General features: G+C 42.2%; 1 protein-coding gene across 1 annotated transcript; it reads left to right on the top strand.

The window, feature by feature from the left end:
- Positions 1-42809: 42809 nt before the first annotated feature.
- LOC147442833 (uncharacterized) lies at positions 42810-47843 on the top strand. Its single transcript, XM_086528851.1, has 8 exons — positions 42810-43011; positions 43118-43194; positions 43388-43426; positions 43570-43694; positions 43833-43924; positions 44098-46164; positions 46316-46478; positions 46571-47843. The coding sequence occupies exons 1-8, from the start codon at positions 42832-42834 to the stop codon at positions 47347-47349; spliced, it is 3522 nt and encodes a 1173-aa protein (XP_086384977.1). The 5' UTR covers positions 42810-42831; the 3' UTR covers positions 47350-47843.
- The last annotated feature ends 24246 nt before the right edge of the window (positions 47844-72089 follow it).

Genomic DNA, 72089 nt, shown 5'->3' with positions numbered 1-72089 from the left:
AGTTATACTTGCTACTCTAAAATGTATCGTATTCTTCTGCAATCAAAAAACTCAACCATCATCATATACTATGCTATATAGCATATTAGGTCCCCCAAAACTCAAGGAAGATTAGTTCTATGTTATATATTACACTTACACAATCAAAATTGAATTTGGATATCAAGAAAGCCCCCAAAAAAATAATAAAAGTGCTAATTTTGGCCAAAAAACAGGATTCTGCAATTCTTGTAAATTGGTCATAACTTTCAATTTTAACACTTAACTCTCCCTACAAGCATCAAAACATGTTGAGAACTATGAAGGCCTAACCTCTAGCCATCTAAACCTCACAAACATGAAGTTTAGAGTGGTATAGTTGCCAAAAATTGAAAAAAAGCCAAAAACAGGACCCGTTTTTTCACACAGTTTAGGTTCAAAAATGTTGTGCAAGAGTAAGGTTAATGGTGAGATCGATACTCCAAAAAAAAGAGCTAAGTTTTTTTCAGCTCATAAGGCAACTTTGTGGATATATAGCACCTAGAAATCCATTCTCGTACTCTTCAAATAATTCAAGAAAAATGGTTACTTAATAGGACACAAAAGTGTCTAAGGACATAAAAGTGGCCTGTTACCATTCTAGTGCTAAGCATTATACCAAGTTCAAGGTGCTTATGAGTAACAAGAATTTCCAGAATCCAAAGAGTCATGCTAGGATTAAGAAGGGTTTATCACAAAATTTTGAGTCTTTATGGAAGATGTTTGAGGATTTGGATGCAAAGAATACCCAATTTTTTTATGACACTCCATATAGGGTGATGTGGAACATGCTGGGGACATATCTTATATTTCCAAATATGTGGAGGCAAACATCTAGGCAACTTCAAAGCTTCTTGCAAGAAATAGTGATGTCATGGCTGGTAGGATGGATGTTTGCAAGAGACAAGAGAGAATATATGTACAACACAATTGTAAATCAATACTATGATCCTGAGACAAATTATGTCCTTGGTGTGTACTTGTTGATGTAAAAGCATTGATTAACAATGATCTATTGGGTGTCCACAACATGTCTCCTTTATTTTTGTAATGGGTATCTTTCAATATTTGTATAATTATATGATATAAATTTTATCTTAGAGAAAAGATGTGTCAATTTGATGAATACTTTAATAAAGTTCACCTTGCTCTAAGGGGACTTTAATGTATTACTAGAGTGCATCCTCTTGTAAGGAGACTCCAATGTATTCTTAGAGTGCACCCTATTTTTTGGGACTTCTTTTTTTATTCATCCTTGTTGGTCTTTGATACTCATTACTTGTTTTATGTTTTGCAGCTCAACATTCTTCCATGGGCCTACTTTCTACAATGTCTCCGTGTTCTGCTTCAGTGGCACACGTCAGCAGGGGGGAATGCTAGCAGCGGCTCACACATGTGACACCGATTATGCACCAAGCGATGGATGTGCATAATATTTCCTATCCACATTATAAGGTCTTGGGCTCATTTGGAGTTCCAAATTGTATATGCTAGAGGGCTTAACTTAATCCTATAGTAGAAGAAAGCCTTTATGCAAGGAGGCTTCATTATTGAGTATCCACTCTTGAGTGTTCAATTTATGGATGGCCTAACCTTGAGATTAATGCCCATGCTTAGAAGGCAAGTACTAATCCTTTGTAGTTTGAGAAGCATTTCTTAATCTAATCTCTACTTTCTTCATTAGTTTTAATTCTTCTATATTCCATTATGTCATGAAGTAGAACTTTCACCTTCTCATTATTCTAAATTTGAGTGTGTGATGACTTCCTGCTTATTGACCACTCCTATCCTTCTATGAGCACTCGATTTGTGATATTTAACATCTCTAATTAGGTTGATTAAGTTGGTTCTTATTCTTATGATTAGTATATGTGCTCTATTGTTTGCTCGTGTGTGGATGGGTTTAATGAATCTCAAGCACCATTCACCTTGTGTGTGTAGCTCTTGATGAAGTATCTTGATTGGCATGTGGTGATTGGAGGGGCCAACACCAATGCAATTAGTGTGTGCTTGTCAAGAGTGTGCTTTGAGATTCTAGTCTATGGCAAGTCGGACTTTAGTGGGCTTAATGTGTGTAGGTGATGCTTGATTGATGATTATGGTGTGATTAGCGTTAGTGATTCATGGCTAATATCTATTGCATTGGAAGAGAATTCTCTTGAATCCTCTCATTCAATACATCCAATGATGCTCATGCTTCCATGCCCTAGCCAGGTTGCTGATCCTAGGATTGATAATTTTGTTGGTCTTGGGTTGTGATTAGGTGATGCTACGATTGTCCCCAACCTTTGGCGCCATTTCCGGGGATCGATAACCTCAGCTAGGAATAGAGGATGTTTAGAATAGTGTAATTTCACTGCTAATTTCATTGGTTTTGAGTGTGTGTAACTAGTTATGAATACTTAGTGTAATTTCACTGCTAATTTCATTGGTTTTGAGTGTGTGTAACTAGTTATGAATACCCAAAACCCCCAATTTCATTACCTTCTCACTGACCATTACTAAATTTGCTTCATTTCCATGCTAATTGCATTGATTTCGTGCTAATTTTTACTAATTTTTGACTAACTTTGCTAACTTAATCGCTAACATTTGAAGTGTAATGTATGTTTAATCCCCTTACACGAGGTGGAATCAACACTTTTATCAACTTTCTTTGTGCTAATCCATGCCTAATCTATTGATTTGAGTGTTTGATTTTGGCGTACAATGGTCAATTTTCATGCCAAAATTGGAAGAGCCACACATGTGTGTGCAAGGTGAAATCATCGTGTGGAGCAAGGATTAGATTGGATGCAATTGATTGTAAGTGCATTGGCCTACTCCACTCAATTTTTGGGTGATTAATTTGATTCCAATATGTTGCTAATTTATTGCTAAAATTAGGTGTGTAAATCAATTGACATACTTTGAGAGCCTAATTTGATTGTTTTGGAATGAAATTGATGATCAATTTTGACTAATAAATGATGTGGGTGTTAAGATTAAGCTTGATTTGCAACAAGAATTCATGTGTGTGCATAAAAATCCTTGTGTGTGTAATGCACCAAAGAGGAAAAAATCTGCCATAAAATTCAAGTGTGTGTGCATGCATAGAAATTCATGGAATTGATGATATATGAGTATGCAATCATGTAAGTGGTGTATGTTAGGCTAATTCAATCATTGGATAAGCCTAAATGCCAAAAAAATGGACAAATGACTTTTTATTGTAAAATGTGCTTGAAAAGTCTGTGCAATCATTAGGTATAAGCTTAAATTCATTGCCAATTGAGCTAGAATTTCAACTTTTGTGCTTAATTTTTGAGTGTGTGCATTGCTTGATTAGGTCAAAATAGTGTTAATTTTTGAGAAATTGAGCATGCATACCTTCGTTTATGGTGGATCGGGTATGCGTGCAATGTGAGCAATGCAATGAGAAATCAATGTAATTATTGCAAAGAAATTTGGTCTAAATTTGGGAGTGTGTTCCTACTCAATGGCATTTGATATCCAAATTAGGGATGAATGATTGGTCTCGGTCACCAATTGTGATGATTAGTAGACCAACAAAAGATTGGTGTGTGAATCGTTGATGATTCAAGTGATATGAAATTGGGGATGATTTTGTGTAATACCATTGTCGTGTATGTCTATTTGATTGAAAATGGTAAAAAAATTGCTAATTTGTGCATTCGCAAATGCCATAATCAAGTAGCCTCACAAACCAAATGACAAATCTGACAGGGTTTGGATGATTAGAGAAATGGGATATGAGCAATTTATTTTGCAATGATTAAAAATTGGGTTTGAATTGGCCAAGGAAAATCAGGTGACTTGTTTGTGCCAATTGGATTTAAGTTTACCGAGGATAGTGGAAATGAGCAATTCATATTGCAATGATTACGATCAGTTTTAGAATGGTCAATGAGAGAACATATGTGATGGTATTGCTTAAGTTTGTGCTCAAATGACTAGCATTTTGCATTGATTTGAACTTGAAACTTGATTATTTGTGCGTACATGAATCCGAACTAGAAGTATGTGTCCAAGCAAGCAGGTGATTGAAGCAAACCAAATGAGAGCTTGATTTATCATGTGCATGTTGTCAAGTTTTAGAAAAGTGTGAGATGTGATCGGAGGAATTAAAACCAACATGACCATAAGCGCTAATTGCCGATATACATTTGAGTGGCTTTACATGTTTATCATCAACAATGAAAAATTTGTGAAAGTCGAAAATGATGTTTGGTCCTTCAATTTAGATGATTATGTATCGTGGTCATGGATGAACTGGTCCAAGCTCTCTCTCTCTCTCTCTCTCTCTCTCTCTCTCTCTCTCTCTCTCTCTCTCTCTCTCTCTCTCTCTCTCTCTCTCTCTTCCCCCACTAAAAGTCCATGGCATATCACCATCGCTCATTTTCTCCGTGGGAAACCCCCTCTAAGGGACATTAAAGTCAAAATGTTTTTTTTGAAAAAAACATATCGGCCAAGCTGGTGCGCCCCACACACACACACCACTTTAGTGCTGACAGCTTTTGGCATTCTCACACCCACCACTCACACCCACGATGCCCACTTGCTTGGCTCTCAACACACACACACACACACACACACACACACACACACACACACACACACACACACACACACACACACAAACACACACACACACACACACACACACACACACACACACACACACACACACACACACACACACACACACACACACACACACACACACACACACACGTTTGCACCCTGGAGCCTCAAAATTTTCTCCACTGTTCGACTGCAGATTCTCGCCACACAACCCACCAAGCTCACATGATACCTCACACGCACACACTTGCCAAAATTTTCCATAATCAGTACCCCACCCTCCTGTGCTTGCCTTGAATACTCTTGAAGAGGCCACCCCGTTGATTGCTCAGAGCGCGATAGACCGGCTGGCCCCATTCCCCGCCCCAAATCTTGCCCTTACTAATTCCCCTCGCCTGGGATGAATTACCTGCAGTGTGCGTAGTGCAATGCAGAGTCTCCGAGATCAACTATCCATGCCTCACCACCCACGTCAACGCTCCCCTCAGCCCATCAGACTCCAACAAACCCACACACCCATCAAAACACACACACACACACACACACACACATGCTCCCTTAATCCTTTCTTTCTCTCTCTCTCTCTCTCTCTCTCTCTCTCTCTCTCTCTCTCTCTCTCTCTCTCTCTCTCTCTCTCTCTCTCTCTCTCTCTCTCTCTCTATGTCGTATCCCTAGACCGCAACCTGCCAGAAATGGAGTCTACACTTTTTAAAAAAGGAAGAAAACCATTTTTTTATTATAAGAGGAGGCTCCCACCCTCGAATGAAAATGGAACTCTTTTGAAGATCTCATGAGAGAGAGAGAGTCTGGTCAAGCAAGAAATATAACCTTGAGCTTAATAAATTTTTGGGGATGCTCATTGTTTATGAGGAAGAGTGAAAATGAAAAAAATGTTGCATTTTGGTTCAAAGATGATTGTTTTTAATGAGTGACCGTCATGAGAGAACATCACACATACTACGATCCAATTTGCATTGGCATCATCTGGCATAAACCCTCTAAATTTAGGCTTATCATATGCTTTATCAACCACAACTTTATTGAGCATGTTCCAAATCTCTATTTGAGCGTGTTTGTTCTCTACAGTGAACTCACAAATTTCCGTTCTCTAACGTATGGGTCATAAACATGTGCTGGCATTGTAGGCCAACCTTCCACACAATGCACATGATTGAAGTGCACCCATATGTCTTGTAAGTTTCCTTCTGGGTGCACGCGGTTCACAAGGTCAACATCACTTCCTGGCCCCATAGTAGACATCTTAAATACATGTGGCAATTTCCCTAGTCCTGGAAAGAGAACACCATGAATAAAAGGATACCTTGACTTTGCTTTTAGACTCAAGATGGACTCAAGGCCAACCGATGTAATGCCCTTTGCTCTTTTAGCAGACTCCAAGATCCTTTTACTTGACAATCATCTAACAAAGGTGTGATATCATTGAGAAAGCTAGAGAACTCTTGATCACCCATCGGAGTATCAACCCCCGCCATTGAGACTCATTGTATGTCTTTCTATGCCAAAAATAAGGACAATCCACATTTGGGCATCTCAAATGGCCACTACAACAACTAAAGCGAACCTTCCCCTTGAAAAAATCACTACCACATGTTACATATTTTTCCCAAGCATGCCCATCATATCTCTGCTCCATTCCATACATGGCTGAAAATTGTTTTTGTGAGGGAGTTCAAAAGCAATGTAGCCATCATATAATGTTGGCATTTCCAAAACACTCTCAACCTTTTGTACAGATGACAATGCAACATTTAGATTTTTCTGCAATGGAAGTGCCCGAATGACAGCAAGCACACTTTTAATACTTAAATGGATTTCATGTATATCTCCGTCATCAACAATGATTGGTGACAACTTTGAACCTGCGGAAGGAGAATCTTGATAACTATCGACTTGAATCTTGTAGAACTGTGACAGCTCGTGGTCTAGCATGTAGATGAACTCGTTTGCTTCATTGCAATCACGTTCAAGCTTAATCTATTCACCATGCAATGTCAATGGCCATAGAGATAAATCAGAATCTCCCATTTCAAAATGATCTTTCAAGGCTTGTACTGTGATGGTTTGATATCAACTATCGAAGACAAGAACTAACTTCTGTCCCCGGGAAGGGCCGAAGATGGCGATATGATGACTCATTTCCTAAGACCTGTTTCTTGCAGATAAAGCTACGACACAAAAAGCGAGAGAAAATATTTTTAATAAATAAGGACTATTCTTGAAAAGGGCAACCTAACAGCATGATGAAAAAAGCCTCCATCAAGGCCGGACAAACTTTTTTAAGAGTTCAAAGAGTTAAACTCGGAAAGTTTGAAACAAGGTAAAGCCTAAGCACGTCCTCTGTCATTTTTCATAAGCATATATACATATACATACGTTTGAATATTAAAATATATGTGTATTGTGTTCATACATTTTTGCACACAATCTTGACCCTTGGTTTGAATTAAGGCCTCTTCAAAATTTCATCTAAAAGTTGGTTTATGCACGCGTGCACGAGAGAGAGAGAGAGAGAGAGAGAGAGAGAGAGAGAGAGAGAGAGAGAGAGAGAGAGAGAGAGAGAGAGAGAGAGAGAGAGAGAGAGAGAGAGAGAGAGAGAGAGAGAGAGAGAGAGAGAGAGAGAGAGAGAGAGAGAGAGAGAGAGATGCCCGGATCTTGCTCTACTCGCTCAATGTGAGCCACACCTGTCCCGGCTCAGCATCGACCCTACACGCTGCCCGAAATACCTCCCAAATTATTAGTAGCATTGCCCAAAATGCCTCCCTGTGATACTGCTTGAACGTATGCCGCTTTGACGTGGGATGATTTTGAGCAAAGTCTCAAGGTGTTTGATACGCCCTGCTACCCCTTTCCACTATTTGAGTTTTGGTACAGAGATGGATATTGCATGTGATGAGTGGTCTGGTCTGCACGGTATTTTTTCCAGTTTTTATTATAATCTGGAGTTTACATTGGTAAGCAACACTACTGTACAATGCCCAAGCCACAAATCTTGGTAGTGCTATGCCAAGGTTTGATTGTTGCTAGGACGACACAAGAGCTCTTTGTGTGTGCTAGTGCAGGGTGCTATCAGCATAATGCAAATCAAAGATGTTCAGTATCTGGGTAGATGTTGTGATGCAGCACATTTTGAAACCACCCTATTCAAAGTGCTTGTTTGATTTACTTGCCCATATTTGGGCCTAGGAAATCTGGGGTTATAAGATCAGCTTGATAGCTGTGTAATTGATGGCTATTCTATCAATCCACTAGTGGATTTGAGAGGGTCGGGCAATGCGTTAATGCGCACAAATCAGGGCAATGATCATTATGTTCAAACACCTCCATTTCACCTTTTTATAACAGGGGATACATGTGGAAAAACATTCTTTGCCTGCACATTTTTTGGCCTAAACATATCAGACAATGAAAATAGTGAGATCATTTTGAGTGGGCATTGCTTGTGTTGAGTGTGGAGTCGTCACAAAGCAAATTCAGATGCACTTGTCATTGCACTGATGTTCCTTCTCCTTAGTATGGCTTGGATGTCTCCTAGACCTTTTCTCTGCTCAACAATCTAAATACTAATAGTACATTCTTTCAAGTGAAGGTTTGAGAGTTAATTGAACCTTGTTGTATTATTTTTGTACAAGATTAGTGTTAAGAGGCTCCGTTTTGTGTTTTGGTTATAATCTGGAGTTCACATTGGTAAGCAATGCTATTGTACAATGTGGAGGTTTGATCGTTGCTGATGCACGAGATTATAGCAAAAATTTTGCCCTTGAAAAGCCTTTTGTTTTGCAAAGACAGGCCTTTTTCATTCTAAATGCTAAGTATTGTTAAAGTATTTTTCTTTGAATTTATGAGGACAATGGGGAAGAGCTTGGTCTTTTGTATCTAAGAGCACTTGTTCTCTTTCCGATTGTATGAGTCTGTGCCCAATTTTTCTATCCAAAACTATACCATGTCAATGCGGTATAGTTTTGGGTAGAAAATCCGCATTCTTCCCCCGGATGTTGTCAAGGTGGCAGCATAAGAGGACTTCACAAATTGCACCAAGATGATCAGTTGTTTCCTCCTTTTACATGTTAATGGGAGTATTCAAGACAGTAATTAGGTGTCTCACATTGGCTTATTATGTGCAAGTGTTGTGTGCTGATTATAATTGCCCGAAACTAGCGGAGGCTCCTTTTTGAATGATAAACTAGTCATGACAACTGATTATTAGCAGCTTTATTGCCCCAAACCATACCGCGTTCATGTGGTATGGTTTTGAGCAGAAAACCATTGAAGGTGGGTTTTCTACCCCAAACCATGCCGCAAAGACGCGTATAGTTTGGAGCAAAAAACTATTGACTGTATGACTTGCCAATTGTTAAATTAGTAGAATAATTGGTCAAAAATGTTTACAAAATGAAAGTTTTTTGTTTATGCATTACTTCTTCCTCTAGAGTCGGTTCTAAAAGACGTGGTCGAGGTGCATCTACACCATTACCAATGTGCAGTGACCAGGTTAATTCGATTGTAGAGACATAGCTTCATGATGACAGTGATAGCCAGGATCTAGGTCTAGGATGTTTGCATGAGATAGATCGAGAGGAAGCAACAGTTGAAGCCTCACTACAGATAGTACCTTTTGAAATAAGACCAGAGATCCAACCAGGTGTTATTGATGATGATGACAGCTCACTGCATTTAGATAGAGGGGAGGATATCATTTCAAAACCCAAAATGTTCAGCTGCTTTGAGTGTCCTCCTGTGCCATTATGTTGTCTCATTCCGCATGCCAAAGTTCGAGGCTTGAGATTAGATGTCAGTGGCTTAAAGTCAACATTTGCTAGTGACCACATGCCAAAAAGAGGAAGCTTATGTGACAGGTACTTTTTGTTGGCTACCCTTGCTTTTTGCTTCAAAGAACATTTTGCACCAATTTTTGTTCTAATTATGCTAGTTTTTTTTCTACTTAAGATGCTATTATAAAAGAGTGGGATCCTATATGGAGACAAATTAATTTGGAGCATGAAGAAGAGCTTGCTGCTCAACCAGAATTTGAATCTCTTTGTCAAAAGATGTTTTTTGTGTGGAAAGGAAATCACATGACTGTGGCATGGTAGGCTGCCATCAAAGAAATGTACTCCACCAACAAAGATAAGCATTGCCGTGTTTTGTGCACTATTATTGATGCTACAAGGGTGTTGGAGATAGATTTATTGACGAGTTTGCAAAGAACGAATTTGAGTGTATAGCTTAATTTTGAAAAATTTTATTTGCTTATAATTCTATTGTACACAAACTCAAATTTTGTGTGGATTTCTCTAGTATGAACACATATGATTTGGTGTCCTCTCACTTGAGAGATGAGCTTGTGAACTGCAGCAACATATGTGCAGTCGATTATGAGGGTTATCTTCATGCATTACCCAAAGCAAATCAAAAACTCATTGAGAAAATTCATAGAAGAGGCACGAAAGGAGAAAAACCATGGTTCCATTGACCAAGAGATATCTAGCACGGCTAATGTTTGATGTAAGTACTTTTTGATATTTAAAATTTCATTTTCATAAATTATTTTATTTTTGGTTTTTTTAAGTATAGATAGATGTCATTTTATGGTCTTTTTAACTATATATATAAAGGTTCAAATGTCCAAAGAGCTTCATAGTAGATTGGATAGCAAGAAGGATATCCTCTCTCCGGATGATCTTAAGAAGGAAGAGAAACTCATAATTGGTGAGTTGTACGGCAAATATGGAGATCTTGTTGGAAAGGTATGCTTCTTGTTTGTTTCATGCATTAATAATAGTCTCTATGTTTTATAAGTTTTCGCATAATTTTTAACTCTATGTTTCAGATTCTAAATATAGTAGACCCTCTCCTTGGAAAAGAGTGGTATACTAAAGTGCTTAGTCTAAAATGGGATAATGACTGTTGGGCTATGTTGGAATTAGGGTTGCAGAGAAACGCACACAGCTTGGAGAAGACGAAGGAAGATCAAGGCACACAACTGAGAGTGTATAACTTAGTTTGCAATGGAAAGATGGATAGCCCTAGAGTGATGGGCATATATATAATGCATGGGGGAAAAATCCTCCTAAAGAGGGGAAAAATGCCTCGCGGTCCTAGTGTGTTCATAAACATCACTACCACTTGTATATGGTAACAAATCCCCCTTGGAGTGATGTGGTGAACGAGATCTGGCACATGAGTAAAGGGAAGAGCCATTCCCTGAGGACATGATCAGTCCACAAAGGGGAGTAAGCCCAAAGCTTTGCGAAAAGCTTTGAGCTTCTCACAGACAATGCCTTTCTGAAAAGATCTACAAGGTTGTCCTGTGCTGGCACATAAGCCAAGCTAATCTCTCCTACTGACAGCCTCTCACTGACATAGTGGTAATGCACCTCAATGTGCTTTGTGCGAGCATGAAAAACTAGGTTCCTCGCAACTACCAATGCGCTCTAACTGTCAGTGTAGATAGTGTTGGCAGTCTCCTATCCAACACCCAAATCAACGTGTGTAAGGCATCTGAGCCATACACACTCAACCATCGCTGTGAAGAGTACCCCGTACTCAGCCTCACAACTAGAAGTGGCCACAATAGGTTGCTTCTTGCTCAACCATGATATACATGAACTGCCAAGCATGAAACAAAAACCACTTGTGGACACTCTCGTGAGTCTTGTGTCAAAACAACCAGCCCCATCTGAGTTCAAAAAAGCATGTAAGTCTGGCGGCAATGATCCCCCCTTGGAATAAAACAAGCCAAGATGTAAAGTGCCACCAAGGTAGCGGAAAATCCTCTTGACAGCCTGGCAATGCTTAGACCCTGGGCTATGCATAAATCTGGTGACCTATGAGACTGCAAACTGAATATCTGGCCTTGTGTTGCATACATAAATGAGGTAGCCAATGTCAGTTTGATAAAGAGTGACATCAACAGGATCGCCAGCATCATGAAGACTCAATTTCAAACTTGCTTCCATGGGAATGGCAATATGTTTGCAATCCTCAAGTCCAAACTTACATAGGAATGTCTCTATGTAACCTTTCTGACATAAGGCAATACCACCATCACACTGCTTAAACTGTATACCCAAGTAATGATGCAACAACCCCAAATCTTTCATCTTGAAAGTAGCATTCAAACCAGCCTTGAAGTCAGCAATATGTCTCTCATTTGGTGCAGTGATCAGCAAATCGTCTACATACAGAACCACAATGAGAATTACATCACCCTCACGCTTTACATACAATGTGCTTTCTGTTGGACTGCTACAAAAGCCTCGTTTAACCAAATGAGTGTCAGCTTTCTCATACCAAGCATGAGGATATTGCTTCAACCCATACAAAGCCTTCTTACATCTGCACACTTTGTCCTCTTGTCCTTTCTTGACAAAACCAGGAGGCTGCGTTACATAAACTTCCTCAAATATTTCACCATTCAAGAAAGAAGTAGCAATGTCTAATTGATGTACATCCCAACCAAAATGATCTGCCAATGCACATAGAAAATGCACAGTAGTCATACGACAAGTGGGAGCAAAAGTCTCTTTATAATCTATGCCTTTTTGCTGTGCATAACCCTTTGCAACAAGTCGAGTCTTATGGCAATCGATCTCACCATCCGGCTTGCATTTGAACTTGTAAACCCACTTTGTACCAATGGCCTTCTTGCTAGGAGGCAAATCACATAAAGTCCATGTGTCATTTTCTATAAGTGCATCATATTCTGATTGCATCGCATCCATCCAATTTTTTGAAATATGTGCTTCATCAAAAGACAGAGGTTCCTCAACATCATGTAAGATAGACACAGCCAAAGCATAACAATCTAATGCATACAATGCATGGCAAGAGCCTGAACAAGTACGACTAGACAAAGGTGCATCAAATTTACTATCATGCAATGTATGCACTGGCCATTTTGGCATACCTCTAGCTTTCTTATTTTTCAGCCCTTTCCTCATCAAGTACATCATGTACATCTGCATCAGTAATAGGCTGATCTATAACATTTTTTGAAACCCCCTAGGCTGTCCATTTGCCTCATTGGAATTTACATTCGTATTTCCACCACTAAAAAGAGGCAACAAAGTGTCATAAATGTCCTGTGAGCTTACATTACTCTCTAGTACATGATAGCAAAGGCTGAACAGAATCTCCACAAACACTACATCCCGTGAAACCAGAATACGCTTTGTTTGTGGATGATACAACCTGTAACCTTTGCTTTCAGCACTATAACCAACAAAAATGCGTTTGACAACCTTATATCCAATTTTCTGCGCTGTGTTTGTGGCACCAAAGCATATGGCAAACAACCAAAAAAATGCATATGCTCAATAGAAGGCTTTCTATCATGCCATACTTCATATGGAGTAATAGACTGCAAAGATTTCGTAGGACACCTCTGAAGTACATTAGTTGCACACATGATGGCCTCAAGCCGAAAAGAATGCGGAAAAGCTTGACTTTTGACCATACATCGTGCCATTTCCGTAAGTGACCTGTTTTTCCTCTCAGCAACACCATTTTGCTGAGGTGTATAAGGTATTGTACATTGGTGTTTTATCCCATAACTAGCCAGAAAGGCATTAAACCATGAGACATATACTCCCCCCCTTGATCAGAACGGAGGGTGTCCATAGTACATTTCAATACATTTTTAGCCATAGCCAGAAATTTTTTGAAGCACATAAAAACTTCGGACTTTTCTTTAAGCGGAAATACCTATGCATGCCTGGAGTAATCATCAATGAAAGTCACGAAGTAAAGGTGATTGCCCAAGGATGGAGTTTGCATGGGCCCACAAACATCAATATGCACAAGCTGCAATCTGCATGTGGCCCTAACTGAACCATCCTTTGGAAACTTAGAACGTTGCATTTTACCCAAAATACAGCCTTCACAAACTTGTTTGACAAGTTCTTCAAGAGGCGGCAAAGAAGCAACCATATCAGATTTTTGCAAACGCAACAGACTGGCAAAATCCAGATGACCAAAACGTGCGTGCCAAAGTTTTGCATCTGAAATGGCCCTTGAATCTGCAACTGCAGTTGCAAAATTTTGTCCACACTTGTCATACAAAGTGAGCTTATACAGCCCACGGCACAAAAGCCTAGATGCAACAATTTCATCACCAAAACTGAGATAATGAATTGTACATCTGTCATTGATAAATTTGACTACAAGTCCAAGTCTAGCAAGTGTAGCTACAGACAATAGATTCTTCTTGATCCCAGGTACATAAAGTGTATCAACAAGTGTGAAAGAACTGCCATTTGCAGCAGTAAGCAGAATCGTTCCAACTCCCTAAACCGGATAAGAGGCGTTGTTGGCACAAGTGACTGGACTCCCATGAGGGACAGACTCGAGAGAGGTGAACAATTCACGATGTGAGGTAATGTGCTTTGTAGCACCACTATCAAAATACCACACATGTGAATCTGTAGCAAATTGACATGCATGCATCATGGACAAAAGGATTGTAAGTGCACTCTGCACTAAAAGCCCATTCTACATCAACATTAGCAACACAGTCTCCTTTCACAAAAGACTCAACATTGGCTGCATTTGTAGTGGAACCAACATTTGCATTGGAACCACCCTCTTTCTTCTTAGCCTCTTTGTCCTTGGACTTAAGACACTGCTTGATCAATTGATCATTAGCTTTACAGTAATGGAAATACATCTTCTTTTTTACCTTATCACCAAAATCTCTAGACGAATTGCTGTCAGTAGAAGCATTAGGGACATAAGTTTTGCCACTCGCAGCAGAACCATAAGAAGTGGCTGCATTGCTATTACCACCCTTTCTTTGAGAAGCAATAAAAGCCTGTTCAACTGCACGCTGCCTAGTCCTGTTTTTTCTAGAGAGTGACTCTTGCAACAGCAATGTGCATAATGCAACAAACTTGACAACTTCAAGATTTCCTTGGGTCATAAGTCTCCAAGTACTAGAAAACATATGGTAAGAATTTGGTAAGGCATCAAGAACAGTCTGCACAAGGGAACTATTTGAAATGACTTCACCAACAAAAACAAGTTGCTCATTGATATCCTTGACACCAGCAAGGAAAGTGTCCATATCATCTTCCTCATGCATAATCTTTGATTCCAGCTCTTTACGCAGAAAAGCAATTTTAGCCTCATTGCGACTTGCATAAAGACCAGCCAAAATATCCCAAGCCTGTAGCGCAGATTTTGCTGAACGAATGTGAGAAACAATGATGCGCTTCACAGACAATGCAATCAATGCATGAGCATGCGCATCCTTTACATCCCAACGAGATTGTTCGGATGTAGGCAAAACAACTCTAATAGCAGCAATTCTTGCAGCAAGACCTACAACATCCTCAACATCGCATGCATCCTCAGAACCAGGACGTACATCAATGCCCTACACAATATTCCACACGCCCTTTGACACAAGAACATGCTGCATCATGTAAGCCCACATAAGATAATTGTCCCCATCCAACCTGCCCTCAACAAAAAACATCTTGAGCACATCTGTATTATTGTCAGCCATGGTAAATGTTGCACCTGATGTGAAAACTTCCCGTAAAGAGGAGAAACGAAGCGGGAACAACACGTGCTATATAGAAAAAACCATAGAAAACTGTAAGGTGCCTGTTATGCAGAGAACGGCACTGACAAAAATTTTGCATAAAATGACAAAATAGCCTGTGCAATACTGCCTCTAGTGGAAACGGAGGCCGAAATGAGCCCGAATCAAAAATCTACGAACGCTCGTTAAAGCTCACTGAAATCAGAGAAAGTGAGCAGGTGTGTACTGGAGGTGCTGGTGACTAAGCCCAGGAGGACGCCACCTGCTCTGATACCAATTGTTGGAATCAGGGTTGCAGAGAAACGCACACAGCTTGGAGAAGACGAAGGAAGCTCAAGGCACACAAGTGAGAGTATATAACTTAGTGTGCAATGGAAAGATGGATAGCCCTAGAGTGATGGGTGCATATATAATGCACGGGGAAAAAAACCTCCTAAAGTGGGAAAAAATGCCTTGGCGGTCCTAGTGTGTTCACACACATCACTACCACATGTATAGTGTAGCTGGCTACACTAGATAAACTAAACCTCATAGCATTACATGGTACAAAGATATAGAATAAACTTCTTAGGCTATCTTTGTTGGAGGCTAGCACGATTACTTGAGGAGCCTCATGTGGTTTGTGCAAAGGTGACTACAAATTTCATAGGTGAGTCCAAAGAGTTAATATTATTTCCTCTTGTGCTTTTTTAGTGATCATTTGCATTAAAATCTGTGTCAAACATGTGTGTGTATAGTTGGCTCAAGAGAGAGGGATCCATTCAAAGAGTCCTCGATGGTGCTACTGCGCTCTTGATAGACTATGTTGATGTGCGGGGAGGAATCATTATCCCACCAGACTCCACGCTAGATCTTTACTACAGAGAGATTGTTGTGGAGGCAAGGAAATTTCTATTTCCTATTGAGGTGTCCCTAGAGAGCAAAAATAGTGAGGTGGAGTTGCAAACACTAAAGAAAACTGACTATTATTGTATGGCATCTGAGAGGCTTCTCTACAGGTGGAGTTCATCATCACTATTAAACTTCTTTGACATTATTAGCAAGCATTTGGTTCTTTTCTTACTTTTTCTTGTTAAACGTTCTATAGATATTCCTATCATTTACTTGGGATGCAACATATTGTGGCCATTCCTCTGCTAGCAGGATCATGGTCTCAACTTGATAGCAGAGAGGGATGCATGTATCCTTCAGCTATGCATAGTCGTCCACAATGGAAACTAGATCATTGTCCATGGTGGATAGACATGGAGCAGGGATATGTTATAGAGAGAGAGAGAGAGAGAGAGAGAGAGAGAGAGAGAGAGAGAGAGAGAGAGAGAGAGAGAGAGAGAGAGAGAGAGAGAGAGAGAGAGAGAGAGAGAGAGAGAGCTACACTCTACACAGATGAGAGCAAATTGCATGAGAAACGATGACATAGCACCTGACACACATGGAGTAGATCCTCAAGAGACTCAACAAAATGTTAGATCCAACCATACTAGTGAGTATTTTATAAAAGATTTTAATGAATTTGGATGACTAATGGTGTGTTTTGTGCTTAATAAATATCTCTGAGACTGGGGTTGTGTATATGAAATAGTATTGCTTCCCAAGGATAAGGGAAAGCAGCATGACATGGCAGGTGCTGGCCTAAAATATCTCTCTTGTATGTTTATATTGTATAACAAACAATATTAAAATTGTCCTTGCTTGATAGCTATTGGTGCCACACGAACCTTGCAACGTTCATTGCGATTTGTTTCTCTCAGTGGAGGAGACTATTCTACATTCATCTGCCGGTCATAGATGCTTAGCTCTAGCCAGAGATTACATTTCTATTGCTGGCGAGTTTCATTCGGGTGTGCAGTCATTGACAGTGATGCTGCTTCATGGGCATATGGCGAGAGTACGATCTACAGATTTTATTTACAGGAGGGGTGGTGGACTCGTTCCTTGGGAAACAAACTTTATTTTTCTAGATTTGCCTTTTGGATGAGTTTTGTACTCTTCTCCATCGCAGCCACCATGGGATGCATTCACTGAGGAGCATGTGAGAGATGCTATCCATTTGACATATAGTACATTTGGCATGGCTGGTTGTCTTGGGTTCTATTGCAGGTGACAAAAAACATTGCTTGTAGTTTGTGTATTGATTTTTGTGTTTTTGGTCTTTGTCTAACACATTGTGTTTTTTGTTAAAGGTGACAACCTATTTTGGATAGAGAAGGTGTGTAGAGCATCTGAATTACTTATTCATTGACGTGTGGTAGTTATGCATCACTCTCCTTAAGGATATGTTGAGGTTGGTGGAGATCGTCATGAGGTTGTGGCTCTAGTATATGATTTATGTATACATTTAAGGTTAAATAATACTATTCTTGGTATTTTACGCTTTTTGTTTTTGCAATGTGACAGTTCGATGTTGTTCTTTGTTCATAGGTGCGGAGTTCTGCCTTCTGTTTACATTGCTAAGAGATTTTTCATGCTGTAGTTATGACTCCTACAGATACCATCATGCGGCACTACATGCAAGAGACATCATATGTGATGATGGATTTCAATCTACCTTGGAGTGGGTCTATACAGCATTGTTCTTCATTTATTTCTTCCTTGGTGGAGCTCCTTTGTCGGCCTAAGGGCATATGCTTAGAGTTTGGTTGTGGGAGTGCTCCAGTTCTTTGGGCATGTTTATGCTCTAGTCATGCATGTGCATCCTTGGATAGTGATGCAACTTTGATTTTGACCTACGTGCTGCCAATACTTCAGTCTCAGTCTAGTGGGCAAGAGAGACGAGAGGCACGGACATCTTCAGATGTGGTGGATGAGGGAGACATATCATTGAGTGGTGATGACTTGTGAGCATGTTATCTTGTCATGGATTCTTATGCACATGGACATACTTCATACTACATACATGTGTTTTCCTAATTTTTATCTCTTGACATACATTTGGGTTTTAGGAGACTAGTATATTTACCTACCATGGTATGACATCATAGTAGGTTGTTGATGTAGTTATGTGTATTTTTGTGCTCATTTTCTATTTAGTTGATCTATGATGAATTAATTTTTGATTCATTGAAGTGCCTTGCCGGTATACATTGAGGTACAAGCAAGAAGGATGGTGCGAGATCCAAGATACAATATGCGTCTAGACAAGCCACATAAAAGACATGTCTTAGTTGATGATGAGTGTGATTTGTCATCATAAAAATTTGATGAAATGAAGAGACAATGTTTTTGTTGAAATGATGTTTTTTTATGTTCGTTGTAGAATTCTTGTATTGTCCTTATTTTTGCAAATTTCATGCGTGCATAAATTGTTTACAACTTTCTCACTCTTTCTCTTGTATGCCATTTTGTATGCGATGCAGTCCAATGTTGCAATACAATAGTGTTTTTAAGAAATGATGTTACTTTTTGTTCATTGTAGCTATCTTGTAGGTTCCTTATTTTTTCCTTATCTTGTACAGAAATTGTTAAGAACTCTCTCTCTCTCTCTCTCTCTCTCTCTCTCTCTCTCTCTCTCATTATTTGTAAGTAGGTCTCACTCGGTTTTGTAGTTTTCTTGATAAATTTCTCTTGGTGTATGGTAAGACTCGCTATGATGTGCACAATATTTCCTATCCACATTGTATAAGGTCTTGGGCTCATTTGGAGTTCCGCATTATATATGCTAGAGGGCTCAACTTAATCCCATAGTAGAAAGGATTGTGGTGCAAGCCTTTATAAGAAAGCCTTTATGCAAGGAGGCTTCATTCTCGAGTAGCCATGCTTGAGTATCCACTCTTGAGAGCTCACTTTTGAGTGTTCACTTTATGGATGGCCTAGCTTTGAGCTTAATGCCCATGCTTAGAAGTCTAGTGCTAATCCATTGTAATTAGAGAAGCATTTCTTAATCTTATCTCTACTTTCTTCATTAATATTAATTCTTCTATATTCCATTATGTCATGAAGTAGTTTCACCTTCTCATTATTCTAGATTTGAGTATGTGTGATGAATTCTTGCTTATTGACCACTCCTATCCTTCTATGAGCACTCGTTTTGTTGATATTTAACATCTCTAATTAGGTTGATTAAGTTGGTTCTTAATCTTGTGATTAGTGTATGTACCATATTGCTTGCTCGTGTGTGGATGGGTTTAATGAAACTCGAGCATCATTCTCCTTGTGTGTGTAGATATTGATGAAGTACCTTGATTGGCATTTGGTGATTGAAGAGGCCAGTACCAATGCAATTAGTTTGTGCTTGTCAAGAGTGTGATTCGAGATTCTAGTCTATGGCAAGCCGGACTTTGGTGGGCTTAATGTGTGTAGGTGATGCTTGATTGATGATTCTAGTGTGATTAGAGTTAGTGATTCATGGTTAATCTTTATTGCATTGGAAGAGCATTCTCTTGAATCCTCTCAGTTCGATACATCCAATGATGCTCATGCTTCCATGCCCTAGCCGGGTTGCCGATCCTAGGATTGATAATTTTTTTGGTCTTGGGTTGTGAATAGTTCATGGTACAATTGCCCCCAACAAAAATATTCCTTATGTGTATTTTGAACCTAAATGCTTGACCTTCAAACCAAATCTCATTTGTTGCAATAGAGAACCTGCCATAAAGTGTAATATCTAATCAACCCAAATGATTTTTTTATATTAAACTGATCATTTAATGTAGGAGAATAAATGGGAACAAGGGCTAGAATATAGACTTGTGCTTATGGACCTGTCTCAACACGGGGTCAATGTTAAAGGGGTCCAAATGAGAGATGGTCTGTCAAACAACAATGCTACCTAATGAAGCTTAAAGACCTTAGGGTTATCTTCATTAAAGACCTCCAAATATTAGTGTTAAGAAGTCCTTTGACCTTGGGAAAGCTAGGGTTGTGCTTGAGGTGGGAACCCATCCCAAGATTGAGGTGCTTGTCGTGCTTGTTGACTAAGGTGCTTGTTGTGCTTGCTGACTAAGGTGCTTGACGTGTGTAATGACTAAGTGCTAAGGTGCTCCATGACTAAGGTGCTTGAGGGGTTGAGGTGTTTCAAAAAGTCAAAGCACATCCCTACACAAGGGGGGGAGGTGAGTCCTCATTGTAGGAGCTAGAGAGAGAACACACACACCCTCACACAAGTCAAGCCTTGCCTAATGAAGCAACAGGTACACATGTCAAGTTCCTCTCCATGTTGCCCTCATAAGGTACCTAAAGCCTATTGGTTGGCCTCTCAAGGTGTCCAATGATAAATTAGTTAATTAGATTAGTTGTGTATGTATTTATCAAGTCCTCTCTCTCAAAGGGGAAAGGGAGACACTTGTTCCAAGGCTAACATGCTTGCTTGATATGCACTATCCATGTGATTGGCTAGTCTTGAAGGGATCCAATGAGCTTCCACCAAGAGCTAGAAGGGGGGGTCGACCAAAGCAAGGAGGGGGCTAGCTTGGGGGGTATACTCTCCCACTCTCTCTCTCTCTCTCTCTCTCTCTTTCATGGTGTGTGGTGCAAAGTGCAAGAGCTCCATCTCCTTCTCCAAGCGTGTTGAGAAGTTGAGAGCCTACACCAACACGCTTTGCTATGGATTGCAAATCTAACCAAGAGCCATGCTTCAATGTTTAATCTTTCCATCTTCTCCATCTTCATTACTATGCTAAGCAAGAAGAGTGATGATAAGTGAAGAACTATTTCTTTATCCTATGAATGCTTCTTCTTCCTCTTCCCTACCCTCATTCCCTACTAGCTCTCTCCACATTTGAAGATGTTTAAGGCCTTGGGACTGTGGCCGAGGATGTTTAATGCTTTTACAAAGGATTATGTTATGCTTGTGATACATGAAGTTTTCCATCTTCATTGCATCACCTAGCTCACAAGGAACACAAAGGTTGTATTGTACCAATTCTCTCTTTATGGGAGAATCTATAATACAAAAGCCTATTGGAGGGGGGACCGGATCCACATAAATTCAGTCTCAACTGTTGTTATTATCTCTAATTATCTCTCTTGCAAAAGTATTGTTCATGCCAAGTTGATTAAGTCTAATGGTTATGTTGCTACCGCTAATTAAATTCACCCTCTATGTTCTCAAAGTAGTCTCATGAAAATGCTCACTCTAAATTTTTCAATTCCGATATTCTCAAAGTTCTTTGGCCATTTCCATTACATTGGTATCTTAGCTATTGGTTTCTATTTTCTTGCTTAAGAAGAGAGGTCCTTAGGTTGTCCATGAAAGGTTGGACCTGTTCATTGCAATAGGGTAAGTGGGACAGGGATCTATTATCTTGGTGACTAAGTTCAAGGTGCACCGTTTGGAACTATAGTTTTAATAATGGAGTCTCTCGGGGCTTGCCTTTGGCTTGCATTTGGCTTAACCATTATTGAGCTACATGCAATGTTAGACCCTCTCCACTAGTCTTTTCAATCAGCAGTGTCTAAACCACAGGTGTGGATTCTTGAGGACTAATTTTCAAAGGTAGAGAAGAGTAGAGACTAAGGCTCTTGAGGGTACCAAAGCACAAAGTAATTCTATACATAAGTTTAATTAGCATGGTTGACAATAACCAAGAGAGTATAATGAACATTGAGAGCTTTGATTTTGCACATAAAGGTGCTAATGAAGATCCCCCCATGTTTGTTAATTATCTTGTTACTAAGTGGAAGCAAGCTAGGGGTAACCCTACTTTGTAAGCCGAAGTTACTCAAAAACTTCGTGCTTATGGGATTTCCCTTCCTCTCCAAGAGGAGAGAGAGCTTAGGAGGCCTCTTGATGAGACTCCAAGAGGAGAGAGAACTTAGGAGGCCTCTTGATGAGACTCCCAAAAGAAGACTCTCTCCCATAAGAGAGGAGGAATCCAAAGAACAAGAAATAATTGAATCCCTAAGATCCTCTAAAGATGTGGCTCCATGAAGACGACAGTCTAGACGGTCGCCAACTCCTCCCAAGAGGAAACGGTCAACCCATAGTCCTTCTCCTCGTCACTCCAAAAGGGAAGAGAGGAAACAAAGGAAGACAATGGCAAGAAAGTGGCCACCCTCTTCTCCTTCTTCTTCACCTTCCTCCTCTTCCGACGAAAGCAATAGATATTCTCCTAGAGAATACAAGAGGAGAGTACATTGCAAATCTCACCCTGCATGGCGAAGGTCCCAAAATATCAAGAAGTTCAAATAGGGAGGAAAGAGTATCTCCTTTCTCACCTACGATTGCACCTTTGTGCTATCGACAAAGTATTAGCCTTCATCCATCATTTTGATGCAGCCTTTGGAGACGAGGGCTTCATGGAGTCCTCCAAGCTACACCATGTAGCTATGCACTTCCAAAAATCTGCTCGTCAATGGTGGGCTAGCCTTTGTGGCAATGGCAAAGCCCCAAAGACATGGAAAACTCTACAAGTTCCCGTCATGAAGCAATTTCTTGCAAGCAATGAAAAGGACAAAGTGCTTATCAAATGGTGGAGTTTGTAGCTGCTCTCCAAAGAGCCTATCCACAAATATGTTGACAAGTTTTGTGATCTACATCTCAAGGCTATCATTTTTCAAAAGATATACTTTGTTGAGCAAAAGAAACAATTCTGTGCGGGATTACCTGAAAAAATGACCCAGTATGTTAACTCTCAACAGCCTGGTTCTATCACCAAAATAATCCACCACACTATGGTTGCTTCGTGCATCAATTTCCAACAAGGGTCCAGAAGGAATGCCAAGCCCATGAAAATCAAAGACAAAAGTGATGCAAAGGGGAAAAACAAAGTCCAAAATTCTTCTGAAGGCAATTCCAAAAACAACAACGACGACAACAACAATCGGTCCAAGGAGAAGGGAGTTTACAAAGGTAAAGAGCCATGAAGGCGAGGATGTCAAGGCCAAGAGAAAAAGGAGAGCTCGTCGAAAGTTTCATGTTTCAGATTTTCCACTAGGGGATGGGCAATTAAGCTATGACTTGAAGGAGGATCTGACGAGCAGGAAGGCAGATGTTACTTTTGGGCAGCTTATAGAGATGGTGCCTAAGCTAAAGCGACAGTGGAAGAGGATGGTTAACCCAATGGAGAAAGAGCCAGAGAGAGGTTCAGTAAAGGTGTTGGCAATGGATGAGCTACCAGACATTTGTCCAATAGTAGATGTGTGGCATAAAAGGAAAAATTTGGGACAAGGTTATGTGGATGGCGGAGCCCAAATATGCGTCATAACATACTCATGCATTGAGAAGATGTGTCTCACAGTGGATGGGGTATCAGGTTTTCGGATCAGATTGGCAAACCATCAAAAAGTAAAATGCTTGGGTGTTGTAAAGAGCTTAGAAGTGAAGGCATATGATGCAAAGGCAGTGGTTGATTTTCATGTGATGCCAGCAGGTTTGGGAGCATATCCTATTATACTGGGCAGACCATGGTGACGTGCAGTGGGAGCTGTTCAAGATTGGCGACATGGTACGATTAGCCTCTATGGAAAGACAGGTACCAAGAAGCTTTATAATATGGACACAAGGAAACGATTAGAGGAGCTTTATGAAGATGAGGATGAGTCTAGTGATGAAGACTCTTCCACGGTGACGGATGAGGACAGTGATATCACTACCAGCAGTGATGAGGATGCTGATGTTGCATTTCTTTTGATGGACAAAGAAATCCAGGAGTTTGGTTTAGTTGCATTTGCGAATGAGGTTGAAGATGAAAGTGAACGGCCTTATGAAGTGATTGAAGGGCTGATGCAAACCAAGGTTGAGTTGTCAAAGAAGCAGGAATTGATGACAAAAATGATCAGTGGAGACCTCTCAACTATGGAGAAGGATATATATTTGCACATGCTGGCTAGTTTTCCTGATTTGTTCATTACTTCATATGAAGAGATCAGAGGGTTCAAGGGCGAAGAGATGCATATAGAGCTGAAAGAAGGTGCTAAGCCAGTGCGGCAAAGGCTAAGAAGGATGGGTCAAGAGAAAATGGAAGCCTTGCGAGAAGAGGTGGACAAGTTATTGAAGGCAGGGTTCATAGTCCCTGTGGAGACCACAGAATGGGTGAGTCCAGTTGTAGTCAGTCCAAAGAAGGATGGGAAGTGGAGAATTTGTGTAGATTTTAAACCCTTAAACGCAGCCACTAAGAAGAACCCATATCCTCTTCCATTCATTGATCAGATCTTGGATTCAGTGGCAGGTTATGAGAGGTATAGTGTGTGTGATGGTTTTTCAGGCTATTTTCAATTGAAGATTTCTCTTAAAGACCGCACAAAGACAACTTTTATTACGCCATGGGGCTGCTATTGCTACACAATATTACCATTTGGGTTGTCAAATGGACCTTCCTTCTATCAAGAGAGAGCAAATTGGGTGTTGGAACCATTCATTGGTAGTTGTGTTAAAGCTTTTATGGATGACTTCTGTGTTTATAGCAGTAGGGTTGAACACCATGAGAAGCTGCAGATGGTATTGGCTCGATATGATGAATGTGGAGGACAACTAAATCCAAAGAAATGTCATCTAGCACAGCCAAGGGTGAAGTTATTGGTCCACATGGTGTTAGAAAATGGCATTGAGGCTAATCCAGACAAGGTTAAGTCTATTATTCTTCTTCCATCACCTACGAGTACGAAGCAATTGGCAACCTTTATACACAAAGTGAAGTACATGGCAAGGTTTATTCCATTGTCTTCTCAGATTCTTTATCGATTACAACAAGTGGCAAAGCATGATCCATTGCAATGGGATGACAAGTGTGAAGAAGTGTTTCAAGAGGTGAAAGAGGTGTTAGGGGGTTTGTCAGCCATGCAGTCTCCTGATTGGGAGAAAGTTTTTTATGTAAATCCCTCAGTAGGGGATGATGCCATTGGAGCCATGCTATTGCAAAAGGGGAAGGGCAGCCATTATATGAGGCCAGTGTATTGTGCAAGCCGAGTGAAGTTGGTAGCGGAGAGAAAGTTCTCGGAAGTAGAGCTAGTGATGGCCATTGTAATATTTGCTTGTCGACGATTTCGTCATTACTTGCTACCACGGCCTTTTGTTTTCTTGACGAGTTATGCTTTTTTGCCACAGTTAATTAATGGTACTAACATGTCAAATGTGGTGAAGAAATGGGTAATTGAGCTATATTTTGGGGCCACTTCACGTCATGGCGGGATGCATTATTGAAAAAGGCTGAGTGCTAGGTGTGCCGATGGATGCAGCAGTGTGACAACTATGCATTGCGAGGTCAGTTTTTGGCATGTTCGGGGTCCGTTTGAGGTCATCTAAAAGGCCAAGGGTAACCAACTAATAAAGCTAAGTGTGGGAACTGAAAAAATAGAGAGAAGACTAGGAAAAACGTGGAGAGAAGACGAGGAACAGCCGCAGGCGTGTTTTTGGGGTTTTTGGAGCCTGTTTTGGCCGTAAACTGCTCATCCGAGGTCGAATTTGAGCACTTTGACATTGTAGACTGGGGTTTTGGGCCGTTCCGGACGCGATGGCGCTGTCCATTTTTCCAAATTCCTCACTCTTTTTCTGCTGTTTTTTTTGTGTAAGTTGCTCCTATGAGCGAAGCTTCTGCTCCAATTTGTGATTGTATCTAGTATCTTTTACCCATATTGTGTGAGTTGTTTGCCCCATTGGTGTTGGCCCAAGATCATTTGTATCTAAACATCAGAAGTTCTCCTCTTTTGAGATGAGTTTTTTGGGTGTGTGTGTGTGTGTGTGTGTGTGTGTGTGTGTGTGTGAGTGTCTCTGTGTGGAGTAGACAAGTGGATAGTCTCTCTCCTCGCACTCCATCGGTGTGTTCCCTGTCTCGGCCAGGTGGGTTGTATAAGCCGAGTGGTGCCCCATAGCGTGTGTGTGTGTGTGTGTGTATCATCCCAAGAGTGTGTGTCGGGTCATTATAGAGGATTTCGGTGTGTTTCCATCCCGCTCACAACGTCCAGGTAATATTTCAAGTTCGAGAATAAACTTTATATAAATCAAAAGAAAAGTGAATTTTTCTTACAAGAGATTCAGTATTTAGGTCATATTATCTCTCAAGATGGCATCCAAAGGGATCCATCAAAGTTAGAGGTAATAAAAGGATGGCCTAATCCAAGGAATCTACATGAACTAAGAAGATATATAGGTATGTGTGCATACTATAGACGGTTCATAGAAAAATTCTCACACACAAAGAATATGGTCCACCAAGGAGAACAATGCTTTCGAAAAGCTTAAAGAGAAGCTTATCTCTCAACCTGTGCTGCTTACACTACCGAATCTCTCAAAGCCATTTGAGGTCCAATGTGATGCTTGTGGTGATTGCCTTGGAGCTGTTTTGCTCCAAGAAGGGCACGCCATAGCCTATGAATATCGAAGGCTCGACCCTGTTGAGCAAGCTCTAGGTATATATGAGAAGGAACTCTTAGCAGTTCTACATGCTCTTGGGGACACCTTTCATTCTCCGCACGGATCACCAAAGCCTTAAGTACTTCATGATGCAGACAAGCTCTTTGCCAAACAAATGAGGTGGGAAAATTTCCTTTCGCAATTCCATTTTCATATTGCTCACATTTCTTGCAAGCATAATCAAGTAGCCGATGCACTCTCAAGACAACCGAGAGTGAATGCGGTATCCATAGCAACTCACAATGATCTATCTTCTATGATAGATGAGTACGCTATCGATCCCGATTTTAAAGATGTGATTTCAGCCCTTGCACTAGGGAAGAAGGAAGAACCATTTACTTTACAAGATGGTTATCTTCTCTATGGCAACAGGCTATGTGTTACTAACTCACTACATGAGAAAGTAATGTATGAATATCATGCTCCTCCTTATGCGGGGCATAGAGGGATTTGGTCTACCCTAAAAGGGATAGAAACATACTTCTATTGGCCTCCCATGAAAACAAACATACAAGAGTATGTTTCAAAATGTGTGGTATTCCAAAAGACAAAGTTTGATAGAGGGAAGCAACCTGGATTGCTTCAACCTTTGTCAATCCCTAATTCACCATGGGAGAGCGTATCCATGGATTTTATCTTTGTATTGCCCAAGTCTATCCATGGGAATACAGGAATATGGACGATAGTGGACAGGTTTAGCAAAAAAGCACATTTCATACCTATCAAAAAGACTATCAAGGCCCATCAAATGGCAACCCTCTTTATATCACAAATCTTCAAGTACCACAGCTTGTAAATGTCCATAGTATTGGATAGAGATCCTAGAATGCCAGTAATTTCTAGAAGGGTCTCTTTGAGAATTTAGGTACAAGGCTAAACTTCTCTTCGGCCTATCACCCACAAACAGATGGCGAAAGTGAAATAGCTAGCCTAACAATTCTTGATCTACTAAAAGCTTATGTCACAGAAGTAGATCAAAAGTCCCAATGGGAGAAGTACTTACCTTTAGTGGAGTATGCTTACAATAACATTGTACATGCTTCCATAGGAAAAGCACCTTTTGAGATGATAGAGGGAAGATCAAAAAGTCCCCTGTACTCAAGGTACATGGGAAGATCTTCACTGCAGATGAATATAGCGAAGACCTGCAAGAATCTTTCCAAAAGATTAAGGATTCTATATCCACCTCTTAGCAAAGGAAAAAGGCTGTTGCTAACAAGCACAAAGAAGAGCTCTAGCCTTTTAAAAAATGGCTTAAGTTTCCCAAGGTTCGATTAAGACACATGAAGGGCAAGAATCCTATGGGACACCAAAAGTACTATGATAAATTAGCAAAAAGGTACTATGGTCCCTTTCAAATTCTTAGGCCGATCAATGAGATGGCCTATCAACTCAAGTTGCCCAACCATTCGCTCATACACAATGCTTTCCACGTGACCCTAATAAAGCCTTACAAAGGAGAGCCACCTCAAGAAAGCACCATTGAAGACCCACCGGAGATTGAGGACCAAGAAGAGGTGTTGCAGTCCAAGTCCATTCTCCAACACGAAGACAAGGTATTGAGAGGCGGTAAGACTATCCGACGATATCTTATCAAATTTAAAAATTATCCTTTTGAAGATGCTAGATGGATGCAATAGCATACAGTTAATGGATAACCTAAACCTTGTCAATGCTCACAATGATTCCCTAGAGTAAGCAAATGTAATTATGTATAAATGAACAAAGTTTGTCTTATAAGACTCTCTTTTTCTTTATTGTGCACAAATGTTAATAAGTATGCATGCTTAGGATTATGTTTGTGGAGACGACGTCTCCCAAACACTAAGTAGAGTTTGTCACTCTATTATGGAATATTGATACGGACTAATGTGCAGACATGCTACGGCAACTAAGACTCTCAAGCACCAACTGGACTAGTCATCCATTCTGGAACGGTGTCGTAGGGTAAAATAGGGATCCTCTACCCGCTAGCAATGGACTAATGACTTGGCTTTATCTTCTCTATCTCATAGTCAAGGAAGACTATGATTTAAAGAGAGAGGTAATGTCATAAAAACTAATATCTAATTCTCCCAAATAATTTTCTCATGTTAAAATGATCAAGCTAGAATATCTATAAGGCTACCAGACCGGTCTTAGCAGGGATCCAAAGGAGGGAAAATAGGGATCCAAAGGGGGAGAGTTTGCAAAAGAGCAATGTGCATCAATGGATCTTAAAAGACCTAAGGTTAAGCTCCATAGGCTAAGGTTCTAAAATATAAATTAATAAGTCCAATGGCCAAAAGAGGAAAAATTGGATGGTTATGGGAAGACTAAAAAGTCTTCCCATATCCCTAGGAAGGAGGGGGCGAGTCCTAAAGGTAGGGTAAGAGAGAGAAACACACACACACACACACACACACACACACACACACACACACACACACACACACACACACACACACTCACAAGCTCTCCATTTACACAAAGGGAATAATGAACACATGGTAGGCTCCTAGCCTAGATGCCCCCAATCTCCCCTCAAATCCTATTGGATGGCCATAGAGGTGGACCAATGAGAATTAAGATAGAGTAAAATTAGTCTACTCAATTTAAAAATGCTTGATAAAAGAAAGAATAGAAATTAAGCTCCCAAGAAGGCTATTGGACAGTCTACCAAGGGGACCAATGAGCATCTAGCAGCCGAATGGCTTGCTTGATTACTATTGGCCAGAAGACTAAAAGGTCCAATGAGAGTTTGAATAAATTATTTTAATAACCTAAAGCTCTCACAAAAGGGTAAAGGCACTACAAGAGGTTGTGTGCTCTTGTGACGCTTTTAGCGACGGAAATACACTCGGTTTTTATAACCCCCGGCGTCGATACAGGGACATCGCTATGACAGTCGCTATATGTGTCGCTATAGACGTCTCTATATCGCGACGCCTATAGCGATGATTATAGCGACGCTGTAGAGCCATCTATAGCGACGCTTATAGCGACGCTGCAGAGCCTTATATAGCGACGTTCATGAAGGAGTACGAGCGGAAGTGTGACGCGAGAGAGAGTGCCAGAAGAAGAGCAGGACAATATGGTGAACTTGCTCTACTATAATGTGTAGAGCATAGTGAGTTCTTATTAGGTTTTTACAAAAGAATATGTGTACATACCTGGCGGCCCGCCCACTTACCTGGGCAACCACATTGGGCTTTATACCCCAACAACCTCCCACTTAAAGTCCAATGTGGTACTTTAAGTGTGAGAGAAGCTACTATACAAGCTAATATACAAGAGATGTAGAGAAGTGATGTACTACCCTACACCTAACTGCTTGCGAAAATGCGCAAAGCTCTCTGAGGGAAGTCCTTTTGTAAGTAGATCAGCAGGATTTTCTGTGGTGTGAACTTTGACAAGTTGATGTTGCTTATCCTCGAGCATTTCCCTGATGAAATGATCCTTCACATCCACATGCTTTGTCTTTGAGTGATAAACTGGATTGCGAGCCAATTGTATAGCACTTTGACTATCACAATATAACACAGGCATCTCTTCTTTGATTCCCAAATCTGTTACTAGTCGATTAGGCCAAATTGATTCTTTGCATGCCTCTGATGCTGCAACATATTCAGCCTCTGTAGTAGACTGAGTAACACAATCTTGTAATCTAGAATGCCATGATACTGCTCCACCAGCCAATGTAAAGACATACCCTGACGTAGACCTTCGGTTGTCTAAGTCACCTGCATAATCTGAGTCTGTAAAACCCTTTACACTTAGCTCTTGACTCCCATAGCATATACGCATACTCTTTGTAGCTTTCAGGTATCTCAATATTCCTTTCACTGCCTCCCAATGTTTCTTGCCTGGGTTTGACATGTATCGACTTACTACTCCCACTGCAAATGCAATGTCTGGGCGAGTAGCAATCATTGCATACATCAAACTACCCACTGCAGAAGCATATGGAATCCTATCCATTTCAGCCTGTTCTTCCTCAGACACAGGACAATCTTGTTTTCTAACTTTCACATATGGTGGCAATGGAACACTCAATGCCTTTCCCTTCTCCATATTGAAACGTTGCAAAACCTTGTCAATATACTCTGTTTGAGATAACCAAATCAAATTTTTGATCTGTCTCTCTCAATGCGCATACCAAGTATATGACTTGCCTCACCCATGTCAAACGATTTTGCCATCTTTGACTTCAAAGCTGAAATTTCTTCCAAGTGCTTGCCAGCAATCAACATGTCATCCACATACAAAATAAGGATCATCCAACTTCCATCCTTAGCCTTCTTTGTATATAGACAATCATCGAACTCACTATGTTTGTAGCCTTGAGAAAGCATAAACTTGTGGAACTTATGGTACCATGCCCTTGGTGATTGTTTTAAGCCATAAAGACTCTTTAACAACTGGCATACCAAATCTTCCTTGCCTTTCTCAACAAACCCTTCTGGCTGCTGCATGTAAGTTTCCACATCTAAATTACCATGCAAGAACGTTGTCTTGACATCCATTTGGTGCAACACCAAATCTAATATGGCAACCAGCAAGAAAGCATCTCAATGTAGTCATCTTGACCACCGGAGAGAAGACTTCATCAAAGTCAATGCCTTGTTCTTACTTAAAGCCCTTGGCAACAAGCCTTGCTTTGTACTTTGGCTGACTATCATGAGTAGTGATCTTATACCTGTAAACCCATTTACAAGGTAGAGCCTTTTTGCCCTATGGTAATTTAACTAGCTTCCATGTCTGGTTTTTATGCAGAGCTGTCATCTCTGATTGCATGGCCAATTTCCAATTCCCGAAGTCCTTCATTTGCACTGCTTCCTTGTAACATGAAGGCTCATTGCAATCAGTCAACATGACATAGTTCATAGATGGAACAAACCTATCAGGAGGTCGCGTGATACGTCCAGATCTACGCACAATAGGTGGCTCAAGCTCAGCCCTCTTCTAATCTCCTCAACCCTCTCTGGTTTAGAATGATATTTGGATTCATTAAAGTGAACATCATTGCTGCGGATAACCTTTTTGGATTCGGGATCCCAAATTCTGTACCCCATCTCACCAAAATTACCATAGCCTAGAAAGATTCACTTTCTACTCTTTGGCTCAAGTTTGTTCCTAAATTCCTTTGGAACGTGAGTATATGCCTCACAGCCAAAGACTCTGAGATGCTTGTATGAGGGCATTTTGCCTGACCATACCCTCTCTGGCACTGACTCATTCTGCAAAACCTTGCTAGGAGATCTATTTACAAGATGAACAACTATTGATACAGCTTCAGCCCAAAACCCATTTGGCAGCTGTGCATTAGACAACATACTTCTGACCTTCTCTTGTATGGTCCTATTCATCCTCTCAGTAACACCATTTTGGGGAGGATTGTAAGGAGCAGTAAGTTCTTGTTTTATACCTTTTGACTCACAAAAGTCGTGAAAGGCCTTTGAAACATACTCTCCACCATTGTCAGTGCGTAAGCATTTAAGCTTCTTGCCACTCTGATTCTCCACAAGTGTCACAAATGTTTTGAAAACACTAAACGCTTCATCCTTGTGCTTGAGAAAGTAAACCCATACTTTCCTCGAGTAATCTTCTATAAATGTCATAAAGTAAGAAGCTCCCCCTAGAGATAGGTTAGGCATAGGTCCACACAAATCACTATGAACAAGTGCCAACTGTGTATCTCTTCTACTGCTTCTATGCTTATGTGGCTGCTGTGTTTTCTTACCATACAGACAATGTTCACAGAATTCAAAATCATTAAATGAAAAGCCAGGCAAATAACCAGAACGAGACAAGATTTCCATTCCCTTCTTGGACATATGTCCTAATCGGCTATGCCATAAAGAAACGTTCGGCTGCTCGGTTACATTGATTACATTTTTAGAGACATTTGATACATAAATCATGTAAAGTCCTCCAGACTTTACTCCATGTGCTACTGTCATAGAACCCTTGGATATCTTCCACATGTTCTGTCCAAAAGTGGTGACGTAGCCAGCATCATCAAGTAAGCCTGTGCTGATCAAGCTCTTTGTAATTGCGGGAACATGTCTCACATTCTTCAGCGTGAAAGAAGAGCCATTCTGAAACTTCAATTGAACATCTCCAACACCTAAGATCTCACATGTCTACCCATTGCCTAGCCGAACATGATCTTTATGGTCACATAAGAGGTAAACCACTCCTTGTTTGGAGACACATGAAGTGATGCCCCTGAGTCTATAATCCAGTCAGTCAATGCATTTCCATCAGATGCTGTAAGAAGAGCTGAGTCCATTGTATTCTTCAAGAAGTAGATGTCTCCTGACACTAGACTGTCATCCTCTGCAACAGTGTTTGTCACATTTATTTCTTGAATCTTCACTGAGGACTTGTTCTTCTCACCATGGTCTTCAGATTTCTCTTTTCCTTTTTCTGCTTTCCATTCTCTGCAATCTCTTTTCATGTGACCCTTCTTGCCACAATGGTAGCATTCTATGTCACTCTTGCCTTTAGCACTGCGGGACTTGCTACGAGACTGATTCCTCTTTCCACCTTTGTACTTTTCTTTGGTCCTTCCCCTGACAACTAAGGCTGTTCCTTTGCCTTTGTCCATTGTCTTTCTATTGGTTTCTTCAGTAAGCAGACTTCCTTCTACACCTGCTATGTTCAAACTATCTAGAGGTGCAGAATTACTCAAAGTTGTGCGAAAAGTGTCCCAACTTTCCGGCAATGTGATCAACAGGAACATAGCTCTAACAGGTTCATCAAACTTGACACCTTGAGCTGACAACTGACTGTAGATGGTGTTGAATTCATTCAGATGATTGGACATAGGGGTCCCTGCTTTCATCTTCAAGTCAACAAGCTTCTTAAGCCAGTATACCTGTGAAGCTGCACTCTGCTTCTCATAAATATCACTCAGATTTATCCATGCTTGATAAGCCGACATCTCGTCTGCTACATTGAAGTAAACGCTTTCTGCCAAAGTTAGCATAATGGTAGAAAATGCCAATTCATCCATTTCGCTCCATTCATCTTCGTCTATATCTTCTGGTTTTATCCCCTTGAGCTTTTTAGGTTTTATCTGCTTCTTTTGTACCAACACGTGCCAAATCTGCTTCTTCCACAATGGGAAATTGGTTCCATCCAGCTTCTTGATATTGTAAAGAGCAGTGTCCTGTGATCCAGCCATAGCTACACTTCACAGTAGTTTGCTTCCCTGGGAAAAATTCGGCAGAGTTTCCCCTGTAAACTGACCTCTAAACCAATATCAACCTGTCAAATGAACCAAGGAAGCTTCAGATTCTGCATAAATTTCGGCAGAGTCTCCTTTGTAAAATGGCTCTGGTGTACTCAAAAAACAGACCAAAAAACAGCTCAAAAAAACATTGTCTCTCTGACACTGTAAGCTGTGGGTAAACCTGTCCTGCACCTGTACTGTCTCTCACTGTCCTGTCATTGTCCTGTAAGCATAGACTGCGACAATGCCTCAACGGTAGTAAAGAAAAGATGCAATCCCAACTGTCTAACTCACAGTCAATACATCCTAGCTTCCTATCTAAGGGTGCTCGAGGGATCGCTCCAAGACCTGTATCACCGAAAGGATCTCAACATTCGAGAATCCCCCAGCTCAATAAAACCTCACTCGACCCTCAACAAAGGCTGCAGTGAATCTGACAATACATAGACTTCCCACAAAATCATACATCCACAAATTTCCCACTATATGTTGTAACCGCTGCGGCAGTTGTTTGCTACGTGACTCACAGCCAGCAAACCCTCAACAAACATACATCATCTCTGACAATACATCCCATGTGGAAGTACCTGCAATGTCAGGATGAAATCTGGAATATCAAGCAGCAAACACAAGCTACCTGATGAACTAGTGGATGTCGCATACAATCTATGTGTAGATGCGCCCGTGTCGTATGTGACACGTCTCCAAGAACTGTGAGCCGTCCTTCGATGTGTAGACAGCCACAAATCAACACTCTGGGAGTACCGATATCCTCAGCACCTGCAGTCGTAGGCCGAAACCCCAAATTTGCAGAGTTGGATCTGCACCCGCCGAGGCCACGTAGTCGAAAATGGCCTGCGTAGAACTTTGTCGAAGCCGAACGGTGGCCGAGATGACCTCAGAATGAAATTCTGAGAACACCAAGTCCTTCGGGCTTGCCCACAAGATTTGGGGCCGTGTCTTCGCGTGTCGAATCTCACTCCAATCTGAGCAGGTGACTCTAGCTTCCTGCAATGCTGCCCCGAGCCTCAATCTGAGCTCTGATACCAGTTAAAGGAGTATGAGCGGAAGTGTGACGCGAGAGAGAGTGCGAGAAGAGAGCACGACGATATGGTGAACTCGCTCTACTATAATGTGTAGAGAGCATAGTGAGTTCTTATTAGGTTTTTACAAAAGAATATGTGTACATACCTGGCGGCCCGCCCACTTACCTGGGCGACCACATTGGGCTTTATACCCCAAAAGTTCATAGCAACGCCCGAGAGGAAAAACTTTTGGTGGCAGGGCCACCCATCAACCATATTGAATGTTTCATTAATTGATTGACCTTTGAAAAAAAGTGCAAAGGTAGATATAGACCCAAAATAGTCACCCACAAGACAATATAACCATTAACTCCATCATCCATAATACGTATTGTTTGCAAAATAAAGATACAAAACTGACAAGCGTGAATTGATGAAAGTAAATCAATGACAGTTGTACACATAGGCAAAATAACTTGATTGTTAAACTTTGCAAATGTAATAGTTACAAACCATTGTCATTATTTAAAAAATATACATGGTTTTCAAAAAGACGTATAAAATTCGTCTCATGATACATAAGCTATGACAAAAAGAAACTAATGCTATCTAGCTATGGCTAAACTGACGTCTCATTGCGTCCAAGCGACATATCTGTCGGATTCTGCAAAAAAAAAAAAAAAAGATAGCTTTTTGGAAGTATAAACATATAGCGACGTTTATAAAACAATCCAACAAATAGAAAAGAATAAACCCTAATACTAACCATGCCATCGCAAGAACTCAGAATGTCCATAAGGGCGTTTAAGCCCTTCCTGCCTGCGACTCACGCTCGTACGGTGTGGGATCACGTCCTGTCAACGACCACTGTCAAAACATACAAAGAATCCATTATGTTAGAATTTAAAAACCCCTAAACCCTAAAATATCAAACATAGAGAGCAATACGAAAACACTTACAAAATCCGCCTCAAATGATGCCCACCAGCCGCTCCCCAAGTGGTGGGAGCTCCCTGCCTCTACTCGCGCTCTGGCTGCCTCCTTTTGTTGCTTCCACTTGTCGGGATTCTCGTGTGCTTCTTTCTTCGCATTCTTCCAATATTCTTTGGCCAGCCAATCTAGTCTGTTCCACCCATGCTTGATTGCTTTTTGCACTTCGGAACGCTTGTGCTTGTAGTATTCGCGCATTCGAACCTTCATCACGTCTTCATTGAAGCGGTCATCCTGTGTTGGAACGGGAAACACGTCATGAAGCATGCTGATGACTCTGTCTTTTAAATCATTCGATACTTCACTCCAGGTGTTTAGTATTTAGTGTCTAACTGAGAGCAAAGACCACGCATGCACGAAATCACCTTCTTGCCTTCATCATCAAAGATGATGCCGCCGCTGAAGTCGACGGAGTAAGGCAATCCCTCTCGCCGCTGACGCGTGAACCTGGGTGTCCCGACAAGGGTCTCTAGCGGCATGTCAACGGGGGTACGGACATCAGGTGTCTCCACTGGAGTCTGAGCCCCGAAGCGACGAGTGTCCACTGGAGTGACTCCTGGAGGAGTAGCTAGTGGTGTGTAGCTGCGGCGAACGATAGTCAATCGCGCAAAACCTGGTGTCGATGGCGATGCCGTGGCTGGTGTTGGGACGGGCAAAGAAGGGGAGGGTAAAGAGCCTCGTTGAGCATGAGGTGGTGTCGAAGCATTGGCGGCGGCATCCCCACAACAACCGCCACTGCCACCACTAGAGTGCCGGCGCCTAAACGAGTGTGAAGATCGTCTCGTCGACATCGAAGCTTCGAGCGCGCTGAATGCTCCAAAACAGAGGGAGATGCGGATGGAGTAGGAATGCGCGATGGTGCGCCAAAGTGATGACGCTCCACGTACCACTGTCTCTGCTGGGGTAACAAAGAAGAAAGAAACTCCTCATCATCCATACCTGCATTAAACACACAAACATTTAAACTTAATATTGAATGAATGGAGTAGAAAACATGGACAAGTAGATAGAGAGAGAGAGAGAGAGAGAGAGAGAGAGAGAGAGGAGGAGGAGGTGCTCGTCCTCCTTGCTTGTGAGAACATACCTAGAGCATGCGTACCTGGAGTGGACGCAAAGACCATTAAATACAATGACGCAATGACGCGTTCTTCTTCTATTCAACTTGAGTGATGGAAGAGGCAAGTCGATAACTCAGAATTTTCAATCGAAAGAGAGAGAGAGAGAGAGAGAGAGAGAGAGAGAGAGAGAGAGAGAGAGAGAGAGAGAGAGAGAGAGAGAGAGAGAGAGAGAGAGAGAGAGAGCACAATCAAATCTTGCAGTCGAAAAACCAGGTGGTGGCGCTACATGTGGCCATGGATTGCCCAGGATGTGAGCGCAAAATCAAAAGAGCATTATACAACATGGAAGGTACTTAGAGAGCCAGAGTTTTTACAAAACATAGCAAAGTTGTTCAAATACAATATTTATGGCTTTAAGAGATCTCTCTCTCATCCTCGCACAGCTCAGCATAACTTCCTATATCTATATAGAGCTCTCCGTTTAAACAGATGTCCTCCGTTTCATTTTGTAGATCCTTTGCATGCATCCCATAGAGAGTAGCAGCTTGATGTTCGTCTGGCACCACCTCAACGGCTTCTGACTGAGCATCTTCTCCGATCTCCTCCATTGATGCTACTGTGATTAGCACATGGTAGCCTTCATACGTCCGTGCACTACGAGGGGCTACCTCTATGACGTACCACCAGTTTGATGCAAAATTTGTAGGATGAAATATCATCTGCCAGAGCCACATAACTTACATGAGAGCTTCCAAGCACATAAATTCTAAAATGGGATGTTAACTATTTACATACTTAATTGTTCACAATGCTCGGGTAGTACGAAAGTTTCTCTTAGGTCAATCCATTTCTTAGTTGAATCCACCTCAAGAAAACCAGACTCTCCTCTACGCACAGTAGCGTTGCAACCCTCTATGATTATCTTGAACCATTGCACGTCGAACAAGTCGACAAAAAATCCTCTATAATCAATCCTCAAAATCTCTTGTAGCGTGTCGAAGTAAGTGAGTTCCGCCACCATAGGATCTGCATCAGAGGACCGTCGTCAACTAGACTATTCAAATTTTGCCACGATTCCACAATCTTGAGTAAAACGCTTTTTGTCGATCTGTTCCACCCTAAAATGTCGACCTTTACACCATGCTGCTGTGTATGACTTATACTACAACCAACAAAGATTATGAGTGGCCGTTCAAACATCTAGAAAGTCACTAGTCGTACATTCCAAACTTACCTTGGTCGCACAACCCCGAGAGTACTTCCACTCTTCCTCAGTCACTTCTTCACCGCACTGTTGTGCGCTTTTCAATTGGTTGTGCAACCATCTTAAGCTCATGAATGTTGGTAGGCTCTCCATACCCGTCGGATAGTGCATCGGTTGTCGTCTTCCCCGTCTCCACTCGATTCGTGCCCTTTGTCGCTCTTGCTTTGCATCCTCATATTGTGAAATCCACTTTTGCATCACTGGATTGTGAAGCATGCAAAACCGGTTGATTTTAGCGCAATGGAACCACAACGAAACATGATTTTTATCCTAGGAATAATAGGGAAATGCCGCAACACTTTAGCTGGCACTGTCTCGCCAACTGCATCTTGTTTGTAGCGCATTGCTCTGCACTTAGGACACGACAGACAATCTGCGAATTCATTGCAAAAAAGAATGCAATCATTTGGACATGCATGAATCTTGTTGTAGTCCAAGCCAACTGAGGTCAGAAGTTGCTTTGCGTCTGGCCTGGAGGGAGGCATTTCATTGCCAGCCGGGAGAAGTTGCTCCCGCAATAACCTGTTTAAGCCACATTAAATTAAAATTAAAGCTCTCCGAGCACATCACCGTTGCAATCAGAAAATCTCTTTTGTAAATTACGTACCTAAACAAAGCAGTGACGCTTGCATCTGACCACCCGTACACTAACTGAAGATTCAAAAACGCCAGACAAGTACAAAGCACAGATATTTTGGCGCCTTCATAGATTGGTTGACGTGCCAACTTTCTCAACATGTCTTCAGGAGATAGGCACACGACTTCTGGTGCTACTTCATTCGCGTTCTCCTCGCTTGTCTGGAATAAGGCATCCAGCATCTCCTCCATGCCGTCGTCTTCTGTCTGTAAGCCCTTTTCTGCATCCATCCGTGGCTCTATATTGGTCGGACCTTCACGCATAATCTTTTTTCTCTCTCTCTCAGATGTAGGTGTTATGTCGCAAAAATCAATGCCGGTTCCGTAGGAGTCGTATCGCAGATTCTATACTGTTTCTCTAGCAAACTCTCCGTACTTGTGCACATGCTCATTACATATCCTACGCTTGTGCAGGATTTGATACTTGCAGAGCGTGCACGAGCATGCAATCTTTTCCTCCATGTTAGTTGATGACGTTGCTATCTACAATGATTATGAATGTTGTTTTAATGTATATATATATATATATATATATATATATATATATATATATACTCCTCACAATGTAAACTACCTCGCATTCTCTAGTCTTGCCCAATCTCCGTACACCTCGGTCCAGAGGTGACCACTGGGTCAAAATCTCGTCTTTATTGGTCAAATTCTATATGGGTAGACACATACGTGCACTCCCAGGTGTACATGGCAATGCATGTAGCAGGCAAAACCCCTTTGTCTCTTTTAGTTCCATAGTTTCTTCTCTGTCTACGTACCCTATCTCTCGTTCTTTCTCTCTCGATCTCGCTCTCACTATCTCTCTTTCTCTCTCGATCTCGCTCTCGCTATCTCTCTTTCTCTCTCTCTCTCTCTCGATCTCGATCTCGCTATCTCTCTTTCTCTATTTTCCTATCTCTCTCTATTTCTCTATTTTCCTATTTCTCTGCCATAACTCCTGGACCTCCACTTCTCTCTCTCTCTCTCTCTCTCTCTCTCTCTCTCTCTCTCTCTCTCTCTCTATATATATATATATATATATATATATATAACTCTCTTTCTCTATCTCTCTATTTCCTATCTCTCTCTCTCTCTCTACTTACCTCTCTCTCTCTCTCTCTCTCGCTCTCTACTTCCCTATCTCTCTAATGATCGAACGAGCGACTGATCTAGGGAGATCTAGACGCCCACGACTGCGGAGGACTACACAACATCAACAGAGGCTGCATCAGAGGATCTAGCTAGGTCACTTTGGCTCGACATGCACAACGTCCGGTCAGAGTACTGACCATGGACGAGATCTACCTATCCTAACTAGCTCGTTTAGCCGTTTAGTCCACACCCAGCAGTTTAGGATTCCATAATATTTTATTTTGTCATCTTCTTACTCTGACTTTGTATCAGATCCATCACATTGTAACTTTCTTGTCTCATGTCTCATAGGTTACTTTGTCCTTTCGAAGACGTTAATATAACATTTCATTTCATTTCTCTCTTTAATTTTTTTTTCTTTAGTTTTAATTTCCTAAGCATACATTAATTCTCTCTCTCTCTCTCTCTCTCTCTCTCTCTCTCTCTCTCTCTTTGATTACCTACACACACACACACATTTCTCTCTCTCTCTCTCTCTCTCTCTCTCTCTCTCTCTCTCTCTCTCTCTCTCTCTCTCCTACACACACACACACACACATTTCTCTCTCTCTCTCTCTCTCTCTCTCTCTCTCTCTCTCTCTCTCTCTCTTTCCTACACACACACACACACACGATGTAGAGGTAGAGAGAGAGAGAGAGAGAGAGAGAGAGAGCAAGAGAGAGGGGTTGGGGAGGGTGGAGATGGACATAATACCTGCGCAGCAGGTTTCGGCCAAGACCCGAGCATGCGAAAATGGCCCCTGCGCACGGGTTTCGCTTTTTTCCCCCAATTTTTTTGGCGTCGATATACGCGTCGCTATACGCGTGGCAAATAAAGCTTTTCCACGCGTATATCGACGCTCATTGAGACGCGTATAGCGACGCCCGCTAATGTCGTCGATATACGCGTGGAAAGGCATGGCCGTCGATATAGACGCGTCGATATCTTCGTTTAGTGTTGTAGTGCAACTTAATAGCCTGGAGGTTTTGCTACTCAACAAAGTGATCAAAGAGCTTGACAATGGAGCGATGCCAATCTGTGATTCAGAGTTTGACTGGAATGCCTGGAAATGGCCCGGAAGCAGTCTCTTATGGAAACCCTATTCTAAAGGCATTTACCATACAATGATGCTAAAGAAGAATCGGTCTAGCCCCCTTAACAAGATATGGAAAAAACAATGGTCGGAGGAAATGTGGGAGCAAGTAATGGAGAACATCTGGGAGCCAAAGGTTCCGCAGCACATGAAGGTATTTCTATGGAAAGTAATTAGGGGTGCTCTATCGACGGGGGTGAACATTTAGGAGAGAGGGAATGGGACAGATTGATGCTTGGGTGCAGATTGGCTAGTGAAGATCTGGCCCACCTATTTATGGAATGCCTAGCTATCAGAGGTCTCACAGGAAAATATGCAAGTGGGTCCAAAGAACATGAAAAATTGGTTTTTTAAAGACTGATTTATTCCTTGGAGGTAAGAATTGGGGTAGTCATTCCCTCCTCTCATCAGCACTCAAATTGTCAGGTACTTCTTCTTACATAATGTATGGCAGACAAAGAACCGCCGTGTGTTTGAAGGAGTTCTTGAGGTGGCAAGCTTCACAGAAATTATACAAGAAAGCAAAGTGCGAATATGGACGTTCGGGCACAAGAAAAACTCGAGTGATTGGTCTAGGATTACCTGTCAGCAGATGGAATGCTTAGGAAAGGGGAAAATCTTGGCCATTGGAAAACAGAAGATCTGTGAAGAACATGATAATTGACCTTGTGTATCAAAGACAAGGGGGCAGGTCGTTAGGGGTGGCTCCCCAAATAATCAATGTAATTATGGTCTCTTGATGATGTCATAGCTCGGCATGAGCATGACAAGATCTTGTAATTTTTTGGGATGATCAATATAATTCACTCACAATTGTGAGTTTTGCAAAAAACATAAAGACTCTTTAGGTTATAAAGATAGTTTTTTTTACTTTGTATCTAATCCCATACATGAAACTTGTGTATTGGACCCATATAAATTAACACGTTTTATATAACAATAAAATAATTTTTTATTGAGTAAAACATAAACAAACATGTGGGACTAGTATAGATAAGTTGCCTAATTGTTTTTCGCGGGCCTTGCCTAAGCTTATTGTACCCACCTTTTATATTCATTACATGCAAATTTGCACTGGCACTCTTTATGGCCCAATTATCTATCATGATAAACTCAAAAGTATAATCACAACTCTACAGAAAATGCCCTAAAAAGGAATTCTACAGAATCTCTTTTATATTGACATGGCATTTTATTTAAAACTTTGAGAAAAAAACACTGAAGTGTCCTGTTTTGATACCAAACTAGTTTTCTTTTAAAATTTGGATCACAATGTGTTTACATGGAGTCCATGCCACCCTCATCACTATACCACACGGGCATGGTCAAATGGGATCAATGGTGGAGGAGGAAAAGGTGACGCGCGTCAATTATGGACCGTCAGATTTAAGGTTGCCTCGAATTTACCAATTTGCCCCGAATTTACTAATTGGACCACATTTACAATATGACATACTCGAATCGCTTATATTTTAACGTACGCATGAGGGTGTAGTGGTTAGTGCACATGGTTCGTGGTGGGGAGGTCGGGGGTTCGAGACATGGAGTGTGGATCGACCCGAATTTACAAGTTTGCCCGAATTTACTTTTCTTCCCGAATTTACCAAATGCCCCGAATTTACCAAATGTGCATCCGACGACCCAGATCACCTTAACCGTTGATCCTATTTGATCATGCCCATGTGAGATAGTGTGGAGGCCACTCCACCCCATCAGACACATTTGGTGCGCCCATTTTTGTGACTGAGCTCCCCTTGGTCACTTGGTGTAGAATCCACCGCTTGGGCTTCATTAATTGTTCTTTGCCCTTAAGACTTGAGGCATCCCCACCATTCATAAGAAGTACTATCATGCATACATATTACACACAAGGAGGCACAAGCTCTCTTTCAAGTTTCAAGTCTCAAGCAATGAGTGCTAAATTCCAATCACTACTCTCTCTCTCTCTCTCTCTCTCTCTTTTTCATCAGAATATGGTCTCGTGGGAAGAGTATCTTGAGTGCTTTTCGCCTTTACTTTTATCCAGCTTTGCAGCGCCCTTTCCCCCCTCTTGCACTTGCTTGCTTTTCTGGCATTTCACATGCAACTCTTCAAGCACCCTCACATCATCACAAGGACTCAAGGAGGCTTATGATACAAAAGGGTCGTTTCTTGTTAGCACATAGCATGATGGGAAGTGCAGAACGTGTCAAGGGGAAGAAGCAAAAAGGAGCGTCAAGGGGAATCTCTCTGAAAAGACCACCATCTTTCCCTCCATAGCTTCTCTGCATTGAGCCCACAAGGTCACCATTTCACTCCCTCCATATTCTCTGCAAGAAGCTCATCATCACATTGAGGTGAGTTACAGATGCATTCTCACCATAGCTTGCATGGCATCGCAATGACGTCGCAAATTCATCAATGCTGAAGTTCAATGCTAGCTGATTGCTCATGAGGACCACCATTCATATCACCTTGCCATTGATATCTGCGTTGCAAATGCTACTCTGATAGCTTGCTTATTATACTCTCCACATTGGGCGTTTTCAGCTGGTTTGTACGCCCTACTCCGACGCTACTCCGACGAAAGTATTATAGAATCTTCCTCTTCCATTGATGCTACATCCAACAATGCTGTCATGGCAGTGACCCAAGTGTACTAGTCCATGTGAAATGACAGAGAAATTTTCCCTGCTTTATTCCTCTAACATGGGTAAGGAGTCGCTGCACAGGCGTTCCTTCCATAGTGATCGTGATTTGAAGAGTATGGAGAAGATGCTTGAAGTTGAGAAAGCATTGCTAGGGAAGAAGAAGGCCGATGTGGACAAATCACGGGTGCGAGCTTATAGCAACGGTGGTATGAACTCTTTGCTCATAGGAAAACAAGCAATTCATGCAGCTTAATTTGTGTGGGGAAGGAAGGCTCTGTGCAAATAGATTTAAAGGTTTTCAAGCTAAATTTGCTAATAACTTGTAGCTTTAATGGGTTTTACAGGATTTGAAGCACCCAGAAACAGCTTGGATGTGCCTGCCGCTGGGATTATTGAATTGAGACGACATAGTGAAGTGCAATGCGACGACATACCGGTATAAATTGTGTTAATGGCTTTCTATATGTGCACTCTCCATATCATGTGCATTCAAGACTTATTGACAAATCCATGATCAGATTCTTACTGCTCCCTTTTCCTATTGCTAATGCTATTTTGCATATTCAACTTTTCCAAGGTACTGATTTGGATTGCTATTATGTTTTGCAGATAGGCTATGAATTATCTAGGAGTCTGACAGCACGAAGTCTTAGAAGGAATGATGAGTTTCTGGCCAGAAAATCCATGTCTTCTGTTGAAGCAATCCTTTCAAAGCCCAAGCTGGTTGAAACGGAAAATGCGCACACAGATCGGATGTCTCGTCCACCTAGTGTCGTGGCACGGTTGATGGGCTTGGACCCATTGCCACAACATCCAAGGGACAGCTTGCAATGCTCAAATGATCAGCTCTTGGCAAAGAAAGTGCAACCTCATGAATTGGTCATGTCTGAGAGTGATCCTTCCATCACCAAACAACGCAGTATGTCGCATCTCTTGACACAAAGGAGCTCCGCCTCAATTGAAAAAAACCTAATTGCTAACACAAAGCCAGCTTTGAGAAGCTCAAAGGCTCTCCCCTTTCGAGACCATCCTCAAGAAAAGCAGTTGCAAGAGTTCAAGAAAGAGCTTGAAGGCAAACTACCCATGTCTTCGACACATATGGAGAAAGAGCTACAAGGAGAGAAGCAGGGCTTTGAACGTCATGAAAGCTTGCAGGAGTCTCAAGAGTTTTTGGATGCTTTGAATTTCCTTCACAGCAACAAGGAGTTCTTCTTCAAGGTTCTTAAAGACCCAAGCTCTTTGTTTGCAAAGCATCTCCAGGAAAGAGGATCAGCAGGTGCAAGCAAGCAGGGGTTGGGACACGTCAAGGGAAGCAAACTGAATCGGAGCTTGTCGGAGTCGAAGACTCGAGTCTCTTCCAGCCCTATGAGGGAACCTCACATGTCTCTGCCTCTTACCCATAAAGCAACCCAGTCTGACAAGACACGATCGACAAACCAGCTTGAATCACTTGTTACAGACCCGTTGATTTTCTGTTCATCTCATTTTGGGCAGGATGAGCATATGCCACAGCGCCGTTCCCTACCATCTTCTCCCCGTAAACCAGAGAATGATAAAGGAATGCCTACAAAGATAGTGGTTCTTAGACCGAAATTGGGGAGAGTGCATGGAAAAACTATGTCTTCTGTCCCTTTTAGCCCACCATCGGACATGTCTGATGCTCGCAATATGTTTGTAGAAGGTAAAGAAGCAACAGCCAAAGCCGATGTGAAGGAGAGACTCAGGTCTGAGTCAATGGCAGCTACAAGGAACCATCCAAAGGATCATCTGAAGGATGTTGAAGTCATTGCTAGACATGCCGTTCAACAGGTAAAAGTGGACACGAGCAAAAGGCTTGTAAGCGAAAAAGAGCTAGCTTCATTAGCCAAAAGTAGTAGCAGAGGATATCACATACCAGCTCAAGGAGGTGATGCTTATGGGAATACTTATTGTACGAGTGATGGTGAAGGGTATTGTTTATCATCCAGAAGTATGACAAGGGACAGTGTGAGAGCAAATGTAAGTTTGCCAAGCTCTCCGCGTCATTCTCGTAGCAGCCAAGAGGTACATTCCAAACATTTTAGTGACAAGGGTACAAGAGATGTTTGTAAGGAGAAGAAGTTGGGCAGGGTACCCTCCTCTTCCAGTACATGTAGGAATGCCAGAAGAGATAATGTAGGTGTAGGACGCATACAGGCCGTCCTCAATACAAAGCAAGGTAGTCATGTGAGGGACCCCAGTCCTCAATCTAGTACAAGGAGAGGGAGGAACAAGGGGTCTTTGAATGATGCAAGGGAGCTTCCCAAGGTCTTGCAAAGGTCTCTCTCAGCCACATCAGTTGAGATCAGAAACCCAAAACCGGAGCATATTGGTTCAAGGGATGTAAATAGGCTCCCCATGGCTTGCTCAAACACTTCCAAGTTAGCTGAAAGTTCTGTTTTCAAAGAAAGACTTTTGAGCTTGAAGGATAGTCTCTCTTTGAGCAAGACGAAGAGCAAGAAGAAGTCAACGAGCACACTACATGGCGAGCTTGCGAGTCCTAATCGATTAGCCAATCTCTCTGATTTCAGACAATCGAACTCTACCACGTCAACGTCCGTCTACGCATGGCGAGCTCCGACTTCATCTCGAGCTCAGAAGGATAGGCCAGCTACAGAGGGATGCCAACTTGATGATGGTGGCTCTGTAAACCGCAAGGTAATACAACCTGAGACTATGTTGCATGATGGTCCCACCATGTCTCATGCATGGGCACATGCATATACTAGGTGATATCACCTACTTTCATATTCACAGAGCCTTTGTCATTGAAGCTAGTTATGCTATAATGTTGTGCATTTAAACGCAGGCATTTGATGTGGTGGATCAGTGGCCATTAGCGGGCGATCTTTTGGAGAGTGCCTCGGACGCAAGCTTGGAGAAGTGTGAGCAGCCTAGCCCTGTTTCCGTGCTAGTAACACCCTTTGATGAAGAGAGTCTGAGTCCGGAGCAATCCGCTTCGGTGTGCCATGGTAGGCAAGGCAATATAACATAATACTTGATCGTGCATCTTGTTTTTGTTTTCCTCTCATGGGTTTCCACCTTACATGAATACATGATGCAGAGGCAAGCTTAATGAGATTCTCTCCTCTTGAACTGGACTACAAAAAGCGACTTCTCGACTTGCAAGGCGCTCTGTTCTCCTCTTCGATGACTTTACCACAAAGCTCGTTCAAGGACACATTGTGTGATGATAAGGGTTTAGAAAATCCTCTGGAAACCTTAAGTATGCAGGGAATTGCGTGCGCATGTGGAACAGAGGATGAGCTGGTTTATATCAGAGATCTTCTTGCGTTTGCTGGGTTCACCAGCAATGAGTGTGCGAAAGCTCATGCTTTCTCTAGAGAACATGCCTTCAACCCCTCCTTATTTCAAAAGATGGAGAGCTACTATGCATCAATCAAGGGCATGACCAGCCATGAGCCGCAAAATTTATTGAGTAGAAGGATGCTCTTTGATGTAGCTGATGAAATTCTTTTACGGAAGCTCGGAGAGCCTACATGGCAGTTGGGACCTATCAAGCAAGAAAAACTTGGTTTTTATGTTGCACACACAGGGAAGGAGATTCTAGAGCAGATATGGGCTCACGTATATGAGCACCGTTATATGCCATGCGAGTATTCGGAAGTGGACAGTCTAGATGCTCTTGCTTTAAAAGATCTCACGAAGGATGATTCATGGATGCTCTCACAAACTGATATGGAAGCAGTTGCATTGGAGCTGGAGAAGTCAGTATGTGGAGACTTGATCAGAGAAATGACACAAGAGCTCAAGCTAAAATTGACGTCAACAAGAGAAGCATGTTTAATGGGCGCCCGTGCGCCTCTTCTCAAAGCAGATTAGTTACCTCAGCATTGGCATTGGCATTAGCATCATAGTACTGTGTGATTCGGTTTCCACTACCGAATGCAAAACAAGTAGCAATACTCCCGCTTTGGAACAAAGCATCAAATTGGCACTCACAATCCTCAATGATGGGAGCACCAAAAGACTTGATGAACCTACAGTAGAAATCAACCAACCCCTTCATAGTGAAGTATAAGCTACATGAATACACTCACCTAGGACCCCACTGTTGCTAAAACTAGCAACACCATGTATAGAGTCTTTGTAAGATTTTTGAGCTTGTCAAGGCACTAAGCCTCCTTCACTGTCCAATCGCATTGTATATATCCTATCTTCATCCCATGCGATTTTCCCTTTTGTGACACTCAGTGAAAGCGAAAGCACTCAATTCTATTTTCTAACATGTAATGTTCGAGATGATCACAACAAGGTATTCAGTTCAAGACCCAATGGATAGATCAACTTGGTCTCTTTGGATTGTTCCTGCTGCATCGGAATTCTTTTCTTCTTCTTCTTCTTCGTCCTTGCGATCTCTTTCCAAGTTTTCAAGCAGTGCATTTGCATACACATCGTGCTCCCCCTCCCCCCTCACAGACCACCACCAAAAAAAAAGGCATAAGGTAGAAGCACAAGAAGATTTAGAAATTTTCTCATGTTGGAAAACGGAGTCTTTCTCAGTGTTTTTCATATAATGCATAACATCATGAGCTTCTGCTCGAGAGACACCACATACCTAGCTAGGTACGATTGGGGGCAGGGGACCACCGGCCCCCCCACCGGGCCGGCGGTCCCCTACCCCCAATAGTACCTAGCTAGGTATGCGACGCCTCCCTCACAGAAGCTCATGATGTTGAGATAAGTCACAATGTGGGAAATATTGTGAGAATTTGTCCAGAACTTCTTGTGAAGAGATTGGATTGAACCTTCAAAAACCTCTATGAGTTTAGCTCGGACGTCCTAAAGACTGATGCCCGACTGACAACACATATCATACCATAATACGACTAAGACAAGGAAGTTGATTCACAGCCAATTACTACTCATTCACTAAAGTCCTGATTGTTCATGTTACAAATACCAGATCAACAATAGCATCGTCGACCCGTAGGGGTTGCGCCTTCCTTGAATTAAGGTTATGAAGCTAAGATACACTAGCATGAACACCTTTGCACAGGCTATAGAGAAGCTTCCCTCAACTTGCCATCAAGAAATATAATGTCTTGCTTACACATTGTGTGTGTATGCACACACAACCATCCAATTTTCACTTTTCAAGTAGGAATAGAGAGGTCTGATACCAATTAGTGCAACTTGACATTCTCAGTGTATATTGAGACAATGGATATACATGTCTCTGTGTACGTATGTACATGTCTAGATCAGAGGGGTCGGTTACGACGCTCCACTTCGATGGGCATGCTGAACGTAGGAGATGATTTTGGACGCTTTTCTTTTATGTAATGAGGTGGATTTGGTCTCTCTCTCTCAGAGACATAGTTTTCTACTCAGAGACACACCAGATACCGGGACAGCTTATGCCACATGTGAAGGGGTATTTATGGGAAACAGCTGGTCGACCAGACAAGAGATCTCTACGAGGTAGCTGGGGTTCAGGAGGAGTAGCAGTCTTATTTAAATAGGAGCTGAAACCACTACTACAGATTATCAGGAAAGATGAACAAGCAAGGTATATGTGGGTTTGAATGAAAGCCGACACAGGTAGATTTCTATATATCGCTATATGCTACTTCCCTCCAAGTACATCAATCTACTCCTCACCTAAAGGACAGTCCCTGTCTCCATATTGAATAATGACATATGGGAGTTCTCTAGAGAAGGAGACATCGTCCTCTTAGGAGACTTTAATGCCAGAACGGCCAACTCTCAAGCAATATTCTATGATACTTCTGAAGAAATGCTCAGAGAAGTGGATTTATCACAGGAGGGGCTTACTAGAAATTCTCAGAATAAAGAACACACTGAATACGGGAGACATCTCATGGAGATGGAAACTACACATGGTTGGCCATACTTAATGGTCTAGAGAAGTTCCCTTTATCTGGGGGATTCACATGCTTCCCGCACAGGCATGGGGCCAGCACAGTGGATTATGTCATGACTTCACCAAGCTTTATTTCTAGTATCGAGGACTTTAAGGTGGGACCCAGACCGGTTGGGATTGCAGTGGATCATGCTCTCTTGACCTTAACAATCTCCTTCCAATACAATGCCTCTCAAGTACCAAGGAAGAAGACGCACACAAGATATACTTTCACACCAGAGACTGATTCAGTCTATGTGGAACAGATCTATAATAGGATGTGGGCAGCCGAGCCAGTATATACTTTAGAGGAGATCGCTTCTCAGCTAACAAAGATACTACATGGAGCAGCACAAGAGGCATACCCACATACTCAGCCTGATTAGAAGAGAGGATCTGGGAACATGCCTCAGAACAGTTGGTACGACGAGGAATGCAGAGAGACGAGAACCCAGGTCTAGAAAGAGCTTACACTTGGGATCATCACATATAAGCAATCTCGGATTGCTCTTCGGCGTATAGTACGTCGCAAGAAAAGGGCATTTTTAGCCAAACTGGAGAAGGATTTATATCAGCTCTTCTTGAGTCAGGACTCACATGAGGCCTGGCGTTTATTTCACGAGCACTCATCGCCTCCGACAATTACTTCTCCTGAGATTTGGGGTCAATATGTAACATCATTATATATGGTATCTGGACAGCCTCCACTACCAGATCCGCTAGAGCCATGCCCTGCTACTAGTACTTTCTTTACTACGGAAATGGTGGAAAAAGCCATTGATAAGATGAAGACAAGAAGAGCATATGATCATGAGGGTAAGTAGCAGAACATTTGATCCATGCAAGGGATCTACTTTCAGAAGTCCTTGCTCATCTGTTTAATCGGGTTATGTGTGAAGGATTACCTGAATCTTGGAAATTATCTACTATCGTAACTATTTTCAAGTCAGGGGATCCTATGATACCCGGGAACTACCGTACCATTATGGTGGGTCACACATTGACCCGACTTTACGCATCCATTCTGGAACAAAAACTGGGTAGATGGGTAGAGAATGAGGGCATAAGGGCAACAGGACAAGCTGGATTCAGGAGGGGTTATTCCACTCTAGATCATATTCTTACGCTTAGAGCCATTATTGAAGAAGGAAGACTCGCAAGCGGGAGAAGAATGTATTGTTGCTTTGTGGATTTTCGGAAAGCGTTTGATACAGTACCAAGGGCCAGATTGATGCGCAGAATGCAAGAGTTAGGGGTCCCCAAAGAGATTATTTGGGGGATCATGGCCTTATATGGGTCAGTAACTGGTTATGTACGTACTCCAGAAGGGGATTCCGACATTGTTCATTCCACCGTTGGAGTAAAGCAGGGATGCCCATTGTCCCCTACTTTATTTGTATGTATATAGATGAGGTATCAGATTACATTGATAGAGAGGGTGACAGAGGTGCTCAACTTGCAGGGTCATGGATCCCTTTGTTGTTGTATGCAGATGATATTGTATTGATAGTAGAATCACCAAAGGGAATGCAGAGGCAGTTAGATGCATTACATAAATTCGCGGAGGACAGCGGACTGTCGGTGAATTTGGGTAAAACCAAAGTTATGGTGTTTAACACCACACCGCAGTGGGTTAGGAGATCGGCACCTACATTTGCATAGGGCCAGGATACAGTAGAGTACACAGATGCATACACATACCTTGGTGTGGTATTTACATGACCGAAGTTTACTCTTAAGAAAGCAGCGGAGGCTAGATTGTCCAGAGCTTCTGCGGCCTTGGGAGGGTTGGAGAGGATGTGTTCACAAGTGCAATTTCAGGAACCACGAACAAAACTTTGGCTCTTTGATACTGTGGTGGCTTCAGCTATGCTTTATGGGGTCCAGATTTGGGGACCATCTATGGATCAGGATAATTGGAAGCCAATGGAGAGACCTTTGGTATCTATGATTTCCCGAATGATTAGAGCCAAGGCCTCCGTACCACACGCGATTATCCGAGCGGAACTAGCTGCCCCTCCAATAGAAATTGAAGCTCTTACCAGATTAGTGTCCTTTAAACATGGTTTGTGGGATACAAATAATTGCCGCTATACTAGATTGGCCATCGAATCCTCTCGACAGTTAGCAATGAAAGGGGATACATCATGCTGGTATGCGCAACTGTCTTCGTGGTTTCAGAGACACGGGTTGATTATGGAAAGATTACCCCCCTACCAATACTCTCTTGAGGCTCCATCACTAGCAATTACGCGAACAGAGATTAATAAAATCATCCGTCAGGATCTTATACAGTTGGATACTAAGAGGACATGGTTAGACCCTACAGAAGAATTGGGCACGAAGATGGCCGACTACAAAGAAAACTTCCTACAGCTATCTGAAGATGTATTTGTGATTCGCCCAAGCTACATGGATACCCACCTGTCTCATGGTTTGAGATGTGCTATTGGTCAGATTCGTACATCCTCACACCAGCTGGAAATTGAATTTGGCAGATTTAGGGGAATCCCACCTGAGAGCAGAATTTGTAAGTTATGCGGAATGGAGCCGGAGACAGAATTACACTACATATGCCACTGCACCGTATACTATGAGATACGTGGGCGTTTCCATTGCCTATTTAAAGAAGGCTTTGGACCTCTAGATAGAGTCATGCAATACCAAGATCAAAGATGCTTAAGCTTGTACCTACTGGAACAGAGATAATCTAATGAGAAGACAAAGAGCACTATAGCCTCAAAGGCAGATCACAGATTTCTTTGGATCGAGAGAAGCAGGAGGGGAAGAAGAAGCAAGAGACCAGCAACCAGCACAAAGGAGTACCCACATCCATACCAAAGGCACCCTCATTGACAAGGCGATTGAGCTTAGGAAATCGAGACGACCACGATCGAGATGCAGAAGCACACTTCACCGGAGGAGACTACAACAAAGGATTAGAAGCATTTCTAGCCAGACACCCAGAATGCGCCTAAGAAGTTTATTTAATACTTTGTATTTAGTTTTTCACATTTATTTTCACACTTTCACACTTAGTACTTTAAGGTACCCAAACTTTGTAACAGATTCACCACTGTTGGATCATTTTGGTCTCATAGGTCATTCTGGCCTTTTTGAAGACGTTAATATAACATTTCATTTCATTTCTCTCTCTCTCTATCTCTCTCAAACACACACACACACACACACACACACACAAGATTCAAACTCTATCTCTCTCTCAAACACACACACACAAGATTGAAACTCTCTCACTCTCTATTACACACACACACACACACACACACACACACGAGATTCAAACTCTCTCTCTCTCTCTCTCTCTCTCTCCAACACACACACACACGACACAAGATTCTCTCTCTCACACACACACACCCTCAGTGCCTCACACACACAAGATTCAAAGTTGGGCGGCAACTTGCAAGCCATGTGCAGAAGCGAGATCATCTGCCCCGCGCAAGGGGTGGCCATGTGGCATGTGGTCTCAACATCTGAGCACCTCATTTTCTATTATGAGCTGCTATAAAATACAAGAAAATGAACCCTGCTTTCAAAAAGAATTTCCGCGGGCTCTGCTTTCCCAAGCTTCTCAATTTCCCAAAAAGTCGTTAATTTAATACTCGCAAAAAAATTAGTCCCTTGCATGGAATAAAGTACGACAGTTTCCCAAGACAAAAAGGGCAGGGATAAAAGCTATTTATTTAAAATGCATTTTCAATATTGAGTCTTAGCCTAGAGACATGGGCGCCGGACAAAACTCGTCTCTAAATGGCAAGGGGGAAGTCGTGGGGAACGAGTTTAGGCATTGTGTATCTTGGGCAAGTTGGTGTACTAGGGATGAAATGAGCGTGAAATTAGGAAACTAGGCCACCCCATCCTGATGTGATTAGAGAGTGCTTGTGATCCATGACACCTAATCTGATCTGATCTGATCGGCAAGTGCCTGTGATCGACGACACCTAATCTCCATCATAAAGTACTCCCCACACAAGAGGGGGTAATTTGTTAGAGAGGAAGAAGTGACCCTTGATTGGACATCTGCTCTCACACACACTCACACACACACACACACACACACACACACACACACACACACACACACACGCACACACGCACGCGCGCGCAAGGAGGGGAGGGGGTAAGATGCCTAAAATCTAACTCCATGAGGTGCAGTTAGAGGAGGGGGTACTTTATAACAACCCCCCCCCCCCCCCGGGTGGAAGGGTTACCCTAAATTCCTTGCAAGGACCCCACCCCATATCATGACGAGGACAAACTGACAAGCTCTCCAAGTTGTAGTGATACCAAGGTCCAAAAATGGGGTCAATCTATCTCCAGAGTCCCTAGTTTGTTAGCTCAGAGTAATGCTAACAAGACTCCTCAGCTATGGCCATCTATACTATAATAAAAGGGGGAGGGATTCCCCCCCGCCCCCCCCCCCCCCCCCCCCCGCCCACGGCCCCCGACACGTGGCAACAACAGCCGGATGATCCGGCTTGTGTGCCCTGCACCTCTTGACTGCACAACGGAGTTTGGATTGAGCGCCAGAGAGAGAGAGAGAGAGAGAGAGAGAGAGAGAGAGAGAGAGAGAGAGAGAGAGAGAGAGAGAGAGAGAGAGAGAGAGAGAGAGAGAGAGAGAGAGAGAGAGAGAGAGAGACGCAAACCACACTAGTAGCTGTAAAACTTGTCACTTTATAGAAAAGTAAAGTTGTTGTAGGCGAAAAGGAAAAAAAATTGCCTGAAGAATTTGGTGTTCAGATCGTCACTATCTTGCATGGGGCAATCTTGCCATGACAGAAATTAGGTGTTGCAACTTGCGATCCATGATTGTCGTCGCATGATGTCGGCCGTCGGATTACCTTAGTGAACAAGACAAAGTTCACTCCTGATCACCCTTAGGTCACTGAGAAGAATTGACAGCCGAGAGCATCCACACTCACAGATTGCAACTCCTAATTTTGGCAATGGATGCCCCCATTATGGACCCCTCGAGAATTGGAACGCGGTAGGACGCTACTTCCAAGTTTTGGCCAATTGTAGTTGTAGAGCTCAAGAATGATGCGTAACTTGTAAAAACTAGAAATTATTAGCATAAATAATTAATTATGGGAAAATTACCAAAATACCCTTCTAATTTGTGTAAAGAATTTGAGTTGGCTATGTAAGCTTTGGAGATGAATTGCTTCGTTATTTTTAGACATAATTGCTTTTTGCGAGGTAAATCTTGAACAATCCAATCAAAATAAATACAAAGAATTTTTGAAATTTGAGAGATATTTTGGGAATTTCCGCAAATTAGAGGGGTATTTTGGTAATTTTCCCAAAAATATATATAAAGAAACTGGATACTTGAAAATGCTTTGCTAATGGAAGAACAAGAAAATACTAAAAAATAATAGTAATTATTTTCCCTTCCAAGCTTTAAAAATATTTCAAAATCATTAAATACATTATCTTGTTTATCTTTTCAATACCGGGCAGCAATCAGGATAGAATTTTATATTGGCAATATTTTCTCTGTCCTGATCTCTTTGAGCAGAGAGTAGAGTTTGAATTTTGAAAAAAAAAACCATTTTATATAGGCACCTGAAAAGCTGAAAAATAATAATCATAAGCGATATAAAAAGTTGCTGCTTTTGATGTCCTTTTTTAGAGGATGACGTCATCTAGGCATCAGAATTGTGAAACGGTTTTGTATGGTTGATTGGTTGTTTCATCCAAAAACAAGTTCAAACTTCAAAGCTCAAAAAGTCCAAAGTTCAAGACACCCTTGGAAGTTGGAATTCTTACGAGTTACAAGTTGAACTTAGGGCAGAGTTGCACCAAGTGTGGTAGGGGTAATAAGAGGAAACAATGCACCCGCAAAGAAAGCCAACTTGGGCTACAAAGGAGGAGAAGATATCCCCGAACAAGGAGCATGCTCATTGGACAAAGCCGGAGAGGTATGCCCTCATGCGTTGTTATCCAAAATTATGGCTTAATCTCTTCAAAGTTGAAGTGGTTATCGCACCATCAGAAAGGCTTCTACAATCTTGCATAGAAGATGGATTTTCTAAACCTGGGTTCATTCCTCCTCCAACTCCCCCCACTACCTCTGCACGTGACTTGGCTCTTACAACCTCCACCTCATCATTTGAGTCATACTAAGGTGCTTTCGCACCGAAATCCACTTGTAAATTGTGTGAGTGTGAGAGTACGTGCTCGTGTATGTGTCTCGACTCTGGAGACTATGTAGCGTCGATGAATCTGCTATTCACACCATTTGTCTTAATGTCTCCCCACATGGGTCATGCAAAGTGGCTGGCAACCCACGAAAAATTATGTGAAAATCCTTAGAAAATTTCCTAGTGGATTTTGGATGTTTAAAAATGAAACCTAGTTGACCCAAATTTTAATGAGTTGTAATAGTCGTATGAAATTAGCATTTCGATAAATTGTTTATGGATTATTTGGTACATTTTATGAGCATTACAATGTTAAGTTGAATTATGGAAATATAATGACTTGTCGAGTGTTGTGTACGTGAACGACAATAATGCAATAGTTGTTGAAGGAATAAAGCTGCCACCTCGTTGCCACTATCGGACTTCGTGGCAACCCCTCGTGTTTTATGGTTTATTAAATTCATAAGTTGAGATGTAGGCATTTTTATTATTAGAGTGAGCTCTTTACAAGCAATGAACTCATGTAATCATTCGATGAGGATTGCCTCTACCTATAAATAAAATATGTGCAAGAGGAAAATGCTCACTCTTGCAAGGGGGGGGGGGGGAGGTTGCACCCATTGTTTGTGCTCTCTCTCTCTCTCTCTCTCTCTCTCTCTCTCTCTCTTTTTGCATCAATATATATACTCGCATCACATCGTATTCAAATTTTAAGTCCATTATCTGTCTACTATTATCTCATTGAGTATGTTGTACATAATAATTATGAAGGCCATCAAAGCTTCCGATCTTTGCAGCTGTGGTATCACAATGCATAAAAAAGTTATTGGAACTGGAACTTTGATAAGAGATAGTGGGGAGCTAGAGAAGAGAATATCAACAATATTTTGGAGCTAAGTTGTTTGCCCCCGAGAAAACTGTTTAGGCACTGGTTATGAGAGGAGGCATATGGGGAGCTTCCCAATTCGCTTATGCTATTCCTTGGACGCTCGAGTTCTGTCCCAACCAAGAGTTTATGGACTTCTATCCGGTGTGGGTTATGCTCAGGGGCTTCCCTCTCTTGCTTCATGACTCTGTAGACTCCATAACTGCCATGTTGGGCTGGGTGCTTTTCATGCTGAGACTGCAACGTGTAAGATCTGGCTTAGACATAAGGGTGTGTATTTTGTGGAATATGTGCAAGCCCATCCCCAAGTCTTTGGATCTAAATATGGGTAGTTTTGGCGCCTTCTGACAAGAGTTGGCGTTTGCTTCGTTTTCGAATGCCTGCTACAAGTGTCACAGAATTGGTCACAATGCTAGAGTCTACCATGAGGTGGAAGTTGCCCGCAATTCGATGATCAAGAAAATTTAAAGGCCCGTTACTAGGGAGGTTGGAAGTTAAGGCCAGAGAATAGGGTTTGACTTGCGAGGAGACAGTTGAAGAGATGGGTTGCCCGTCAGTGGAGATACAAGAGATGTAACATTTAATGCACTAGTAACTTGTGTGTAGCGGAAAATGATTATATAGTGAGCATTTCATTAAGAATAAGTTCCTAATGAGCATAGAGAGAGTACTTAGTTGAAGACAGCAACATAGCAATTACATCTAGCTAGTTTGGCATAGACAATACTTGAAAAGAGAGAGAAATAGGGCAATTGACAACAGTTGAGGACCAGATTTACATGGAGCCGGTCCCCCCTCCAAAAAGGCTTTGTATTATAGCTTCTCCCATCAAGGGAGACTTTTATCTTTGTGTTCCTTGACAAAACTCGTTGGTGCAACGAAGATGGAAGCTTCATGCACCAAATTATGCTTGAAAACACACCTAATGGGGGTAGCCTCAATCCCAAGACCTCACACACCTTCAAACATGGTGAGAGCTAGCAGGGAATGAGGAAAGATTGAGAGGAAGAAGATGTATCTTATGAGAAAGAAGTATTCTCCTCACATAATCACTCTAATAGCATAGCTTAGCTTAGTAATTAGCATGGTAGAGGAGATGAGCTTGCCATTGAAGCTTCGCTCTTGGTTGGATTTTAATTCCATAGCCAAGAGTTGTTGGTGTAGGCCTCTACTTCTCCATGCTTGGAGAAGGAGATGAAGTTCTTGCTCAACACATGAGTAGTGTGTGTGCATAGCAAAAATTGGTTAGTCTAAAATGCCAACCCCTCTCTCTTCTTGGTCGACCCCTCTTCCCAATTTCTCTTGTTGGCTTCCCATTGCTCCTGCAGAGCTTATCCAATAATAATTGATAAGCATAGTTGATAGCCTTGTGACAAGTGTCTCCCTCACTACAAGAGGTACTTAATAGTAGCGATGCTCGGAGTGCGACGGTCAAATGTGAAAAACCACGGCGTCGCTATAGGCATTGCTATGGGCGTCGCTAAATTACAAGTAACTTAGCGACACTCATAGTGACACCTATATCGACGCCGTCAGGGCTTAAAAAAATAACCGAGAGCAAGCAAGGTAACGCGCGATCTCCCTCTCTCTCTCTCTTTCTTCTCCACACACACACACGAGGAGAGGAAGGAGAGCCAGGTATGCTCCTTCCCTCTCGTCACTCTCATGTTCCCTTCCCCTCTTTCTCTCTCCCTCTCTCTCTCTCTCTCTCACACACACACATTGTGTTTTTGAGAGAGAGAGAGAGAGAGAGAGAGAGAGCACAAGCATAACAAAAAACGCACACAACACATGCATAAACAGAAAATGCACACACACATTGAGAGAGAAAAAGAGAGAGAGAGAGCATGCATAAACCACAAACGCACACACACATGCATAAACAAAGAATGCACACACACATTGAGAGAGAGAGAGAGAGAGAGAGAGAGAGAGAGAGAGAGAAATATAAAACAAAGAGAGTGAGAGAAGAAGAAGATGAAGAAGAAGAAGAAGAGATTCTTAACATCGTAGGAAACTATCCCAAGAGACCTTAAAGATCTAGTCGACAGGAGTTGAACTCAAGACCTGTTATTCATGAGGGAAATGACATAACCAATCTATCACACTTCGGTGATAGAAAATTTATACCATTTTTCTCCTTTTTTTATTGGCATGCACACACACCCCCGAGAAGAAGAGTGTTTAATTTAACGTTGCAGTAAACTAATTAAAGAGACCTAAAGATCTGGCCGACGAGGAGTTGAACTCAAGACCTGTTATTCAAGAGGGAAATGGCATAACCAATCTACCACACTTGGGTGATAGAAAGGTTATACCATTTTTCTCTTGTTATCGGCACACACACACACACACACACACACACACACACACACAAGAAGAAGAGAGTTTTAACGTCGTAGGAAACTATCCCAAAAGACGTTAAAGATTAGGTTAGATGTAGACTTACGTTAAATTAAATTTAGATTTATTTAAGTTAAATTAGATGATATTTAGATTTAGTTTTAGTTAGATTTACGTTTGATTAGATTTAGGTTTATGTGTTAAGTATGGAGCCTGATTTACCCTTGTAATTTTCTGTGGTAAAAGCGCACATTTGTAAGGCCCCCATTATGAGGAGAAGCCATCGTGCGTGAAGGAAAATCACTTACCGGAAACCAAAATTTTCACGGACAAGAATCAGGGGCAACTTTAAAGGCCTCGGGGGCGGAGGCCCCCGAGACTTTTTTTTCGCCGGAATATTCTTTTTCGCCGGAATATTATGGCCGGACGGCGGTCGGAAAGTGGTCGGAAAACAACCGGTCGGTTGGCCGGTGGCCGGTAGTCAATGGCCAATGGCCGGTGGTCGGAAGTCAATGGCCGGTGGCCGGTGGTCGGAAGTCAATGGCCGGTGGCCGGTGGCCGAATTCAATGGCCGGTGGCCGAATTCAAAAGCGGACTTGCCTTCTCAAGGGCGGCCACACATGGGCGGATTGGAGGGTCCGATTTGGACTTATTCGCACAAGGGCGGTTACACATGGCTGTCTCTCATAAGAGAGGGCAGCCCTTTTGGCCTATAAAAGGAGGCCATTTCTACACACATTTCATAGTGTGAAGTTGATGCAACAAGGTGAGTGTGAGGTGGTGAGAGTGAAGCAAGGCGGGAGCTCCATTAAGGGTATAATCCCTTTGTAAACTACTTCTTGTTTTGAAGTACCAAAGCCATTGAGTGGCTGCTTTCCCGTGGACGTAGCCCACATTGGGTGAACCACGTATATCGTGTGTACTCTCTCTCTCTCTCTCTCTACACTATAATCTCGTGTATATAAATTTGTCTCTCTCCATTAAGTAATCTACTCAATTATCTATTTAGCTACGTCTTATTTCCTAACATTACGTTATATTAGATTAGATTTAGGTTTATTTATGTTATTTACCTGTTATTGAAGAGGGGAATGGCATAACCAATCTACCACACTTGGGTGATAGAAAGGTTATATCATTTTCTTCTTTTTATCGTTTAAGATAAGGTTATATTTAGATTTATGTTCGATTAGATTTAGGTTTATTTTGAGTACACCGAAGGATTATACTGCCTACGCGTTTGAGAGTGGCCAGTGTCTCGGTCACTACGTCAGAGATGCTTAGGAGTGACTCGAACACTACATCGGGGTCACCTAGAGGCAAAGAATGAAATATCAGCAAGCAGGGGGTAGAAGAGAAGTCGAAGCAACATGCGCCAAGAAGAGGGCACACATGGAGAGCTGCTCCCAAGCTCTAAGGAGAGTCAGACGGCTTTGCAGAAGTTCCAAGAGACGTGCAAGCAAGCAAGCGGGTCCACGCAAGAACTACTGCATAGATACATAGCTTTCGAAAGTGCCATTTTTTCAAGTGCTGATCGCTTTGTTCTCAGATTAATTCTATTGGGAGAGACCACCTCCCTGATGGGCAAACTAGAGAAAGCTTGCAGATTGTCAGAGGAGGAGCACTCTAGATCTCGCATTGCAGCTCTAAAAGCTGAGAAGAAGAGTTTGGTATGTCTTTTACCCTTCAATGGAGCGAATCACCACATGTTCAATTAGATTAGATTTAAGATAAGATTTTGGATTGAGTTTTTATATTAGAGTTTAACTTCGAGATCACGGTAAAAAAGTTAGAGTTAGATGAACGGTGAAAAGATCTACTGTGAAAAGATGTTAAGATGTTGTGAAATGCTACAGCTAGAGAAGAGGCAAAGGGGTTTTGTCCACTACATGCAGTATCATGTAGACGTGGATGTGTAGATTCTTGTACCCACAAATATAGACATTGACCAATAAAGACTAGATTATAACCCTATGGTTCTGATATCCGTGCACCTCTAGACCGAGGTGTGCGGAGATTGGACATGACTAGAGAATGTGAGGTAGTTTACAGTGTGAACAAAGAGAGAGAGAGAGAGAGAGAGAGAGAGAGAGAGAGAGAGAGAGAGAGAGAGAGAGAGAGAGAGATAAAAGACGAAGAATTCCAATAGAAGATTAAATTTGTTGTCCAGGTTATAAGATTTTTACCCTCATTATGAGTAGTGACGAGGATGTGGGGCCGTCCAACCGAAACACCTATCTCTCAACGAGGATCTTATGTCCTTGTAATCATTGCAAGCATGTTGTGCGACGGACAAGATGCGTTTCTTTGCAGCACGTTCGCGAATTTGGCGAGTTTGATCCATCTATTATAGATCGAGTTGTTGCCAATTATAACCCACCAGACTCTGACACTGGCCAACAGGCAGTAATCTTGCAACCCAATAGACGTGTTCGCAGGCGCTTTCGTCAAGCAGCATATGTGAGGCCATAAGATGTAGCCTCTGACAGCTCGGGGGATGATCATGCAGACCGCATTCCCAACGAGGCAATGTTTGAGCCCGAGATTGATGAAATGATCGAGACGATCATGGATTCAGAAAGGCTAATCTATGATTATATGAAAAGTGAAGCCCATACGCCATTGTATAACGGAGCACGTGTGTTTAGATTGAAAGCGCTCCTGGTTCTTCTCAACATGCAGGCAAAGCCTTTGGATGGAGTGACACTAGCATCACAACGCTTTTCAGGTGATCTATACAATTAGTTTACTTTAATAAAACTCTAAATGTATAATGATTTGATAGATTTTTACACAATTGTACCGTATTTTTATGTTGTGTAGATTGCTCAAAGAGCACATACTACCAGCTGATAATGTGATGCCAGATTCCCGAGAGGAAGCAAGAAAGATTTTACAAAACTTGGGGATGGATTACAATTCGATCCACGCTTGTCCTAATGACTGCATTCTTATCAGAGGGGAATACATAGACATGGAGAAGTGTCCGAAATGTGATTCCGAGAGATATCGAGTAGATCTCCACGGAACAAAAATTCCACAAAAGGTTTTGCGACATTTTCCTCTGCTTCCTCGCATCAAGCATTTCTTCGAATGTAAGTCCATGGCCGCCCTAGCATCATGGCATGACGAGAATAAATCTTCGGATGGTGTGCTACGGATTCCTACAAATTGCGCAGCCTGCAAACATATAGATGGAACATGGCCGGATTTTGCTAGGGAAGCTCGAAATTTGCGCTTAGGCCTGGCTATGGATGGCGTAAATCCATTTAGTCAAAGATCAACATCTTACAATGTATGGCCCGTTGTCATCGTCAACTACAACAATTCCCCGTGGTTGACTACAAAGAAGGGGCACCTATGGCTAAGCTTGATTGTGCCGGGGCAATATAAAGTGAAGAATATGGATGTGTATCTTCGTCCACTATCGGAAGAGCTACAACAATTGTGGATTGGCATAGAAGTGGTGGATATGAGCCGACACATAGGTCGACGGAATGCTTTGATCAGAGGCATTCTAATGTGGACCATGCATGACTATCCCGGACTAACAAAATGCTCAGGTGATCTATTTACACTCCTCACTCAGACACTGTAAATCTTGGTTTTTCTCAAGCTGACCTATTATCATGTGTATACATGCAGGGCTTCAAACAAGCGGATACAGAGCATGTGTCACATGTGGACCTAGACTGAATGCACGTAGGGCGCCCTCACTGAAGAAGAAAATCTACGAAGGTCATCAAGTGTATCTTCCAGAGAATCATATGTTACGCGATGGCTTTTTGGGAAGAGACACTACAAGAGGTTGTGTGCTCTTGTGACGCTGTTAGCGACGAAAATACACTGGGTTTTTATAACCCCCGGCGTCGCTAATAGCGTCGCTATGAGAGCGTCGCTATATGCGTCGCTATAGGCATCGCTTATATGCGTCGCTATAAGCCTTGCTATATAGAGACGCTCATAGCGACGTTTACACAGAAGTCTATAGCGACGCTACAGAGCCATAAATAGCGACGGTTATAGCGACACCCGAGAGAAATTTTTTTTGGTGGCAGAGCATTATTGTACTTGATTCACTTTTTAAAAAAAGTGCAAGGGTAGATAATAGACCCAAAATAGTCACCCACAAGACGCATTGTTTGCAAAATTGACAATTGTACACATCATAGGCAAAATGAATTGATTGGCAAATGTAATAATGACAATTGTACAACATCATAGACATAAAGAATTGATTGGCAAAATGAACTGCGGTGACAAATGTAATAATATACATGGTTCAAAAAGACGTATAAAATCCGTCTCATGATACATAAGCTATGAGAAACCCTAAACTAATGCTATCTAGCTACGGCTAAACTGACGTCGTCTAGTCAAACGTCTCATCGCGTCCAAGCGGCGTATCTGTCGGATTCTGCAAAAAAAGACAATAAGACAACTTTCAGTAAGTATAAACATATAACGACATTTATAAAACAATACAAAAAATAGAAAAGAGTAAACCCTAATACTAACCATGCCGCCGCGAGAACTGAGAATGTCCATCAGGGCGTTTAAGCCCTTCCTGCCTGCGTACTCGTGCTCGTACGGTGTGGGATCACGTCCTGTCATTGACCACTGTCAAAACATACAAAGATTTCATTATGTTAGAATTAAAAAACTCATAAACCCTAAACTATCGAACATAAAGAGCAATGCGAAAACACTTACAAAATCGGCCTCAAATGATGCCCATCCATCGCTCCCCAAGTGGTGCGAGCTCCCTGCCTCTACTCGCGCTCTGGCTGCATCCTTTTGTTGCTTTCACTTGTCGGGATTCTCGCGCGCTGCTTTCTTCGCATTCTTCCAATCTTCTTTGGCCAGCCAATCTGGCCTGTTCCACCCATGCTTGATTGCTTTTTGCACTTCGGAACGGTTGTGTTTGCAGTATTCGCGCATTCGAATCTTCATCAGGTCTTCATTGAAGCGCTGATCCCGTGTTGGAACGGGAAACTCATCATGAAGTATGCTGATGACTCTGTTTTTTAAATCACTTGGTACTTCACTCCATTTGTTTAGTATATAGTGTCTAAACAGCTGAGAGCAAAGACCACGCATGCGCGAGATCACCTTCTTGCCGTCATCATCCATGATGATGCCACCGCTGAAGTCAACGGAGTAAGGCAAGCCCTCTGGCCGGTGACGCGTGAACTTGGGTGTCCCGGCAGGGGTCTCTAGCGGCGTGTCGATGGGGGTACGGACGTCAGGTGTCTCCATCGGCGTCTGGGCCCCGAAGCGAGGAGTGTCGAGTGGGGTGGCTCCTGGCGGAGTAGGTAGAGGTGTGTAGCTGCTAGGAACAGTCAGCCGCGCAAAACCTGGCGTAGATGGCAATGCTATGGCTGGTGTGGGGGCGGGCAAAGAAGGGGAGGGTAAAGAGCCTCGTCGAACACGAGGCGGTGTGGAGGCATCGGCGGCGGAATCCCCACAACAACCGCCACCGCCACCACTAGAGCGCCGGTGTCTAGACGAGTGTGAAGATCGTCTCGTCGACGCCGAAGCTTCGGAGCGCGCCGAATGCTCCGAGAGAGAGGGAGATGCGGATGGAGTAGGAACGCACGATGATGCGCCAGAGTGATGACGCTCCACGTACCACTGTCTCTGCTGCGGTGACAAAGAAGAAAGAAACTCCTCATCATCCATACCTGCATTAAACACACGAATATTTAAACTTAATATTGAATGAATAGAGTAGACAATGACGCAAAGACCATTAAATACAATGACGTAATGACGCATATAAATACAATGACACAATGAATTGAGTGATAGAAGAGGCAAGTCGAAAACTCAGAATTTTCAATCAAAAGATGTGAGCGCGAGTAGAAAAGAGCGTTATACACCATGGAAGGTACTTAGAGAGCCAGAGCTTTTACAACACGGAGCAAAATTGTTCAAATACAATATTTGTGGCTTTAAGAGATCTCTCTCTCATCCTCGCATAACTCAGGATAACTTTCTATATCTATATAAATCTCTCCGTTTAAACCCATATCCTCTGTTTCATTTTGTAGCTCCTCTGCATGCACCCCATATAGAGTAGTAGCATCTTCATGCTCGTCTGGCACCACCGCAGCGGCTTCTGATTGAGCATCTTCTCTGATCTCCTCCATTGATGCCGTTGTGATTGGCACATGGTAGCCTTCATACGTCCTTGCACTACGAGGGGCTACCTCTATGACGTACCACCAGTTTGATGTAGACTTTGTAGGATGAAATATTACCTGCCAGAGCCACATAACTTACATGAGAGCTTTCAAGCACATAACTTGTAAAAGGGGGATGCTAACTATTTACATACTTACTTGTTCACAATGCTCGGGTAGTACGAAAGTGTCTCTTAGGTCAGTCCATTTCTTAGTAGAATCCACCTCAAGAAAACCAGACTCTCCTCTACGTATAGTAGCGTTGCGACCCTCTATGATTATCTTGAACCATTGCACGTCGAACAAGTCGACAAAAAATCCTCTGTAATCGATCCTCAAAATCTCTTGTAGCGTGCCGAAGTAAGTGAGTTCCGCCACCACAGGATCTGCATGAGAGGAACGTCGTCGACTAGACTGTTCAAATTTTGCCATGATTCCACAATCTTGAGTAAAACGCTTTTTGTCGATCCGTTCCACCCTAAAATGTCGACCTTTACACCATGCTGCTGTGTATGACTTATACTACAACGAACAAAGATTATGAGTGGCCGTTCAAACGTTTAGAAATAAAGTCACTAGCTAGTCGTACATTGCAGGCTTACCTTAGTCGCGCAACCTCGAGAGTACTCCCACTCTTCCTCAGTCACTTCGTCACCGCATTGTTGTGCGCTTTTTAATTGGTTGTGCAACCATCTTAAGCTCATGAATGTTGCTAGGCTCTCCAGAACCGTCGGATAGTGCATCGGTGGTCGTCTTCCCCGTCTCCACTCGATTCGTGCCCTTTGTCGCTCTTGCTTTGCATCCTCATATTGTGAAATCCACTTTTGCATCAGTGGATTGTGAAGCATGCAAAATCGGTTGATTTTAGCCTCTAGATCTTCCGTCATCTTCTTCTCAACACCGAGATTGCACATGACAATCCCAGATATGCGCTCGTCATCTATGGTTCGCCATAGCGTGTCCCGGGCTTTATCAAATCCGTCTAGCCACTCTCCAATGTACACTAGGGACTCTGATACCAACCAACCTTCTGCCATGCTACCCTCCGGACGAGTCTTTTGACGCACATATCCCTTAAGCATGTTCATGAAACGTTCTAAGAAGAACATCCATCTGGAATGAACTGTGCCAGCTATTTCCACCTCATCAACTATGTGAACAAGAAGATGCACCTGAATGGTTAGCATGGTAGTAGGAAAATGTTTCTCAAACATGCACACAAGCTCCGCAGCATTTAGTTTGGGGAATGGTATGGAGTCTACGTTGATCTCCTTTTGTGAGATCCATTGCACCAGCTTTGCAAGTTTGTAGATTGTGTTACGGATGTCGAGAGACAAACATCCCTCAATGGCAACCGGTAAAATAAACTGTAAAGTATGCGCAGCAATGATATTAAAGTCCACATTTTATGCAATGATATTAAAGTCCACTATGAACGTACCTGACACATTTTATGCCAATCGTGTGACTTCAAACCGGTAAGCTTTCCTTCTTTAGTAAAACACGTTCGGAGCGAGTGCATTACGCCAGTGGGGGTCCGCAAAGATCGAATGGTCTCTTTTACTTTGCGTTCTTGGGCTCTTGTGAAAATCCATGGTGCTTTAGGGAGTTTTATCGATCCATCAGACGCTGTTTGCGGCCAATATTTCTCCATACAATCCACATTTCTAAGGTCAACTCTGGCTCCCAAAGTATCTTTCTTTCCGGTCAGATGGCCCCATAGTAGATTACCCACATTCTTGAATATGTGCATTGGATCGAGCAAGTGATTGATCATGAGTCGGGGCCAGTATGGTAACTCGTACCATAGAGATAGTCTCTTCATCCCTGGAGGCAATCCGTCATCGCACATCTCCTTCTGCTCTAACCATGCTTGTGCAGACATCCTTGGTGGATCTCTTCCCAAAAATCCGTCGCGTAACACATGATTCTCTGGAAGATACGCTTGATGACCTTCGTAGATTTGCTTCTTCAGTGAGGGCGCCCTACGTGCATTCAGTCTAGGTCCACATGTGACACATGCTCTTTATCCGCTTGTTTGAAGCCCTGCATGTATACACATGATAATAGATCAACTATGGGAAAAAACAAGATTTACAGTGTCTGAGTGAGGAGTGTCAATAGATCACCTGAGCATTCTGTTAGCCCGGGATAGTCATGCATGGTCCACATTAGAATGCCTCTGATCAAAGCATTCCGTCGTCTTGTGTGTCGGCTCATATCCACCACCTCTATGCCAATCCACAATTGTTGTAGCTCTTCCAATAGTGGACGAAGATACACATCCATATTCTCCACTTTATATCGCCCTGGCACAATCAAGCTTAGCCATAGGTGCCCCTTCTTCGTAGTCAACCACGGGGGAATGTTGTAGTTGACGATGACAACGGGCCATACACTGTAAGATGTTGATCTTTGACCAAATGGATTTACGCCATCCATAGCCAGGCCTAAGCGCAAGTTTCGAGCTTCCATGGAAAAATCCGACCATGTTCCATCTATATGTTTCCAGGCTGCGCAATCTGTAGGAATTCGTAGCACACCATCCGAAGATTTATTCTCCTCATGCCATGATGCTAGGGCGGCCATGGACTTACATTCGAAGAAATGCTGGATGCGAGGAAGCAGAGGAAAATGTCGCAAAACCTTTTGTGGAATTTTTGTCCCATGGAGATCTACTCGATATCTTTCGGAATCACATTTCGGACACTTCTCCATGTCTATGTATTCCCCTCTGAAAAGAATGCAGTCATTAGGACAAGCGTGGATAGAATTGTAATCCATCCCCAAGTTTCGCAAATTCTTTCTTGCTTCATCTCGGGAATCTGGCATCACATTGTCAGCTGGTAGTATGTGCTCTTTAAGCAATCTACACAACATAAAAATACGATACAATCGTCTAAAAATCTATCAGATCATTATACATTTAGAGTTTTATTAAAGTAAACTAATTGTAATAGATCACCTGAAAAGCGCTGTGACGCTAGTGTCACTCCATCCAAACTTTGCCTGCATGTTGAGAAGAACCAGGAGTGCTTTCAATCTAGACATACGTGCTCCATTATACAATGGCGTATCGGCTTCACTTTTCATATCATCATAGATAAGCCTTTCTGAATCCATGATCGTCTCGATCATTTCATCAATCTCGGGCTCAAACATTGCCTCGTTGGGAATGTGCTCTGCATGATCATCCCCCGAGCTGTCAGAGGCTACATCTTGTGGCCTCACATATGTTGCTTGACCAAAGCGCCTGCGAACACGTCTATTGGGTTGCAAGATTGTTGCTTGTTGGCCAGCGTCAGAGTCCGACGAGTTATAATTGGCAACAACTCGATCTATAATAGATGGATCGAACTCGCCAAATCCGCGAACGTGCTGCAAAGAAACACGTCTTGTCCGTCGCACAGCATGCTTGCATTGATTACAAGGACATAAGACCCTCGTTGAGAGATAGGTGTTTCGGTTGGACGGTCCCACATCCTCGTCACTACTCATAATGAGGATAAAAATCTTATAACCTGGACAACAAATTTAATATTCTATTGGCATTCTTTGTCTTATCTCTCTCTCTCTCTCTCTCTCTCTCTCTCTCTCTCTCTCTCTCTCTCTCTCTACCTCAGCTTCTCTAGTCATGTCCAATCCCCGCACACCTCGGTCTAGAGGTGCACGGAGATCAGAACCACCGGGTTATAATCTCGTCTTCATTGGTCAATACCTATATTTGTGGGTACAAGAAATCTACAGACCCACGTCTACATGATACTGCATGTAGTGGACAAAACCCCTTTGCCTCTTCTCTAGCTGTAGCACTTCACAACATCTTAACATCTTTTCACAGTAGATCTTTTCACTATTCGTCTAACTCTAAACCCTAAACTGTAAGTAATTCTTGCGTGGACTCGATCTAACGTAAATAAGCGTAAATCTAAATAAACGTAAATCTAACTAAAAATAAACCTAAATCTAATTTAACGTAAGTCTACATCTAACCTAATCTTTAACGTCTTTTGGGATAGTTTCCTACGACGTTAAAACTCTCTTCTTCTTGTGTGTGTGTGTGTGTGTGTGTGTGTGTGGGTAAACCTAAATAAACCTAAGTCTAATCTAATATAACATAAATCTAAATCTAACATAAATTATGTTATATTAAAAACAAAGAACTAAACTAACAGGGATTATAAGAACCTTAAAACTGATTTAACACATAATTTTTCACATAACTCGGCAAGAGTTGGCATTCTCATCACTAAAGATGTGAGAGTTAACTTCCGGCGGTGACGGTGCCTCATCTCCATCCACATCAGACGACAGCAATTGGCCCTTTGGACCGTTCTTGCTCTTGTTACTAACTTTGAAGTTGCTGTTGAATGACTAGAGGTTGTCTAGATGGTCATTGTCGGGGATGTAGCGACTCTTGCCGCCCTGAAGATCCACCTTCTTCCCTATCTTCTGAAGACATTTCACCAGTACTTTTGGATCGACGGAGCCTACCATGAGTGAAGGCAGCAATACCCTATATTCCATTGGGGGCTTTCTTCACCCACTTCATGCAGGCATCGCAGTCTATGGAGACCTAAATCTAATCTAATATAACGTAAATCTAAATCTAGCGTAAATAAACGTAAATCTAACTAAAAATAAACCTAAATCTAATCTAATTTAACTTAAATAAACCTAAATCTAATTTAACGTAAGTCTACATCTAACCTAATCTTTAACGTCTTTTAGGATAGTTTCCTACGACGTTATAACTCTCTTCTTCTTGTGTGTATGTGCGTGTGTGGATGTGTGTGCCAATAAAAAGAGATAAATGGTATAACCTTTCTATCACCCATGCCAAGTATGATAGATTGGTTATGCCATTTCCCTCTTGAATAATAGGTCTTGAGTTCAACTCCTCGTCGGCTAGATCTTTAGGTCTTTTAATTTTAATTAGTTTCCTACGACGTTAAATTAGTTTCTCTCTCTTTCTCTCTCAATGTGTGTGCGTTTTTTTGTTTATGCATGTTTTCTCTCTCTTTTCCTCTCTTAATGTGTGCGTTTTTTGTTTATGCATGTTCTCTCTCTCTTTTCCTCTCTCAATGTGTGCGTTTTTCTTTTATGTATGCTCTCTCTCTCTTTTCCTCTCTCAATGTGTGTGTGCATTCTTTGTTTATGTATGTGTGTGTGTGTTTTTGTTTATGTTTGTACTCTTTCTCTCTTTCTCTCTCTCTCTCTCTCTCTCTCTCTCTCTCTCAAAAACACTATATGTGTGTGTGTGTGAGAGAGAGAGAGAGAGAGGGAGAGAGAAAGAGGGGAAGGGAACATGAGAGTGAGGAGAGGGAAGGAGCATACCTGGCTCTCCTTCCTCTCCTCGTGTGTGTGTGTGTGTGTGTGGAGAAGAAAGAGAGAGAGAGAGAGAGGGAGAGCGTTACCTGCTCCTTGCTTGAGGGCGCCGAAAAACTCAGATCTGAGATCTGAGTTTTTGGGCGCTCTCTGTTATTTTTTTTAGCCCAGCCGGCGTCGCTATGAGCGTCGCAAATTTACTTGTAAATTTGCGACGCTCATAGCGACGCCGGGATTTTTTTTTTTTGAGCGTCGCTGTGTGAGCGTCGCTAATATGAATAGCCTCTTGTAGTGAGAGCCACCGAGGATGTCTGCACAAGCATGGTTAGAGTAGTAGGACATGTGTGATGACGGATTGCCCCCAGGGATGAAGAGACTATCTCTATGGTACGAGTTACCATACTGGCCCGGACTCATGATCAATCACTTGCTCGATCCAATGCACATATTCAAGAATGTGGGTAATCTACTATGGGATCATCTCACCGGCATGAAAGATACTTTGGGAGCCAGGGTTGACCTTAGAAATGTGGATCGTATGGAGCAATATTGGCCGCAAACAGCGTCCGATGGATCGATAAAACTCCCTAGAGCACCATGGATTTTCACAGGAGCCCAAGAACGCAAAGTAAAATAGACCATTCGATCTTTGCGGACCCCCTCTGGCGTAATGCACTCGCTCCGAACGTGTTTTACTAAAGAAGGAAAGCTTACCGGTTTGAAGTCATACGAATGGCATAAAAAGTGTCAGGTATGTTCATAGTGGAATATATCATAGTGGGAATTGTGTAACAAATTCGTGTGTCGACTTTAATATCATTGTTAAACGTGTTTTGCAGTTTATTTTACCGGTTGCCATTGAGGGATGTTTGTCTCTTGACGTCCGTAACACAATCTACAAACTTGCGAAGTTGGTGCAATGGATCTCACAAAAGGAAATCAATGTAGACTCCATACCATTCGCCAAACTAAACGCTGCGGAGGTTGTGTGCATGTTTGAGAAACATTTTCCTACTACCATGCTAACCATTCAAGTGCATCTTCTTGTTCACATAGTTGATGAGGTGGAAATAGCTGGCACAGTACATTCCAGATGGATGTTCTTTTTAGAACGTTTCATGAAAACGCTCAAGGGATATGTGTGTCAAAAGGCACGTCCGGAGGGTAGCATGGCAGAAGGTTGGCTGGTATCAGAGTCCCTAGTGTACATTGGAGAGTGGCTAGACGGATTTGATAAAGCCCGGGATACGCTATGGAGAACCATAGATGATGAGTGCATATCTGGGATTGTCATGTGAAATCTCGGTGTTGAGAAGAAGATGACGGAAGATCTAGATGTTGAGATGTCGAGCTCTACACCTTGAGTTGGCATCCACTACGGGTCTTGGCCGCTTACGGCATTTACTCACTGGCGCGTTAGGTGACCGACACGGAGGATCTCTGCCAGTGATTCTACAGTTGGACTACACTTATAGTGCCAGCCTAGTACGCTTCTTGCAAGTTCACACTTAGTGACCGCATGTACATATGTGCTACTTTTCAGCTTTAGCACTTAGTCATTTTGTACTCTCTTTTCTGTGAAGAAGAAGAAGAAGCTTTCCATCTCTGTGTGCTTTGTGCTTGTCTTGTGTAGCTCTCTCGCATCCTCATTCTTTACACTAGAGGCTAGATCCACTGACGCAACATTTAGGGTGCCCGCTGATTCGAAGGCTTGGAGGCACATTGAAGATACCTGGCCACATTTTAAGAGTGAACCATGCAATTTGCGTTTGGGCATGGCAATG

The sequence above is a fragment of the Adiantum capillus-veneris genome, chromosome 14 (genome assembly GCF_014529385.1).
Source record: "Adiantum capillus-veneris isolate H3 chromosome 14, ASM1452938v2, whole genome shotgun sequence".
Classification (NCBI taxonomy): Eukaryota; Viridiplantae; Streptophyta; class Polypodiopsida; order Polypodiales; family Pteridaceae; genus Adiantum; species Adiantum capillus-veneris.
The sequence above is the reverse complement of the archived record's forward strand: the minus strand, read 5'-3'. Positions and strand labels throughout refer to the sequence as shown.

What these genes read in the sequence shown, in the direction of transcription:
- LOC147442833 (XM_086528851.1), top strand. Translation starts at nt 42,832, where the DNA reads ATGGTCTCGTGGGAAGAGTATCTTGAGTGCTTTTCGCCTTTACTTTTA. An exon ending in ATACAAAAGGGTCGTTTCTT is followed by an intron (nt 43,012 to 43,117) that starts GTTAGCACATAG and finishes TTCCCTCCATAG; the next exon opens with CTTCTCTGCATTGAGCCCAC. An exon ending in CCGACGCTACTCCGACGAAA is followed by an intron (nt 43,427 to 43,569) that starts GTATTATAGAAT and finishes GTCGCTGCACAG; the next exon opens with GCGTTCCTTCCATAGTGATC.